We start from the raw sequence: 72089 nt of genomic DNA, 5'->3' as shown, positions 1-72089 counted from the left end.
ATTGCTCATCACTCGGCAGGATTTTTTAAACTTAGTCGACTACTGGACTGCAGCTAAGCCCCCGAGTGGGAGGGTTGCTCACCACTCGGTTGGATTTTACAAACTTAGGCGAGTACTGGACTGCAGCTAAGCCCCCGGGTGGGAGGGTTGCTCATCACTCGGCAGGATTTTTTAAACTTAGTCGAGTACTGGAATGCAGCTAAGCCCCCGAGTGGGAGGGTTGCTCACCACTCGGTACGATTTTACAAAACTTAGGCGAGTACTGGACTGCAGCTAAGCCCCCGAATGGGAGGATTGCTCACCACTCGGCAGGATTTTTTAAACTTAGGCGAGTACTAGACTGCAGGTAAGCCCCGAGTGGGAGGATTGCTCACCACTTGGCAGGATTTTTTAAACTTAGGTGAGTACTGGACTTCAGCTAAGCCCCCGAGTGGGAGGGTTGCTCATCACTCGGTAGGATTTTACAAACTTAGGCGAGTACTGGACTGCAACTAAGCCCCCGACTGGGAGGATTGCTCACCACTCGGCAGGATTTTTCAAACTTAGGCGAGTACTGGACTGCAGCTAAGCCCCCGAGTGGGAGGGTTGCTCACCACTTGGTTGGATTTTACAAACTTAGGCGAGTACTAGACTAGAGCAAAACCCCTGAGTGGGAGGATTGCTCACCACTCGGCAGGATATTTTAAACATAGGCAAGTACTGTACTGCAGCTAAGCCCACGAGTGGGAGGGTTGCTCACAACTCGGTAGGATTTTACAAACTTAGGCGAGTACTGGACTGCAGCTAAGCCCCCGAGTGGGAGGACTGCTCACCACTCGGCAGGATTTTTTAAACATAGGCGAGTACTGGACTGCAGTTAAGCCCCCGAGTGGGAGGGTTGCTCACCACTTGGTAGGATTTTATAAACCTAGGCGAGTACTGGACTGCAGCTAAGCCCCCGAGTGGGAGAATTGCTCATCACTCGACAGGATTTTTTAAACTTAGGAGAGTACTGGACTGCAGCTAAGCCCCCGAGTGGGAGGGTTGCTCACCACTCGGCAGGAGTTTTTAAACTTAGGCGAGTACTTGACTGCACCTAAGCCCCCGAGTGGGAGGATTGCTCACCATTCGGTTGGATTTTACAAACTTAGGCGAGTACTGGACTGGAGCAAAAACCCCGAGTGGGAGGATTGCTCACCACTCGGCAGGATTTTTTAAACTTAGGCGAGTACTGTACTGCAGCTAAGCCCCCGAGTGGGAGGGTTGCTCACCACTCGGTAGGATTTTACAAACTTAGGCGAGTACTGGACTGCAGCTAAGCCCCCGAGTGGGAGGATTGCTCACCACTTGGCAGGATTTTTTAAACTTAGGCAAGTACTGGACTGCAGTTAAAACCCGAGTGGGAGGGTTGCTCACCACTTGGTACGATTTTACAAACTTAGGCGAGTACTGGACTGCAGCTAAGTCCCTGGGTGGGAGGATTGCTCATCACTCGATAGGATTTTTTAAACTTAGGCGAGTACTGTACTGCAGCTAAGCCCCCGAGTGGGAGGGTTGCTCACCACCCGGTAGGATTTTACAAACTTAGGCGAGTACTGGACTGCAGCTAAGCCCCCGAGTGGGAGGGTTGCTCACCACTCAGTTGGATTTTACAAACTTAGGCGAGTACTGGACTGCAGCTAAGCCCCCGGGTGGGAGGGTTGCTCATCACTCGGCAGGATTTTTTAAACTTAGTCGAGTACTGGAATGCAGCTAAGCCCCCGAGTGGGAGGGTTGCTCACCACTCGGTACGATTTTACAAACTTAGGCGAGTACTGGACTGCAGCTAAGCCCCCGAGTGGGAGGATTGCTCACCACTCGGCAGGATTTTTTAAACTTAGGCGAGTACTGGACTGCAGCTAAGCCCCCGAGTGGGAGGGTTGCTCACCACTCGGTTGGATTTTACAAACTTAGGCGAGTACTGGACTGGAGCAAAACCCCCGAGTGGGAGGATTGCACACCACTCGGCAGGATTTTTTAAACTTAGGCGAGTACTGGACTGGAGCAAAACCCCCGAGTGGGAGGATTGCACACCACTCGGCACGATTTTTTAAACTTAGGCGAGTACTGTACTTCAGCTAAGCCCCCGAGTGGGAGTGTTGCGCACCACTCGGTATGATTTTACAAACTTAGGCGAGTACTGGACTGGAGCTAAGCCCCCGAGTGGGAGGGTTGCTCACCACTCGGCAGGATTTTTTAAACTTAGGCGTGTACTAGACTGCAGCTAAGCCCCCGAGTGGGAGGATTGCTCACCACTCGGCAGGATTTTTTAAACTTAGGCGAGTACTAGACTGCAGCTAAGCCCCGAGTGGGAGGATTGCTCACCACTCGGCAGGATATTTTAAACTTAGGCGAGTACTGGACTTCAGCTAAGCCCCCGAGTGGGAGGGTTGCTCACCACTCGGTAGGATTTTACAAACATAGGCGAGTACTGGACTGCAACTAAGCCCCTGAGTGGGAGGATTGCTCACCACTCGGCAGGATTTTTTAAACTTAGGCGAGTACTGGAGTGCAGCTAAGCCCACGAGTGGGAGGGTTGCTCACCACTCGGTTAGATTTTACAAACTTAGGCGAGTAGTGGACTGGAGCAAAAACCTCGAGTGGGAGGATTGCTCACCACTCGGCAGGATTTTTTAAACTTAGGCGAGTACTGTACTGCAGCTAAGCCCCCGAGTGGGAGGGTTGCTCACCACTCGGTAGGATTTTAATAACTTAGGCGAGTACTGGACTGCAGCTAAGCCCCCGAGTGGGAGGGTTGCTCACCACTCGGTAGGATTTTAATAACTTAGGCGAGTACTGGACTGCAGCTAAGCCCCCGAGTGGGAGGGTTGCTCACCACTCGGTAGGATTTTACAAACTTAGGCGAGTACTGTACTACAACTAAGCCCCCGAGTGGGAGGATTGCTCACCACTCGGCAGGATTTTTTAAACTTAGGCGAGTACTGGACTGCAGCTAAGCCCCCGAGTGGGAGGGTTGCTCACCACTCGGTTGGATTTTACAAACTTAGGCGAGTACTGGACTGGAGCAAAACCCCCGAGTGGGAGGATTGCACACCACTCGGCACGATTTTTTAAACTTAGGCGAGTACTGTACTTCAGCTAAGCCCCCGAGTGGGAGTGTTGCGCACCACTCGGTATGATTTTACAAACTTAGGCGAGTACTGGACTGGAGCTAAGCCCCCGAGTGGGAGGATTGCTCACCACTCGGCAGGATTTTTTAAACTTAGGCGTGTACTAGACTGCAGCTAAGCCCCCGAGTGGGAGGATTGCTCACCACTCGGCAGGATTTTTTAAACTTAGGCGAGTACTAGACTGCAGCTAAGCCCCGAGTGGGAGGATTGCTCACCACTCGGCAGGATATTTTAAACTTAGGCGAGTACTGGACTTCAGCTAAGCCCCCGAGTGGGAGGGTTGCTCACCACTCGGTAGGATTTTACAAACATAGGCGAGTACTGGACTGCAACTAAGCCCCTGAGTGGGAGGATTGCTCACCACTCGGCAGGATTTTTTAAACTTAGGCGAGTACTGGAGTGCAGCTAAGCCCCCGAGTGGGAGGGTTGCTCACCACTCGGTTAGATTTTACAAACTTAGGCGAGTAGTGGACTGGAGCAAAAACCTCGAGTGGGAGGATTGCTCACCACTCGGCAGGATTTTTTAAACTTAGGCGAGTACTGTACTGTAGCTAAGCCCCCGAGTGGGAGGGTTGCTCACCACTCGGTAGGATTTTACAAACTTAGGTGAGTACTGGACTGCAGCTAAGCCCCCGAGTGGGAGGATTGCTCACCACTTGGCAGGATTTTTTAAACTTAGGCGAGTACTAGACTGCAGTTAAGAACCCGAGTGGGAGGGTTGCTCTCCACTTGGTACGATTTTACAAACTTAGGCGAGTACTGGACTGCAGCTAAGTCCCCGAGTGGGAGGATTGCTCATCACTCGATAGGATTTTTTAAACTTAGGCGAGTACTGGACTGCAGCTAAGCCCCCGAGTGGCAGGGTTGCTCATCACTCGGCAGGATTTTTTAAACTTAGGCGAGTACTGGACTGCAGCTAAGCCCCCGAGTGGGAGGGTTGCTCACCACTCGGTAGGATTTTACAAACTTAGGCGAGTACTGGACTGCAGCTAAGCCCCCGAGTGGGAGGATTGCTCACCACTCGGCAGGATTTTTTAAACTTAGGCGAGTACTGGACTGCAGCTAAGCCCCCGAGTGGGAGGGTTGCTCACCACTCGGTTGGATTTTACAAACTTAGGCGAGTACTGGACTAGAGCAAAAACCCCGAGTGGGAGGATTGCTCACCACTCGGCAGGATTTTTTAAACTTAGGCGAGTACTGTACTGCAGCTAAGCCCCCGAGTGGGAGGGTTGCTCACCACTCGGTAGGAATTTACAAACTTAGGCGAGTACTGGAATGCAGCTAAGCCCCCGAGTGGGAGGGTTGCTCACCACTAGGTAGGATTTTACAAACTTAGGCGAGTACTGGACTGCAGCTAAGTCCCCGAGTGGGAGGATTGCTCATCACTCGATAGGATTTTTTAAACTTAAGCGAGTACTGGACTGGAGCTAAGCCCCCGAGTGGGAGGGTTGCTCACCACTCGGCAGGATTTTTTAAACTTAGGCGAGTACTGGACTGCAGCTAAGCCCCCGAGTGGGAGGGTTGCTCACCACTCTGTAGGATTTTACAAACTTAGGCGAGTACTGGAATGCAGCTAAGCCCCCGAGTGGGAGGGTTGCTCACCACTAGGTACGATTTTACAAACTTAGGCGAGTACTGGACTGCAGCTAAGCCCTCGAGTGGGAGGATTGCTCATCACTCGGCAGGATTTTTTAAACTTAGGCGAGTACTGGACTACAACTAAGCCCCCGAGTGGGAGGATTGCTCACCACTCGGCAGGATATTTTAACTTAGGCGAGTACTGGACTGCAGCTAAGCCCTCGAGTGGGAGGGTTGCTCACCACTCAGTAGGATTTTACAAACTTAGAAGAGTACTGGACTGCAACTAAGCCCCCGAGTGGGAGGATTGCTCACCACTCGGCAGGATTTTTTAAACTTAGGCGAGTGCTGGACTACAGCTAAGCCCCCGAGTGGGAGGGTTGCTCACCACTCGTTTGGATTTTACAAAGTTAGGCGAGTACTGGACTGGAGCAAAACCCCCGATTGGGAGGATTGTTTAGCACTCGGCAGGACTTTTTAAACTTAGGCGAGTACTGTACTGCAGCTAAGCCCCCGAGTGGGAGGGTTGCTCACCACTCGGTAGGATTTTACAAACTTAGGCGAGTACTGGACTGCAGCTAAGCCCCCGAGTGGGAAGATTGCTCATCACTCGGCAGGATTTTTTAAACTTAGTCGAGTACTGGAATGCAGCTAAGCCCCCGAGTGGGAGGGTTGCTCACCACTCAGTAGGATTTTACAAACATAGGCGAGTACTGGACTGCAGCTAAGCCCCCGAGTGGGAGGGTTGCTCACCACTCGGCAGGATTTTTTAAACTTAGGCAAGTAATGTACTGTAGCTAAGCCCCCGAGTGGGAGGGTTGCTCACCACTCGGTAGGATTTTACAAACTTAGGCGAGTACTGGACTGCAGCTAAGCCCCCAAGTGGGAGGATTGCTCACCACTCTGCACGATTTTTTAAACTTAGGCGAGTACTGAACTGCAGCTAAGCCCCCGAGTGGGAGGGTTTCTCACCACTCGGTAGGATTTTACAAACTTAGGCGAGTACTGGACTACAACTAAGCCCCCGAGTGGGAGGATTGCTCACCACTCGGCAGGATTTTTTAAACTTAGGCGAGTACTGGACTGCAGCTAAGCCCCCGAGTGGGAGGGTTGCTCCCCACTCGGTTGGATTTTACAAACTTAGGCGTGTACTGGACTGGAGCAAAACCTCCGAGTGGGAGGATTGCACACCACTCGGCAGGATTTTTTAAACTTAGGCGAGTACTGTACTGCAGCTAAGCCCCCGAGTGGGAGGGTTGCTCACCACTCGGTACGATTTTACAAACTTAGGCGAGTACTGGACTGCAGCTAAGCCCTCGAGTGGGAGGATTGGTCACCACTCGGCAGGATTTTTTAAACTTAGGCGAGTACTGGACTGCAGCTAAGCCCCCGAGTGGGAGGGTTGCTCACCACTCGGTAGGATTTTACAAACTTAGGCGAGTACTGGACTGCACCTAAGCCCCCGAGTGGGAGGATTGCTCACCACTCGGCAGGATTTTTTAAACTTAGGCGAGTACTGGACTGTAGCTAAGCCCCCGAGTGGGAGGGTTGCTCACCACACGGTTGGATTTTACAAACTTAGGCGAGTACTGGACTAGAGCAAAACCCCCGATTGGGAGGATTGCTCACCACTTGGCAGGATTTTTTAAACTTAGGCGAGTACTGTACTGCAGCTAAGCCCCCGAGTGGGAGGGTTGCTCACCACTCGGTAGGATTTTACAAACTAAGGCGATTACTGGACTGCAGCTAAGCCCCCGAGTGGGAGGATTGCTCACCACTCGGCAGGATTTTTTAAACTTAGGCGAGTACTGGACTGCAGTTAAGACCCCGAGTGGGAGGGTTGCTCACCAGTTGGTAGGATTTTTTAAACTTAGGCGAGTATTGTACTGCAGCTAAGCCCCCGAGTGGGAGGGTTGCTCACCACTCGGTACGATTTTACAAACTTAGGCGAGTACTGGACTGCAGCTAAGCCCTCGAGTGGGAGGATTGCTCACCACTCGGCCAGATTTTTTAAACTTAGGCGAGTAATGTACTGTAGCTAAGCCCCCGAGTGGGAGGGTTGCTCACCACTCGGTAGGATTTTACAAACTTAGGCGAGTACTGGACTGCAGCTAAGCCCCCGAGTGCGAGGGTTGCTCACCACTCTACATGATTTATTAAACTTAGGCGAGTACTGGACTGCAGCTAAGCCCCCGAGTGGGAGGGTTGCTCACCACTTGGTAGGATTTTACAAACTTAGGCGAGTACTGGACTACAACTAAGCCCCCGAGTGGGAGGATTGCTCACCACTCGGCAGGATTTTTTAAACTTAGGCAAGTAATGTACTGTAGCTAAGCCCCCGAGTGGGAGGGTTGCTCACCACTCGGTAGGATTTTACAAACTTAGGCGAGTACTGGACTGCAGCTAAGCCCCCGAGTGGGAGGATTGCTCACCACTCTGCACGATTTTTTAAACTTAGGCGAGTACTGGACTGCAGCTAAGCCCCCGAGTGGGAGGGTTGCTCACCACTCGGTAGGATTTTACAAACTTAGGCGAGTACTGGACTACAACTAAGCCCCCGAGTGGGAGGATTGCTCACCACTCGGCAGGATTTTTTAAACTTAGGCGAGTACTGGACTGCAGCTAAGCCCCCGAGTGGGAGGGTTGCTCCCCACTCGGTTGGATTTTACAAACTTAGGCGTGTACTGGACTGGAGCAAAACCTCCGAGTGGGAGGATTGCACACCACTCGGCAGGATTTTTTAAACTTAGGCGAGTACTATACTGCAGCTAAGCCCCCGAGTGGGAGGGTTGCTCACCACTCGGTACGATTTTACAAACTTAGGCGAGTACTGGACTGCAGCTAAGCCCTCGAGTGGGAGGATTGGTCACCACTCGGCAGGATTTTTTAAACTTAGGCGAGTACTAGACTGCAGCTAAGCCCCGAGTGGGAGGATTGCTCACCACTCGGCAGGATTTTTTAAACTTAGGCGAGTACTGGGCTGCAGCTAAGCCCCCGAGTGGGAGGGTTGCTCACCACTCGGTAGGATTTTACAAACTTAGGTGAGTACTGGACTGCACCTAAGCCCCCGAGTGGGAGGATTGCTCACCACTCGGCAGGATTTTTTAAACTTAGGCGAGTACTGGACTGTAGCTAAGCCCCCGAGTGGGAGGGTTGCTCACCACACGGTTGGATTTTACAAACTTAGGCGAGTACTGGACTAGAGCAAAACCCCCGAGTGGGAGGATTGCTCACCACTCGGCAGGATTTTTTAAACTTAGGCGAGTACTGTACTGCAGCTAAGCCCCCGAGTGGGAGGGTTGCTCACGACTCGGTAGGATTTTACAAACTAAGGCGATTACTGGACTGCAGCTAAGCCCCCGAGTGGGAGGATTGCTCACCACTCGGCAGGATTTTTTAAACTTAGGCGAGTACTGGACTGCAGTTAAGACCCCGAGTGGGAGGGTTGCTCACCACTTGGTAGGATTTTTTAAACTTAGGCGAGTACTGTACTGCAGCTAAGCCCCCGAGTGGGAGGGTTGCTCATCACTCGGTACGATTTTACAAACTTAGGCGAGTACTGGACTGCAGCTAAGCCCTCGAGTGGGAGGATTGCTCACCACTCGGCCGGATTTTTTAAACTTAGGCGAGTAATGTACTGTAGCTAAGCCCCCGAGTGGGAGGGTTGCTCACCACTCGGTAGGATTTTACAAACTTAGGCGAGTACTGGACTGCAGCTAAGCCCCCGAGTGCGAGGGTTGCTCACCACTCTACATGATTTATTAAACTTAGGCAAGTACTGGACTGCAGCTAAGCCCCCGAGTGGGAGGGTTGCTCACCACTCGGTAGTATTTTACAAACTTAGGCGAGTACTGGACTACAACTAAGCCCCCGAGTGGGAGGATTGCTCACCACTCGGCAGGATTTTTTAAACTTAGGCGAGTACTGGACTGCAGCTAAGCCCCCGAGTGGGAGGGTTGCTCACCACTCGGTTGGATTTTACAAACTTAGGCGAGTACCGGACTGGAGCAAAACCCCCGAGTGGGAGGATTGCACACCACTCGGTAGGATTTTTTAAACTTAGGCGAGTACTGTACTGCAGCTAAGCCCCCGAGTGGGAGGGTTGTTCACCACTCGGTACGATTTTACAAACTTAGGCGAGTACTGGACTGCAGCTAAGCCCCCGAGTGGGAGGATTGCTCATCACTCGGCAGGATTTTTTAAACTTAGGCGAGTACTGGACAGCAGCTAAGCCCGCGAGTGGGAGGATTGCTCACCACTCGGCAGGAATTTTTAAACTTAGGCGAGTACTAGACTGCAGCTAAGCCCCGAGTGGGAGGATTGCTCACCACTCGGCAGGATTTTTTAAACTTAGGCGAGTACTGGACTGCAACTAAGCCCCCGAGTGGGAGGGTTGCTCACCACTCGGTAGGATTTTACAAACTTAGGCGAGTACTGGACTGCAACTAAGCCCCCGAGTGGGAGGATTGCTCACCACTCGGCAGGATTTTTTAAACTTAGGCGAGCATTGGACTGCAGCTAAGCCCCCGAGTGGGAGGGTTGCTCACCACTCGGTTGGATTTTACAAACTTAGGCGAGAACTGGACTAGAGCAAAACCCCCGAGTGGGAGGATTGCTCACCACTCGGCAAGATATTTTAAACTTAGGCAGGTATTGTACTACAGCTAAGCCCCCGAGTGGGAGGGTTGCTCACCACTCGGCAGGATTTTTTAAACATCAGCGAGTAATGTACTGTAGCTAAGCCCCCGAGTGGGAGGGTTGCTCACCACTCGGTAGGATTTTACAAACTTAGGCGAGTACTGGACTGCAGCTAAGCCCCCGAGTGGGAGGATTGCTCACCACTCTGCACGATTTTTTAAACTTAGGCGAGTACTGGACTGCAGCTAAGCCCCCGAGTGGGAGGGTTTCTCACCACTCGGTAGGATTTTACAAACTTAGGCGAGTACTGGACTACAACTAAGCCCCCGAGTGGGAGGATTGCTCACCACTCGGCAGGATTTTTTAAACTTAGGCGAGTACTGGACTGCAGCTAAGCCCCCGAGTGGGAGGGTTGCTCCCCACTCGGTTGGATTTTACAAACTTAGGCGTGTACTGAACTGGAGCAAAACCTCCGAGTGGGAGGATTGCACACCACTCGGCAGGATTTTTTAAACTTAGGCGAGTACTGTACTGCAGCTAAGCCCCCGAGTGGGAGGGTTGCTCACCACTCGGTACGATTTTACAAACTTAGGCGAGTACTGGACTACAGCTAAGCCCTTGAGTGGGAGGATTGCTCACCACTCGGCAGGATTTTTTAAACTTAGGCGAGTACTAGACTGCAGCTAAGCCCCGAGTGGGAGGATTGCTCACCACTCGGCAGGATTTTTTAAACTTAGGCGACTACTGGACTGCAGCTAAGCCCCCGAGTGGGAGGGTTGCTCACCACTCGGTAGGATTTTACAAACTTAGGCGAGTACTGGACTGCACCTAAGCCCCCGAGTGGGAGGATTGCTCACCACTCGGCAGGATTTTTTAAACTTAGGCGAGTACTGGACTGCAGCTAAGCCCCCGAGTGGGAGGGTTGCTCACCACACGGTTGGATTTTACAAACTTAGGCGAGTACTGGACTAGAGCAAAACCCCCGAGTGGGAGGATTGCTCACCACTCGGCAGGATATTTTAAACTTAGGCAAGTATTGTACTACAGCTAAGCCCCCGAGTGGGAGGGTTGCTCACCACTCGGTAGGATTTTACAAACTTAGGCGTGTACTAGCCTGCAGCTAAGCCCCCGAGTGGGAGGATTGCTCACCACTCGGCAGGATTTTTTAAACTTAGGCGAGTACTGGACTGCAGTTAAGACCCCGAGTGGGAGGGTTGCTCACCACTTGGTAGGATTTTACAAACTTAGGCGAGTACTGGATTGCAGCTAAGCCCCCGAGTGGGAGGATTGCTCATCACTCGACAGGATTTTTTAAACTTAGACGAGTACTGCACTCCAGCTAAGCTCCCGAGTGGGAGGGTTGCTCACCACTCGGCAGGATTTTTTAAACTTAGGCGAGTACTGGACTGCAGCTAAGCCCCCGAGTGGGAGGGTTGCTCACCACTCGGCAGGATTTTACAAACTTAGGCGAGTACTGGACTACAGCTAAGCCCCCGAGTGGGAGGATTGCTCATCACTCGACAGGATTTTTTAAACTTAGACGAGTACTGGACTGCAGCTAGGCCCCCGAGTGGGAGGGTTGCTCACCACTCGGCAGGATTTTTTATACTTAGGCGAGTACTGGACTGCAGCTAAGCCCCCGAGTGGGAGGGTTGCACACCACTCGGTAGGATTTTTTAAACTTAGGCGAGTACTGGACTGCAGGTAAGCCCCCGAGTGGGAGGGTTGCTCACCACTCGGCAGGATTTTTTAAACTTAGGCGAGTACTGGACTGCAGCTAAGCCCCTGAGTGGGAGGGTTGCTCACCACTCGGTAGGATTTTAATAACTTAGGTGAGTACTGGAATGCAGCTAATCCATCAAGTGGGAGGATTGCTCACCACTTGGCAGGATTTTTTAAACTTAGGAGAGTACTGGACTGTAGCTAAGCCCCCGAGTGGTAGGGTTGCTCACCACTTGGTAGGATTTTACAAACTTAGGTGAGTACAGGACTGGAGCAAAGCCCCCAAGTGGGAGGATTGCTCATCACTCGGCAGGATTTTTTAAACATAGGCGAGTACTGGACTGCAGTTAAGCCCCCGAGTCGGAGGGTTGCTCACCACTCGGTAGGATTTAACAAAGTTAGGTGAGTACTGGACTGCAGCTAAGCCCCCGAGTGCGAGGATTGCTCACCACTCGGCAGGATTTTTTAAACTTAGGTGAGTACGGGACTGCAGCTAAGCCCCCGAGTGGGAGGATTGCTCACCACTCGGTAGGATTTTTTATACTTAGGCGAGTACTGGACTGCAGCTAAGCCCCTGAGTAGGAGGGTTGCTCACCAATCGGTTGGATTTTACAAACTTAGGCGAGTACTGGACTGGAGCAAAACCCCCAGGTGGGAGGATTGCTCACCACTCGGCAGGATTTTTTAAACTTAGGCGAGTACTGTACTGTAGCTAAGACCCCGAGTGGGAGGGTTGCTCACCACTCGGTAGGATTTTACAAACTTAGGCGAGTACTGGACTGCAGCTAAGCCCCCGAGTGGGAGGATTGCTCACCACTCTGCATGATATTTTAAACTTAGGCGAGTACTGGACTGCAGCTAAGCCCCCGAGTGGGAGGGTTTCTCACCACTCGGTAGGATTTTACAAACTTAGGCGAGTACTGGACTACAACTAAGCCCCCGAGTGCGAGGATTGCTCACCACTCGGCAGGATTTTTTAAACTTAGGCGAGTACTGGACTGCAGCTAAACCCCCAAATAGGAGGGTTGCTCACCACTCGGTTGGATTTTACAAACTTAGGCGAGTACTGGACTGCAGCTAAGCCCCCGATTGGGAGGATTGCTCATCACTCGGCAGGATTTTTTAAACTTAGCGAGTACTGTACTGCAGCTAAGCCCCCGAGTGGGAGGGTTGCTCACCACTCGGTAGGATTTTACAAACTTAGGCGAGTACTGGACTGCAGCTAAGCCCCCGAGTGGGAGGATTGCTCACCACTTGGCAGGATTTTTTAAACTTAGGCGAGTACTAGACTGCAGTTAAGAACCCGAGTGGGAGGGTTGCTCACCACTTGGTATGATTTTACAAACTTAGGCGAGTACTTGACTGCAGCTAAGTCCCCGAGTGGGAGGATTGCTCATCACTCGATAGGATTTTTTAAACTTAGGCGAGTACTGAAATGCAGCTAAGCCCCCGAGTGGGAGGGTTGCTCACCACTCGGTTGGATTTTACAAACTTAGGCGAGTACTGGAATACAGCTAAGCCCCTGAGTGGGAGGGTTGCTCACCACTCGGTAGGATTTTACAAACTTAGGCGAGTACTGGACTGCAGCTAAGCCCCCGAGTGGGAGGATTGCTCATCACTCGGCAGGATTTTTTAAACTTAGTCGAGTACTGGACTGCAGCTAAGCCCCCGAGTGGGAGGGTTGCTCACCACTCGGTTGGATTTTACAAACTTAGGCGAGTACTGGACTGCAGCTAAGCCCCCGAGTGGGAGGATTGCTCATCACTCGGCAGGATTTTTTAAACTTAGTCGAGTACTGGACTGCAGCTAAGCCCCCGAGTGGGAGGGTTGCTCACCACTCGGTACGATTTTACAAACTTAGGCGAGTACTGGACTGCAGCTAAGCCCCATAGTGGGAATATTGCTCACCACTCGGCAGGATTTTTTAAACTTAGGCGAGTACTAGACTGCAGCTAAGCCCCGAGTGGGAGGATTGCTCACCACTCGGCAGGATTTTTTAAACTTAGGCGAGTACTGGACTTCAGCTAAGCCCCCGAGTGGGAGGGTTGCTCATCACTCGGCAGGATTTTACAAACTTAGGCGAGTACTGGACTTCAGCTAAGCCCCCGAGTGGGAGGGTTGCTCATCACTCGGTAGGATTTTACAAACTTAGGCGAGTACTGGACTGCAACTAAGCCCCCGACTGGGAGGATTGCTCACCACTCAGCAGGATTTTTTAAACTTAGGCGAGTACTGGACTGCAGCTAAGCCCCCGAGTGGGAGGGTTGCTCACCACTCGGTTGGATTTTACAAACTTAGGCGAGTACTAGACTAGAGCAAAACCCCCGAGTGGGAGGATTGCTCACCACTCTGCATTATATTTTAAACTTAGGCGAGTACTGGACTGCAGCTAAGCCCCCGAGTGCGAGGGTTGCTCACCACTCGGTAGGATTTTACAAACTTAGGCGAGTACTGGACTACAACTAAGCCCCCGAGTGGGAGGATTGCTCACCACTCGGCAGGATTTTTTAAACTTAGGCGAGTACTGGACTGCAGCTAAACCCCCAAATAGGAGGGTTGCTCACCACTCGGTTGGATTTTACAAACTTAGGCGAGTACTGGACTGCAGCTAAGCCCCCGAGTGGGAGGATTGCTCATCACTCGGCAGGATTTTTTAAACTTAGCGAGTACTGTACTGCAGCTAAGCCCCCGAGTGGGAGGGTTGCTCACCACTCGGTAGGATTTTACAAACTTAGGCGAGTACTGGACAGCAGCTAAGCCCCCGAGTGGGAGGGTTGCTCACCACTCGGTTGGATTTTACAAACTTAGGCGAGTACTAGACTAGAGCAAAACCCCCGAGTGGGAGGATTGCTCACCACTCGGCAGGATATTTTAAACTTAGGCAAATACTGTACTGCAGCTAAGCCCCAGAGTGGGAGGGTTGCTCACAACTCGGTAGGATTTTACGAACTTAGGCGAGTACTGTACTGCAGCTAAGCCCCCGAGTGGGAGGGTTGCTCACCACTCGGTACGATATTTTAAACTTAGGCAAATACTGTACTGCAGCTAAGCCCAGAGTGGGAGGGTTGCTCACAACTCGGTAGGATTTTACAAACTTAGGCGAGTACTGTACTGCAGCTAAGCCCCCGAGTGGGAGTGTTGGTCACAACTCGGTAGGATTTTACAAACTTAGGCGAGTACTGGACTGCAGCTAAGCCCCCGAGTGGGAGGACTGCTCACCACTCGGCAGGATTTTTAAAACTTAGGCGAGTACTGGACTGCAGTTAAGCCCCCGAGTGGGAGGGTTTCTCACCACTTGGTAGGATTTTACAAACTTAGGCGAGTACTGGACTGCAGCTAAGCCCCCGAGTGGGAGAATTGCTCATCACTCGACAGGATTTTTTAAACTTAGGAGAGTACTGGACTGCAGCTAAGCCCTCGAGTGGGAGGGTTGCTCACCACTCGGCAGGAGTTTTGAAACTTAGGCGAGTACTGGACTGCACCTAAGCCCCCGAGTAGGAGGATTGCTCACCATTCAGTTGGATTTTACAAACTCAGGCGAGTACTGGACTGGAGTAAAAACCCCGAGTGGGAGGATTGCTCACCACTCGGCAGGATTTTTTAAACTTAGGCGAGTACTGGACTGCAGCTAAGCCCCCGAGTGGGAGGGTTGCTCACCACTTGGTAGGATTTTACAAACTTAGGCGAGTACTGGACTACAACTAAGCCCCCGAGTGGGAGGATTGCTCACCACTCGGCAGGATTTTTTAAACTTAGGCAAGTAATGTACTGTAGCTAAGCCCCCGAGTGGGAGGGTTGCTCACCACTCGGTAGGATTTTACAAACTTAGGCGAGTACTGGACTGCAGCTAAGCCCCCGAGTGGGAGGATTGCTCACCACTCTGCACGATTTTTTAAACTTAGGCGAGTACTGGACTGCAGCTAAGCCCCCGAGTGGGAGGGTTGCTCACCACTCGGTAGGATTTTACAAACTTAGGCGAGTACTGGACTACAACTAAGCCCCCGAGTGGGAGGATTGCTCACCACTCGGCAGGATTTTTTAAACTTAGGCGAGTACTGGACTGCAGCTAAGCCCCCGAGTGGGAGGGTTGCTCCCCACTCGGTTGGATTTTACAAACTTAGGCGTGTACTGGACTGGAGCAAAACCTCCGAGTGGGAGGATTGCACACCACTCGGCAGGATTTTTTAAACTTAGGCGAGTACTATACTGCAGCTAAGCCCCCGAGTGGGAGGGTTGCTCACCACTCGGTACGATTTTACAAACTTAGGCGAGTACTGGACTGCAGCTAAGCCCTCGAGTGGGAGGATTGGTCACCACTCGGCAGGATTTTTTAAACTTAGGCGAGTACTAGACTGCAGCTAAGCCCCGAGTGGGAGGATTGCTCACCACTCGGCAGGATTTTTTAAACTTAGGCGAGTACTGGTCTGCAGCTAAGCCCCCGAGTGGGAGGGTTGCTCACCACTCGGTAGGATTTTACAAACTTAGGTGAGTACTGGACTGCACCTAAGCCCCCGAGTGGGAGGATTGCTCACCACTCGGCAGGATTTTTTAAACTTAGGCGAGTACTGGACTGTAGCTAAGCCCCCGAGTGGGAGGGTTGCTCACCACACGGTTGGATTTTACAAACTTAGGCGAGTACTGGACTAGAGCAAAACCCCCGAGTGGGAGGATTGCTCACCACTCGGCAGGATTTTTTAAACTTAGGCGAGTACTGTACTGCAGCTAAGCCCCCGAGTGGGAGGGTTGCTCACGACTCGGTAGGATTTTACAAACTAAGGCGATTACTGGACTGCAGCTAAGCCCCCGAGTGGGAGGATTGCTCACCACTCGGCAGGATTTTTTAAACTTAGGCGAGTACTGGACTGCAGTTAAGACCCCGAGTGGGAGGGTTGCTCACCACTTGGTAGGATTTTTTAAACTTAGGCGAGTACTGTACTGCAGCTAAGCCCCCGAGTGGGAGGGTTGCTCACCACTCGGTACGATTTTACAAACTTAGGCGAGTACTGGACTGCAGCTAAGCCCTCGAGTGGGAGGATTGCTCACCACTCGGCCGGATTTTTTAAACTTAGGCGAGTAATGTACTGTAGCTAAGCCCCCGAGTGGGAGGGTTGCTCACCACTCGGTAGGATTTTACAAACTTAGGCGAGTACTGGACTGCAGCTAAGCCCCCGAGTGCGAGGGTTGCTCACCACTCTACATGATTTATTAAACTTAGGCAAGTACTGGACTGCAGCTAAGCCCCCGAGTGGGAGGGTTGCTCACCACTCGGTAGTATTTTACAAACTTAGGCGAGTACTGGACTACAACTAAGCCCCCGAGTGGGAGGATTGCTCACCACTCGGCAGGATTTTTTAAACTTAGGCGAGTACTGGACTGCAGCTAAGCCCCCGAGTGGGAGGGTTGCTCACCACTCGGTTGGATTTTACAAACTTAGGCGAGTACCGGACTGGAGCAAAACCCCCGAGTGGGAGGATTGCACACCACTCGGTAGGATTTTTTAAACTTAGGCGAGTACTGTACTGCAGCTAAGCCCCCGAGTGGGAGGGTTGTTCACCACTCGGTACGATTTTACAAACTTAGGCGAGTACTGGACTGCAGGTAAGCCCCCGAGTGGGAGGATTGCTCATCACTCGGCAGGATTTTTTAAACTTAGGCGAGTACTGGACAGCAGCTAAGCCCGCGAGTGGGAGGATTGCTCACCACTCGGCAGGAATTTTTAAACTTAGGCGAGTACTAGACTACAGCTAAGCCCCGAGTGGGAGGATTGCTCACCACTCGGCAGGATTTTTTAAACTTAGGCGAGTACTGGACTGCAACTAAGCCCCCCAGTGGGAGGGTTGCTCACCACTCGGTAGGATTTTACAAACTTAGGCGAGTACTGGACTGCAACTAAGCCCCCGAGTGGGAGGATTGCTCACCACTCGGCAGGATTTTTTAAACTTAGGCGAGCATTGGACTGCAGCTAAGCCCCCGAGTGGGAGGGTTGCTCACCACTCGGTTGGATTTTACAAACTTAGGCGAGAACTGGACTAGAGCAAAACCCCCGAGTGGGAGGATTGCTCACCACTCGGCAAGATATTTTAAACTTAGGCAGGTATTGTACTACAGCTAAGCCCCCGAGTGGGAGGGTTGCTCACCACTCGGCAGGATTTTTTAAACATCAGCGAGTAATGTACTGTAGCTAAGCCCCCGAGTGGGAGGGTTGCTCACCACTCGGTAGGATTTTACAAACTTAGGCGAGTACTGGACTGCAGCTAAGCCCCCGAGTGGGAGGATTGCTCACCACTCTGCACGATTTTTTAAACTTAGGCGAGTACTGGACTGCAGCTAAGCCCCCGAGTGGGAGGGTTTCTCACCACTCGGTAGGATTTTACAAACTTAGGCGAGTACTGGACTACAACTAAGCCCCCGAGTGGGAGGATTGCTCACCACTCGGCAGGATTTTTTAAACTTAGGCGAGTACTGGACTGCAGCTAAGCCCCCGAGTGGGAGGGTTGCTCCCCACTCGGTTGGATTTTACAAACTTAGGCGTGTACTGAACTGGAGCAAAACCTCCGAGTGGGAGGATTGCACACCACTCGGCAGGATTTTTTAAACTTAGGCGAGTACTGTACTGCAGCTAAGCCCCCGAGTGGGAGGGTTGCTCACCACTCGGTACGATTTTACAAACTTAGGCGAGTACTGGACTACAGCTAAGCCCTTGAGTGGGAGGATTGCTCACCACTCGGCAGGATTTTTTAAACTTAGGCGAGTACTAGACTGCAGCTAAGCCCCGAGTGGGAGGATTGCTCACCACTCGGCAGGATTTTTTAAACTTAGGCGACTACTGGACTGCAGCTAAGCCCCCGAGTGGGAGGGTTGCTCACCACTCGGTAGGATTTTACAAACTTAGGCGAGTACTGGACTGCACCTAAGCCCCCGAGTGGGAGGATTGCTCACCACTCGGCAGGATTTTTTAAACTTAGGCGAGTACTGGACTGCAGCTAAGCCCCCGAGTGGGAGGGTTGCTCACCACACGGTTGGATTTTACAAACTTAGGCGAGTACTGGACTAGAGCAAAACCCCCGAGTGGGAGGATTGCTCACCACTCGGCAGGATATTTTAAACTTAGGCAAGTATTGTACTACAGCTAAGCCCCCGAGTGGGAGGGTTGCTCACCACTCGGTAGGATTTTACAAACTTAGGCGTGTACTAGCCTGCAGCTAAGCCCCCGAGTGGGAGGATTGCTCACCACTCGGCAGGATTTTTTAAACTTAGGCGAGTACTGGACTGCAGTTAAGACCCCGAGTGGGAGGGTTGCTCACCACTTGGTAGGATTTTACAAACTTAGGCGAGTACTGGATTGCAGCTAAGCCCATGAGTGGGAGGATTGCTCATCACTCGACAGGATTTTTTAAACTTAGACGAGTACTGCACTCCAGCTAAGCTCCCGAGTGGGAGGGTTGCTCACCACTCGGCAGGATTTTTTAAACTTAGGCGAGTACTGGACTGCAGCTAAGCCCCCGAGTGGGAGGGTTGCTCACCACTCGGCAGGATTTTACAAACTTAGGCGAGTACTGGACTACAGCTAAGCCCCCGAGTGGGAGGATTGCTCATCACTCGACAGGATTTTTTAAACTTAGACGAGTACTGGACTGCAGCTAGGCCCCCGAGTGGGAGGGTTGCTCACCACTCGGCAGGATTTTTTATACTTAGGCGAGTACTGGACTGCAGCTAAGCCCCCGAGTGGGAGGGTTGCACACCACTCGGTAGGATTTTTTAAACTTAGGCGAGTACTGGACTGCAGGTAAGCCCCCGAGTGGGAGGGTTGCTCACCACTCGGCAGGATTTTTTAAACTTAGGCGAGTACTGGACTGCAGCTAAGCCCCTGAGTGGGAGGGTTGCTCACCACTCGGTAGGATTTTAATAACTTAGGTGAGTACTGGAATGCAGCTAATCCATCAAGTGGGAGGATTGCTCACCACTTGGCAGGATTTTTTAAACTTAGGAGAGTACTGGACTGTAGCTAAGCCCCCGAGTGGTAGGGTTGCTCACCACTTGGTAGGATTTTACAAACTTAGGTGAGTACAGGACTGGAGCAAAGCCCCCAAGTGGGAGGATTGCTCATCACTCGGCAGGATTTTTTAAACATAGGCGAGTACTGGACTGCAGTTAAGCCCCCGAGTCGGAGGGTTGCTCACCACTCGGTAGGATTTTACAAAGTTAGGTGAGTACTGGACTGCAGCTAAGCCCCCGAGTGCGAGGATTGCTCACCACTCGGCAGGATTTTTTAAACTTAGGTGAGTACGGGACTGCAGCTAAGCCCCCGAGTGGGAGGATTGCTCACCACTCGGTAGGATTTTTTATACTTAGGCGAGTACTGGACTGCAGCTAAGCCCCTGAGTAGGAGGGTTGCTCACCAATCGGTTGGATTTTACAAACTTAGGCGAGTACTGGACTGGAGCAAAACCCCCAGGTGGGAGGATTGCTCACCACTCGGCAGGATTTTTTAAACTTAGGCGAGTACTGTACTGTAGCTAAGACCCCGAGTGGGAGGGTTGCTCACCACTCGGTAGGATTTTACAAACTTAGGCGAGTACTGGACTGCAGCTAAGCCCCCGAGTGGGAGGATTGCTCACCACTCTGCATGATATTTTAAACTTAGGCGAGTACTGGACTGCAGCTAAGCCCCCGAGTGGGAGGGTTTCTCACCACTCGGTAGGATTTTACAAACTTAGGCGAGTACTGGACTACAACTAAGCCCCCGAGTGCGAGGATTGCTCACCACTCGGCAGGATTTTTTAAACTTAGGCGAGTACTGGACTGCAGCTAAACCCCCAAATAGGAGGGTTGCTCACCACTCGGTTGGATTTTACAAACTTAGGCGAGTACTGGACTGCAGCTAAGCCCCCGATTGGGAGGATTGCTCATCACTCGGCAGGATTTTTTAAACTTAGCGAGTACTGTACTGCAGCTAAGCCCCCGAGTGGGAGGGTTGCTCACCACTCGGTAGGATTTTACAAACTTAGGCGAGTACTGGACTGCAGCTAAGCCCCCGAGTGGGAGGATTGCTCACCACTTGGCAGGATTTTTTAAACTTAGGCGAGTACTAGACTGCAGTTAAGAACCCGAGTGGGAGGGTTGCTCACCACTTGGTATGATTTTACAAACTTAGGCGAGTACTTGACTGCAGCTAAGTCCCCGAGTGGGAGGATTGCTCATCACTCGATAGGATTTTTTAAACTTAGGCGAGTACTGAAATGCAGCTAAGCCCCCGAGTGGGAGGGTTGCTCACCACTCGGTTGGATTTTACAAACTTAGGCGAGTACTGGAATACAGCTAAGCCCCTGAGTGGGAGGGTTGCTCACCACTCGGTAGGATTTTACAAACTTAGGCGAGTACTGGACTGCAGCTAAGCCCCCGAGTGGGAGGATTGCTCATCACTCGGCAGGATTTTTTAAACTTAGTCGAGTACTGGACTGCAGCTAAGCCCCCGAGTGGGAGGGTTGCTCACCACTCGGTTGGATTTTACAAACTTAGGCGAGTACTGGACTGCAGCTAAGCCCCCGAGTGGGAGGATTGCTCATCACTCGGCAGGATTTTTTAAACTTAGTCGAGTACTGGACTGCAGCTAAGCCCCCGAGTGGGAGGGTTGCTCACCACTCGGTACGATTTTACAAACTTAGGCGAGTACTGGACTGCAGCTAAGCCCCATAGTGGGAATATTGCTCACCACTCGGCAGGATTTTTTAAACTTAGGCGAGTACTAGACTGCAGCTAAGCCCCGAGTGGGAGGATTGCTCACCACTCGGCAGGATTTTTTAAACTTAGGCGAGTACTGGACTTCAGCTAAGCCCCCGAGTGGGAGGGTTGCTCATCACTCGGCAGGATTTTACAAACTTAGGCGAGTACTGGACTTCAGCTAAGCCCCCGAGTGGGAGGGTTGCTCATCACTCGGTAGGATTTTACAAACTTAGGCGAGTACTGGACTGCAACTAAGCCCCCGACTGGGAGGATTGCTCACCACTCAGCAGGATTTTTTAAACTTAGGCGAGTACTGGACTGCAGCTAAGCCCCCGAGTGGGAGGGTTGCTCACCACTCGGTTGGATTTTACAAACTTAGGCGAGTACTAGACTAGAGCAAAACCCCCGAGTGGGAGGATTGCTCACCACTCTGCATTATATTTTAAACTTAGGCGAGTACTGGACTGCAGCTAAGCCCCCGAGTGCGAGGGTTGCTCACCACTCGGTAGGATTTTACAAACTTAGGCGAGTACTGGACTACAACTAAGCCCCCGAGTGGGAGGATTGCTCACCACTCGGCAGGATTTTTTAAACTTAGGCGAGTACTGGACTGCAGCTAAACCCCCAAATAGGAGGGTTGCTCACCACTCGGTTGGATTTTACAAACTTAGGCGAGTACTGGACTGCAGCTAAGCCCCCGAGTGGGAGGATTGCTCATCACTCGGCAGGATTTTTTAAACTTAGCGAGTACTGTACTGCAGCTAAGCCCCCGAGTGGGAGGGTTGCTCACCACTCGGTAGGATTTTACAAACTTAGGCGAGTACTGGACAGCAGCTAAGCCCCCGAGTGGGAGGGTTGCTCACCACTCGGTTGGATTTTACAAACTTAGGCGAGTACTAGACTAGAGCAAAACCCCCGAGTGGGAGGATTGCTCACCACTCGGCAGGATATTTTAAACTTAGGCAAATACTGTACTGCAGCTAAGCCCCAGAGTGGGAGGGTTGCTCACAACTCGGTAGGATTTTACGAACTTAGGCGAGTACTGTACTGCAGCTAAGCCCCCGAGTGGGAGGGTTGCTCACCACTCGGTAGGATATTTTAAACTTAGGCAAATACTGTACTGCAGCTAAGCCCAGAGTGGGAGGGTTGCTCACAACTCGGTAGGATTTTACAAACTTAGGCGAGTACTGTACTGCAGCTAAGCCCCCGAGTGGGAGTGTTGGTCACAACTCGGTAGGATTTTACAAACTTAGGCGAGTACTGGACTGCAGCTAAGCCCCCGAGTGGGAGGACTGCTCACCACTCGGCAGGATTTTTAAAACTTAGGCGAGTACTGGACTGCAGTTAAGCCCCCGAGTGGGAGGGTTTCTCACCACTTGGTAGGATTTTACAAACTTAGGCGAGTACTGGACTGCAGCTAAGCCCCCGAGTGGGAGAATTGCTCATCACTCGACAGGATTTTTTAAACTTAGGAGAGTACTGGACTGCAGCTAAGCCCCCGAGTGGGAGGGTTGCTCACCACTCGGCAGGAGTTTTGAAACTTAGGCGAGTACTGGACTGCACCTAAGCCCCCGAGTAGGAGGATTGCTCACCATTCGGTTGGATTTTACAAACTCAGGCGAGTACTGGACTGGAGTAAAAACCCCGAGTGGGAGGATTGCTCACCACTCGGCAGGATTTTTTAAACTTAGGCGAGTACTGTACTGCAGCTAATCCCCCGAGTGGGAGGGTTGCTCACCACTCGGTAGGATTTTACAAACTTAGGCGAGTACTGGACTGCAGCTAAGCCCCCGAGTGGGAGGATTGCTCACCACTTGGCAGGATTTTTTAAACATAGGCGAGTACTGGACTGCAGTTAAGAACCCGAGTGGGAGGGTTGCTCACCACTTGGTATGATTTTACAAACTTAGGCGAGTACTGGACTGCAGCTAAGTCCCCGAGTGGGAGGATTGCTCATCACTCGATAGGATTTTTTAAACTTAGGCGAGTACTGGAATGCAGCTAAGCCCCCGAGTGGGAGGGTTGCTCACCACTCGGTAGGATTTTACAAACTTAGGCGAGTACTGGACTGCAGCTAAGCCCCCGAGTGGGAGGATTCCTCATCACTCGGCAGGATTTTTTAAACTTAGTCGAGTACTGGACTGCAGCTAAGCCCCCGAGTGGGAGGGTTGCTCACCACTCGGTAGGATTTTAATAACTTAGGCGAGTACTGGACTGCAGCTAAGCCCCCGAGTGGGAGGGTTGCTCACCACTCGGTAGGATTTTACAAAATTAGGCAAGTACTGGACTACAACTAAGCCCCCGAGTGGGAGGATTGCTCACCACTCGGAAGGATTTTTTAAACTTAGGCGAGTACTGGACTGCAGCTAAGCCCCCGAGTGGGAGGGTTGCTCACCACTCGGTTGGATTTTACAAACTTAGGCGAGTACTGGACTGGAGCAAAACCCCCGAGTGGGAGGATTGCACACCACTCGGCAGGATTTTTTAAACTTAGGCGAGTACTGTACTGCAGCTAAGCCCCCGAGTGGGAGTGTTGCTCACCACTCGGTACGATTTTACAAACTTAGGCGAGTACTGGACTGCAGCTAAGCCCCCGAGTGGGAGGATTGCTCACCACTCGGCAGGATTTTTTAAACTTAGGCGAGTACTAGACTGCAGCTAAGCCCCGAGTGGGAGGATTGCTCACCACTCGGCAGGATATTTTAAACTTAGGCGAGTACTGGACTTCAGCTAAGCCCCCGAGTGGGAGGATTGCTCACCACTCGGCAGGATATTTTAAACTTAGGCGAGTACTGGACTTCAGCTAAGCCCCCGAGTGGGAGGGTTGCTCACCACTCGGTAGGATTTTACAAACTTAGGCGAGTACTGGACTGCAACGAAGCCCCTGAGTGGGAGGATTGCTCACCACTCGGCAGGATTTTTTAATCTTAGGCGAGTACTGGACTGCAGCTAAGCCCCCGAGTGGGAGGGTTGCTCACCACTCGGTTAGATTTTACAAACTTAGGCGAGTACTGGACTGGAGCAAAAACCTCGAGTGGGAGGATTGCTCACCACTCGGCAGGATTTTTTAAACTTAGGCGAGTACTGTACTGCAGCTAAGCCCCCGAGTGGGAGGGTTGCTCACCACTCAGTAGGATTTTACAAACTTAGGTGAGTACTGGACTGCAGCTAAGCCCCCGAGTGGGAGGATTGCTCACCACTTGGCAGGATTTTTTAAACTTAGGCGAGTACTAGACTGCAGTTAAGAACCCGAGTGGGAGGGTTGCTCTCCACTTGGTACGATTTTACAAACTTAGGCGAGTACTGGACTGCAGCAAAAACCCCGAGTGGGAGGATTGCTCACCACTCGGCATGATTTTTTAAACTTAGGCGAGTACAGTACTGCAGCTAAGCCCCCGAGTGGGAGGGTTGCTCACCACTCGATAGGATTTTACAAACTTAGGCGAGTAATGGACTGCAGCTAAGCCCCCGAGTGGGAGGATTGCTCACCACTTGGTAGGATTTTTTAAACTTAGGCGAGTACTGGACTGCAGCTAAGCCCCCGAGTGGGAGGGTTGCTCACCACTCGGTTGGATTTTACAAACTTAGGCGAGTACTGGACTGCAGCTAAGTCCCCGAGTGGGAGGATTGCTCATCACTCGATAGGATTTTTTAAACTTAAGTGAGTACTGGACTGGAGCTAAGCCCCCGAGTGGGAGGGTTGCTCACCTCTCGGCAGGATTTTTTAAACTTAGGCGAGTACTGGACTGCAGCTAAGCCCCCGAGTGGGAGGGTTGCTCACCACTCGGTAGGATTTTACAAACTTAGGCGAGTACTGGACTGCAGCTAAGCCCCCGAGTGGGAGGATTGCTCATCACTCGGCAGGATTTTTTAAACTTAGTCGAGTACTGGAATGCAGCTAAGCCCCCGATTGGGAGGGTTGCTCACCACTCGGTAGGATTTTACAAACTTAGGCGAGTACTGGACTGCAGCTAAGCCCTCGAGTGGGAGGATTGCTCATCACTCGGCAGGATTTTTTAAACTTAGGCCAGTACTGGACTACAACTAAGGCCCCGAGTGGGAGGATTGCTCACCACTCGGCAGGATATTTTAAACTTAGGCGAGTACTGGACTGCAGCTAAGCCCTCGAGTGGGAGGGTTGCTCACCACTCGGTAGGATTTTACAAACTTAGGCGAGTACTGGACTGCAGCTAAGCCCCCGAGTGGGAGGATTGCTCACCACTTGGTAGGATTTTTTAAACATAGGCGAGTACTGGACTGCAGTTAAGAACCCGAGTGGGAGGGTTGCTCACCACTTGGTACGATTTTACAAACTTAGGCGAGTACTGGACTGCAGCTAAGTCCCCGAGTGGGAGGATTGCTCATCACTCGATAGGTTTTTTTAAACTTAGGCGAGTACTGGAATGCAGCTAAGCCCCCGAGTGGGAGGGTTGCACACCACTCGGTAGGATTTTACAAACTTAGGCGAGTACTGGACTGCAGCTAAGCCCCCGAGTGGGAGGATTGCTCATCACTCGGCAGGATTTTTTAAACTTAGTCGAGTACTGGACTGCAGCTAAGCCCCCGAGTGGGAGGGTTGCTCACCACTCGGTAGGATTTTAATAACTTAGGCGAGTACTGGACTGCAGCTAAGCCCCCGAGTGGGAGGGTTGCTCACCACTCGGTAGGATTTTACAAACTTAGGCGAGTACTGGACTACAACTAAGCCCCCGAGTGGGAGGATTGCTCACCACTCGGCAGGATTTTTTAAACTTAGGCGAGTACTGGACTGCAGCTAAGCCCCCGAGTGGGAGGGTTGCTCACCATTCGGTTGGATTTTACAAACTTAGGCGAGTACTGGACAGGAGCAAAACCCCCGAGTGGGAGGATTGCACACCACTCGGCAGGATTTTTAAAACTTAGGCGAGTACTGTACTGCAGCTAAGCCCCCGAGTGGGAGTGTTGCTCACCACTCGGTTGGATTTTACAAACTTAGGCGAGTACTGGACTGCAGCTAAGTCCCCGAGTGGGAGGATTGCTCATCACTCGATAGGTTTTTTTAAACTTAGGCGAGTACTGGAATGCAGCTAAGCCCCCGAGTGGGAGGGTTGCACACCACTCGGTAGGATTTTACAAACTTAGGCGAGTACTGGACTGCAGCTAAGCCCCCGAGTGGGAGGATTGCTCATCACTCGGCAGGATTTTTTAAACTTAGTCGAGTACTGGACTGCAGCTAAGCCCCCGAGTGGGAGGGTTGCTCACCACTCGGTAGGATTTTAATAACTTAGGCGAGTACTGGACTGCAGCTAAGCCCCCGAGTGGGAGGGTTGCTCACCACTCGGTAGGATTTTACAAACTTAGGCGAGTACTGGACTACAACTAAGCCCCCGAGTGGGAGGATTGCTCACCACTCGGCAGGATTTTTTAAACTTAGGCGAGTACTGGACTGCAGCTAAGCCCCCGAGTGGGAGGGTTGCTCACCATTCGGTTGGATTTTACAAACTTAGGCGAGTACTGGACTGGAGCAAAACCCCCGAGTGGGAGGATTGCACACCACTCGGCAGGATTTTTAAAACTTAGGCGAGTACTGTACTGCAGCTAAGCCCCCGAGTGGGAGTGTTGCTCACCACTCGGTTGGATTTTACAAACTTAGGCGAGTACTGGACTGCAGCTAAGTCCCCGAGTGGGAGGATTGCTCATCACTCGATAGGATTTTTTAAACTTAAGTGAGTACTGGACTGGAGCTAAGCCCCCGAGTGGGAGGGTTGCTCACCACTCGGCAGAATTTTTTAAACTTAGGCGAGTACTGGACTGCAGCTAAGCCCCCGAGTGGGAGGGTTGCTCACCACTCGGTAGGATTTTACAAACTTAGGCGAGTACTGGACTGCAGCTAAGCCCCCGAGTGGGAGGATTGCTCATGACTCGGCAGGATTTTTTAAACATAGTCGAGTACTGGAATGCAGCTAAGCCCCCGATTGGGAGGGTTGGTCACCACTCGGTAGGATTTTACAAACTTAGGCGAGTACTGGACTGCAGCTAAGCCCCCGAGTGGGAGGATTGCTCATCACTCGGCAGGATTTTTTAAACTTAGTCGAGTACTGGACTGCAGCTAAGCCCCCGAGTGGGAGGGTTGCTCACCACTCGGTTGGATTTTACAAACTTAGGCGAGTACTGGACTGCAGCTAAGCCCCCGAGTGGGAGGATTGCTCATCACTCGGCAGGATTTTTTAAACTTAGTCGAGTACTGGACTGCAGCTAAGCCCCCGAGTGGGAGGGTTGCTCACCACTCGGTACGATTTTACAAACTTAGGCGAGTACTGGACTGCAGCTAAGCCCCATAGTGGGAGGATTGCTCACCACTCGGCAGGATTTTTTAAACTTAGGCGAGTACTAGACTGCAGCTAAGCCCCGAGTGGGAGGATTGCTCACCACTCGGCAGGATTTTTTAAACTTAGGCGAGTACTGTACTTCAGCTAAGCCCCCGAGTGGGAGGGTTGCTCATCACTCGGTAGGATTTTACAAACTTAGGCGAGTACTGGACTGCAACTAAGCCCCCGACTGGGAGGATTGCTCACCACTCGGCAGGATTTTTTAAACTTAGGCGAGTACTGGACTGCAGCTAAGCCCCCGAGTGGGAGGGTTGCTCACCACTCGGTTGGATTTTACAAACTTAGGCGAGTACAAGACTAGAGCAAAACCCCCGAGTGGGAGGATTGCTCACCACTCTGCAGGATTTTTTAAACTTAGGCGAGTACTGGACTGCAGCTAAACCCCCAAATAGGAGGGTTGCTCACCACTCGGTTGGATTTTACAAACTTAGGCGAGTACTGGACTGCAGCTAAGCCCCCGAGTGGGAGGATTGCTCATCACTCGGCAGGATTTTTTAAACTTAGCGAGTACTGTACTGCAGCTAAGCCCCCGAGTGGGAGGGTTGCTCACCACTCGGTAGGATTTTACAAACTTAGGCGAGTACTGGACTGCAGCTAAGCACCCGAGTGGGAGGATTGCTCACCACTTGGCAGGATTTTTTAAACTTAGGCGAGTACTAGACTGCAGTTAAGAACCCGAGTGGGAGGGTTGCTCACCACTTAGTATGATTTTACAAACTTAGGCGAGTACTGGACTGCAGCTAAGTCCCCGAGTGGGAGGATTGCTCATCACTCGATAGGATTTTTTAAACTTAGGCGAGTACTGAAATGCAGCTAAGTCCCCGAGTGGGAGGGTTGCTCACCACTCGGTAGGATTTTACAAACTTAGGCGAGTACTGGAATACAGCTAAGCCCCCGAGTGGGAGGGTTGCTCACCACTCGGTAGGATTTTACAAACTTAGGCGAGTACTGGACTGCAGCTAAGCCCCCGAGTGGGAGGATTGCTCATCACTTGGCAGGATTTTTTAAACTTAGTCGAGTACTGGACTACAGCTAAGCCCCCGAGTGGGAGGGTTGCTCACCACTCGGTTGGATTTTACAAACTTAGGCGAGTACTGGACTGCAGCTAAGCCCCCGAGTGGGAGGATTGCTCATCACTCGGCAGGATTTTTTAAACTTAGTCGAGTACTGGACTGCAGCTAAGCCCCCGAGTTGGAGGGTTGGTCACCACTCGGTACGATTTTACAAACTTAGGCGAGTACTGGACTGCAGCTAAGTCCCCGAGTGGGAGGATTGCTCATCACTCGATAGGATTTTTTAAACTTAAGTGAGTACTGGACTAGAGCTAAGCCCCCGAGTGGGAGGGTTGCTCACCACTCGGCAGAATTTTTTAAACTTAGGCGAGTACTGGACTGCAGCTAAGCCCCCGAGTGGGAGGGTTGCTCACCACTCGGTAGGATTTTACAAACTTAGGCGAGTACTGGACTGCAGCTAAGCCCCCGAGTGGGAGGATTGCTCATGACTCGGCAGGATTTTTTAAACATAGTCGAGTACTGGAATGCAGCTAAGCCCCCGATTGGGAGGGTTGCTCACCACTCGGTAGGATTTTACAAACTTAGGCGAGTACTGGACTGCAGCTAAGCCCCCGAGTGGGAGGATTGCTCATCACTCGGCAGGATTTTTTAAACTTAGGCAAATACTATACTGCAGCTAAGCCCCAGAGTGGGAGGGTTGCTCACAACTCGGTAGGATTTTACAAACTTAGGCGAGTACTGTACTGCAGCTAAGCCCCCGAGTGGGAGGGTTGGTCACAACTCGGTAGGATTTTACAAACTTAGGCGAGTACTGGACTGCAGCTAAGCCCCCGAGTGGGAGGACTGCTCACCACTCGGCAGGATTTTTAAAACTTAGGCGAGTACTGGACTGCAGTTAAGCCCCCGAGTGGGAGGGTTTCTCACCACTTGGTAGGATTTTACAAACTTAGGCGAGTACTGGACTGCAGCTAAGCCCCCGAGTGGGAGAATTGCTCATCACTCGACAGGATTTTTTAAACTTAGGAGAGTACTGGACTGCAGCGAAGCCCCCGAGTGGGAGGGTTGCTCACCACTCGGCAGGAGTTTTTAAACTTAGGCGAGTACTGGACTGCACCTAAGCCCCCGAGTAGGAGGATTGCTCACCATTCGGTTGGATTTTACAAACTCAGGCGAGTACTGGACTGGAGCAAAAACCCCGAGTGGGAGGATTGCTCACCACTCGGCAGGATTTTTTAAACTTAGGCGAGTACTGTACTGCAGCTAAGAACCCGAGTGGGAGGGTTGCTCACCACTTGGTACGATTTTACAAACTTAGGCGAGTACTGGACTGCAGCTAAGTCCCCGAGTGGGAGGATTGCTCATCACTCGATAGGATTTTTTAAACTTAGGCGAGTACTGGAATGCAGCTAAGCCCCCGAGTGGGAGGGTTGCTCACCACTCGGTAGGATTTTACAAACTTAGGCGAGTACTGGACTGCAGCTAAGCCCCCGAGTGGGAGGATTGCTCATCACTCGGCAGGATTTTTTAAACTTAGTCGAGTACTGGACTGCAGCTAAGCCCCCGAGTGGGAGGGTTGCTCACCACTCGGTACGATTTTACAAACTTAGGCGAGTACTGGACTGCAGCTAAGCCCCATAGTGGGAGGATTGCTCACCACTCGGCAGGATTTTTTAAACTTAGGCGAGTACTAGACTGCAGCTAAGCCCCGAGTGGGAGGATTGCTCACCACTCGGCAGGATTTTTTAAACTTAGGCGAGTACTGTACTTCAGCTAAGCCCCCGAGTGGGAGGGTTGCTCATCACTCGGTAGGATTTTACAAACTTAGGCGAGTACTGGACTGCAACTAAGCCCCCGACTGGGAGGATTGCTCACCACTCGGCAGGATTTTTTAAACTTAGGCGAGTACTGGACTGCAGCTAAGCCCCCGAGTGGGAGGGTTGCTCACCACTCGGTTGGATTTTACAAACTTAGGCGAGTACAAGACTAGAGCAAAACCCCCGAGTGGGAGGATTGCTCACCACTCTGCAGGATTTTTTAAACTTAGGCGAGTACTGGACTGCAGCTAAACCCCCAAATAGGAGGGTTGCTCACCACTCGGTTGGATTTTACAAACTTAGGCGAGTACTGGACTGCAGCTAAGCCCCCGAGTGGGAGGATTGCTCATCACTCGGCAGGATTTTTTAAACTTAGCGAGTACTGTACTGCAGCTAAGCCCCCGAGTGGGAGGGTTGCTCACCACTCGGTAGGATTTTACAAACTTAGGCGAGTACTGGACTGCAGCTAAGCACCCGAGTGGGAGGATTGCTCACCACTTGGCAGGATTTTTTAAACTTAGGCGAGTACTAGACTGCAGTTAAGAACCCGAGTGGGAGGGTTGCTCACCACTTAGTATGATTTTACAAACTTAGGCGAGTACTGGACTGCAGCTAAGTCCCCGAGTGGGAGGATTGCTCATCACTCGATAGGATTTTTTAAACTTAGGCGAGTACTGAAATGCAGCTAAGTCCCCGAGTGGGAGGGTTGCTCACCACTCGGTAGGATTTTACAAACTTAGGCGAGTACTGGAATACAGCTAAGCCCCCGAGTGGGAGGGTTGCTCACCACTCGGTAGGATTTTACAAACTTAGGCGAGTACTGGACTGCAGCTAAGCCCCCGAGTGGGAGGATTGCTCATCACTTGGCAGGATTTTTTAAACTTAGTCGAGTACTGGACTGCAGCTAAGCCCCCGAGTGGGAGGGTTGCTCACCACTCGGTTGGATTTTACAAACTTAGGCGAGTACTGGACTGCAGCTAAGCCCCCGAGTGGGAGGATTGCTCATCACTCGGCAGGATTTTTTAAACTTAGTCGAGTACTGGACTGCAGCTAAGCCCCCGAGTTGGAGGGTTGGTCACCACTCGGTACGATTTTACAAACTTAGGCGAGTACTGGACTGCAGCTAAGTCCCCGAGTGGGAGGATTGCTCATCACTCGATAGGATTTTTTAAACTTAAGTGAGTACTGGACTGGAGCTAAGCCCCCGAGTGGGAGGGTTGCTCACCACTCGGCAGAATTTTTTAAACTTAGGCGAGTACTGGACTGCAGCTAAGCCCCCGAGTGGGAGGGTTGCTCACCACTCGGTAGGATTTTACAAACTTAGGCGAGTACTGGACTGCAGCTAAGCCCCCGAGTGGGAGGATTGCTCATGACTCGGCAGGATTTTTTAAACATAGTCGAGTACTGGAATGCAGCTAAGCCCCCGATTGGGAGGGTTGCTCACCACTCGGTAGGATTTTACAAACTTAGGCGAGTACTGGACTGCAGCTAAGCCCCCGAGTGGGAGGATTGCTCATCACTCGGCAGGATTTTTTAAACTTAGGCAAATACTATACTGCAGCTAAGCCCCAGAGTGGGAGGGTTGCTCACAACTCGGTAGGATTTTACAAACTTAGGCGAGTACTGTACTGCAGCTAAGCCCCCGAGTGGGAGGGTTGGTCACAACTCGGTAGGATTTTACAAACTTAGGCGAGTACTGGACTGCAGCTAAGCCCCCGAGTGGGAGGACTGCTCACCACTCGGCAGGATTTTTAAAACTTAGGCGAGTACTGGACTGCAGTTAAGCCCCCGAGTGGGAGGGTTTCTCACCACTTGGTAGGATTTTACAAACTTAGGCGAGTACTGGACTGCAGCTAAGCCCCCGAGTGGGAGAATTGCTCATCACTCGACAGGATTTTTTAAACTTAGGAGAGTACTGGACTGCAGCGAAGCCCCCGAGTGGGAGGGTTGCTCACCACTCGGCAGGAGTTTTTAAACTTAGGCGAGTACTGGACTGCACCTAAGCCCCCGAGTAGGAGGATTGCTCACCATTCGGTTGGATTTTACAAACTCAGGCGAGTACTGGACTGGAGCAAAAACCCCGAGTGGGAGGATTGCTCACCACTCGGCAGGATTTTTTAAACTTAGGCGAGTACTGTACTGCAGCTAAGAACCCGAGTGGGAGGGTTGCTCACCACTTGGTACGATTTTACAAACTTAGGCGAGTACTGGACTGCAGCTAAGTCCCCGAGTGGGAGGATTGCTCATCACTCGATAGGATTTTTTAAACTTAGGCGAGTACTGGAATGCAGCTAAGCCCCCGAGTGGGAGGGTTGCTCACCACTCGGTAGGATTTTACAAACTTAGGCGAGTACTGGACTGCAGCTAAGCCCCCGAGTGGGAGGATTGCTCATCACTCGGCAGGATTTTTTAAACTTAGTCGAGTACTGGACTGCAGCTAAGCCCCCGAGTGGGAGGGTTGCTCACCACTCGGTAGGATTTTAATAACTTAGGCGAGTACTGGACTGCAGCTAAGCCCCCGAGTGGGAGGGTTGCTCACCACTCGGTAGGATTTTACAAACTTAGGCGAGTACTGGACTACAACTAAGCCCCCGAGTGGGAGGATTGCTCACCACTCGGAAGGATTTTTTAAACTTAGGCGAGTACTGGACTGCAGCTAAGCCCCCGAGTGGGAGGGTTGCTCACCACTCGGTTGGATTTTACAAACTTAGGCGAGTACTGGACAGGAGCAAAACCCCCGAGTGGGAGGATTGCACACCACTCGGCAGGATTTTTTAAACTTAGGCGAGTACTGTACTGCAGCTAAGCCCCCGAGTCGGAGTGTTGCTCACCACTCGGTACGATTTTACAAACTTAGGCGAGTACTGGACTGCAGCTAAGCCCCCGAGTGGGAGGATTGCTCACCACTCGGCAGGATTTTTTAAACTTAGGCGAGTACTAGAGTGCAGCTAAGCCCCCGAGTGGGAGGATTGCTCACCACTCGGCAGGATTTTTTAAACTTAGGCGAGTACTAGACTGCAGCTAAGCCCCGAGTGGGAGGATTGCTCACCACTCGGCAGGATATTTTAAACTTAGGCGAGTACTGGACTTCAGCTAAGCCCCCGAGTGGGAGGATTGCTCACCACTCTGCAGGATTTTTTAAACTTAGGCGAGTACTGGACTGCAGCTAAACCCCCAAATAGGAGGGTTGCTCACCACTCGGTTCGATTTTACAAACTTAGGCGAGTACTGGACTGCAGCTAAGCCCCCGAGTGGGAGGATTGCTCATCACTCGGCAGGATTTTTTAAACTTAGCGAGTACTGTACTGCAGCTAAGCCCCCGAGTGGGAGGGTTGCTCACCACTCGGTAGGATTTTACAAACTTAGGCGAGTACTGGACTGCAGCTAAGCCCCCGAGTGGGAGGATTGCTCACCACTTGGCAGGATTTTTTAAACTTAGGCGAGTACTAGACTGCAGATAAGAACCCGAGTGGGAGGGTTGCTCACCACTTAGTATGATTTTACAAACTTAGGCGAGTACTGGACTGCAGCTAAGTCCCCGAGTGGGAGGATTGCTCATCACTCGATAGGATTTTTTAAACTTAGGCGAGTACTGAAATGCAGCTAAGTCCCCGAGTGGGAGGGTTGCTCACCACTCGGTAGGATTTTACAAACTTAGGCGAGTACTGGAATACAGCTAAGCCCCCGAGTGGGAGGGTTGCTCACCACTCGGTAGGATTTTACAAACTTAGGCGAGTACTGGACTACAGCTAAGCCCCCGAGTGGGAGGATTGCTCATCACTTGGCAGGATTTTTTAAACTTAGTCGAGTACTGGACTGCAGCTAGGCCCCCGAGTGGGAGGGTTGCTCACCACTCGGTTGGATTTTACAAACTTAGGCGAGTACTGGACTGCAGCTAAGCCCCCGAGTGGGAGGATTGCTCATCACTCGGCAGGATTTTTTAAACTTAGTCGAGTACTGGACTGCAGCTAAGCCCCCGAGTTGGAGGGTTGGTCACCACTCGGTACGATTTTACAAACTTAGGCGAGTACTGGACTGCAGCTAAGCCCCATAGTGGGAGGATTGCTCACCACTCGGCAGGATTTTTTAAACTTAGAAGAGTACTAGACTGCAGCTAAACCCCTGAGTAGGAGGATTGCTCACCACTCGGCAGGATTTTTTAAACTTAGGCGAGTACTGGACTTCAGCTAAGCCCCCGAGTGGGAGGATTGCTCATCACTCGGTAGGATTTTACAAACTTAGGCGAGTACTGGACTGCAACTAAGCCCCCGACTGGGAGGATTGCTCACCACTCGGCAGGATTTTTTAAACTTAGGCAAATACTATACTGCAGCTAAGCCCTAGAGTGGGAGGGTTGCTCACAACTCGGTAGGATTTTACAAACTTAGGCGAGTACTGTACTGCAGCTAAGCCCTAGAGTGGGAGGGTTGGTCACAACTCGGTAGGATTTTACAAACTTAGGCGAGTACTGTACTGCAGCTAAGCCCCCGAGTGGGAGGACTGCTCACCACTCGGCAGGATTTTTAAAACTTAGGCGAGTACTGGACTGCAGTTAAGCCCCCGAGTGGGAGGGTTTCTCACCACTTGGTAGGATTTTACAAACTTAGCCGAGTACTGGACTGCAGCTAAGCCCCCGAGTGGGAGAATTGCTCATCACTCGACAGGATTTTTTAAACTTAGGAGAGTACTGGACTGCAGCTAAGCCCCCGAGTGGGAGTGTTGCTCACCACTCGGCAGGAGTTTTTAAACTTAGGCGAGTACTGGACTGCACCTAAGCCCCCGAGTAGGAGGATTGCTCACCATTCGGTTGGATTTTACAAACTCAGGCGAGTACTGGACTGGAGCAAAAACCCCGAGTGGGAGGATTGCTCACCACTCGGCAGGATTTTTTAAACTTAGGCGAGTACTGTACTGCAGCTAAGCCCCCGAGTGGGAGGGTTGCTCACCACTCGGTAGGATTTTACAAACTTAGGCGAGTACTGGACTGCAGCTAAGCCCCCGAGTGGGAGGATTGCTCACCACTTGGCAGGATTTTTTAAACATAGGCGAGTACTGGACTGCAGTTAAGAACCCGAGTGGGAGGGTTGCTCACCACTTGGTACGATTTTACAAACTTAGGCGAGTACTGGACTGCAGCTAAGTCCCCGAGTGGGAGGATTGCTCATCACTCGATAGGATTTTTTAAACTTAGGCGAGTACTAGAATGCAGCTAAGCCCCCGAGTGGGAGGGTTGCTCACCACTCGGTAGGATTTTACAAACTTAGGCGAGTACTGGACTGCAGCTAAGCCCCCGAGTGGGAGGATTGCTCATCACTCGGCAGGATTTTTTAAACTTAGTCGAGTACTGCACTGCAGCTAAGCCCCCGAGTGGGAGGGTTGCTCACCACTCGGTAGGATTTTAATAACTTAGGCGAGTACTGGACTGCAGCTAAGCCCCCGAGTGGGAGGGTTGCTCACCACTCGGTAGGATTTTACAAACTTAGGCGAGTACTGGACTACAACTAAGCCCCCGAGTGGGAGGATTGCTCACCACTCGGAAGGATTTTTTAAACTTAGGCGAGTACTGGACTGCAGCTAAGCCCCCGAGTGGGAGGGTTGCTCACCACTCGGTTGGATTTTACAAACTTAGGCGAGTACTGGACTGGAGCAAAACCCCCGAGTGGGAGGATTGCACACCACTCGGCAGGATTTTTTAAACTTAGGCGAGTACTGTACTGCAGCTAAGCCCCCGAGTCGGAGTGTTGCTCACCACTCGGTACGATTTTACAAACTTAGGCGAGTACTGGACTGCAGCTAAGCCCCCGAGTGGGAGGATTGCTCACCACTCGGCAGGATTTTTTAAACTTAGGCGAGTACTAGACTGCAGCTAAGCCCCCGAGTGGGAGGATTGCTCACCACTCGGCAGGATTTTTTAAACTTAGGCGAGTACTAGACTGCAGCTAAGCCCCGAGTGGGAGGATTGCTCACCACTCGGCAGGATATTTTAAACTTAGGCGAGTACTGGACTTCAGCTAAGCCCCCGAGTGGGAGGATTGCTCACCACTCTGCAGGATTTTTTAAACTTAGGCGAGTACTGGACTGCAGCTAAACCCCCAAATAGGAGGGTTGCTCACCACTCGGTTGGATTTTACAAACTTAGGCGAGTACTGGACTGCAGCTAAGCCCCCGAGTGGGAGGATTGCTCATCAGTCGGCAGGATTTTTTAAACTTAGCGAGTACTGTACTGCAGCTAAGCCCCCGAGTGGGAGGGTTGCTCACCACTCGGTAGGATTTTACAAACTTAGGCGAGTACTGGACTGCAGCTAAGCCCCCGAGTGGGAGGATTGCTCACCACTTGGCAGGATTTTTTAAACTTAGGCGAGTACTAGACTGCAGTTAAGAACCCGAGTGGGAGGGTTGCTCACCACTTAGTATGATTTTACAAACTTAGGCGAGTACTAGACTGCAGCTAAGTCCCCGAGTGGGAGGATTGCTCATCACTCGATAGGATTTTTTAAACTTAGGCGAGTACTGAAATGCAGCTAAGTCCCCGAGTGGGAGGGTTGCTCACCACTCGGTAGGATTTTACAAACTTAGGCGAGTACTGGAATACAGCTAAGCCCCCGAGTGGGAGGGTTGCTGACCACTCGGTAGGATTTTACAAACTTAGGCGAGTACTGGACTACAGCTAAGCCCCCGGGTGGGAGGATTGCTCATCACTTGGCAGGATTTTTTAAACTTAGTCGAGTACTGGACTGCAGCTAAGCCCCCGAGTGGGAGGGTTGCTCACCACTCGGTTGGATTTTACAAACTTAGGCGAGTACTGGACTGCAGCTAAGCCCCCGAGTGGGAGGATTGCTCATCACTCGGCAGGATTTTTTAAACTTAGTCGAGTACTGGACTGCAGCTAAGCCCCCGAGTTGGAGGGTTGGTCACCACTCGGTACGATTTTACAAACTTAGGCGAGTACTGGACTGCAGCTAAGCCCCATAGTGGGAGGATTGCTCACCACTCGGCAGGATTTTTTAAACTTAGGCGAGTACTAGACTGCAGCTAAGCCCCGAGTGGGAGGATTGCTCACCACTCGGCAGGATTTTTTAAACTTAGGCGAGTACTGGACTTCAGCTAAGCCCCCGAGTGGGAGGGTTGCTCATCACTCGGTAGGATTTTACAAACTTAGGCGAGTACTGGACTGCAACTAAGCCCCCGACTGGGAGGATTGCTCACCACTCGGCAGGATTTTTTAAACTTAGGCGAGTACTGGACAGCAGCTAAGCCCCCGAGTGGGAGGGTTGCTGACCACTCGGTTGGATTTTACAAACTTAGGCGAGTACTAGACTAGAGCAAAACCCCCGAGTGGGAGGATTGCTCACCACTCAGCAGGATATTTTAAACTTAGGCAAATACTATACTGCAGCTAAGCCCCAGAGTGGGAGGGTTGCTCACAACTCGATAGGATTTTACAAACTTAGGCGAGTACTGTACTGCAGCTAAGCCCCCGAGTGGGAGGGTTGGTCACAACTCGGTAGGATTTTACAAACTTAGGCGAGTACTGGACTGCAGCTAAGCCCCCGAGTGGGAGGACTGCTCACCACTCGGCAGGATTTTTAAAACTTAGGCGAGTACTGGACTGCAGTTAAGCCCCCGAGTGGGAGGGTTTCTCACCACTTGGTAGGATTTTACAAACTTAGGCGAGTACTGGACTGCAGCTAAGCCCCCGAGTGGGAGAATTGCTCATCACTCGACAGGATTTTTTAAACTTAGGAGAGTACTGGACTGCAGCGAAGCCCCCGAGTGGGAGGGTTGCTCACCACTCGGCAGGAGTTTTTAAACTTAGGCGAGTACTGGACTGCACCTAAGCCCCCGAGTAGGAGGATTGCTCACCATTCGGTTGGATTTTACAAACTCAGGCGAGTACTGGACTGGAGCAAAAACCCCGAGTGGGAGGATTGCTCACCACTCGGCAGGATTTTTTAAACTTAGGCGAGTACTGTACTGCAGCTAAGCCCCCGAGTGGGAGGGTTGCTCACCACTCGGTAGGATTTTACAAACTTAGGCGAGTACTGGACTGCAGCTAAGCCCCCGAGTGGGAGGATTGCTCACCACTTGGCAGGATTTTTTAAACATAGGCGAGTACTGGACTGCAGTTAAGAACCCGAGTGGGAGGGTTGCTCACCACTTGGTACGATTTTACAAACTTAGGCGAGTACTGGACTGCAGCTAAGTCCCCGAGTGGGAGGATTGCTCATCACTCGATAGGATTTTTTAAACTTAGGCGAGTACTGGAATGCAGCTAAGCCCCCGAGTGGGAGGGTTGCTCACCACTCGGTAGGATTTTACAAACTTAGGCGAGTACTGGACTGCAGCTAAGCCCCCGAGTGGGAGGATTGCTCACCACTCGGCAGGATTTTTTAAACTTAGTCGAGTACTGGACTGCAGCTAAGCCCCCGAGTGGGAGGGTTGCTCACCACTCGGTAGGATTTTAATAACTTAGGCGAGTACTGGACTGCAGCTAAGCCCCCGAGTGGGAGGGTTGCTCACCACTCGGTAGGATTTTACAAACTTAGGCGAGTACTGGACTACAACTAAGCCCCCGAGTGGGAGGATTGCTCACCACTCGGAAGGATTTTTTAAACTTAGGCGAGTACTGGACTGCAGCTAAGCCCCCGAGTGGGAGGGTTGCTCACCACTCGGTTGGATTTTACAAACTTAGGCGAGTACTGGACTGGAGCAAAACCCCCGAGTGGGAGGATTGCACACCACTCGGCAGGATTTTTTAAACTTAGGCGAGTACTGTACTGCAGCTAAGCCCCCGAGTCGGAGTGTTGCTCACCACTCGGTACGATTTTACAAACTTAGGCGAGTACTGGACTGCAGCTAAGCCCCCGAGTGGGAGGATTGCTTACCACTCGGCAGGATTTTTTAAACTTAGGCGAGTACTAGACTGCAGCTAAGCCCCCGAGTGGGAGGATTGCTCACCACTCGACAGGATTTTTTAAACTTAGGCGAGTACTAGACTGCAGCTAAGCCCCGAGTGGGAGGATTGCTCACCACTCGGCAGGATATTTTAAACTTAGGCGAGTACTGGACTTCAGCTAAGCCCCCGAGTGGGAGGGTTGCTCACCACTCGGTAGGATTTTACAAACTTAGGCGAGTACTGGACCGCAACGAAGCCCCTGAGTGGGAGGATTGCTCACCACTCGGCAGGATTTTTTAAACTTAGGCGAGTACTGGACTGCAGCTAAGCCCCCGAGTGGGAGGGTTGCTCACCACTCGGTTAGATTTTACAAACTTAGGTGAGTACTGGACTGGAGCAAAAACCTCGAGTGGGAGGATTGCTCACCACTCGGCAGGATTTTTTAAACTTAGGCGAGTACTGTACTGCAGCTAAGCCCCCGAGTGGGAGGGTTGCTCACCACTCAGTAGGATTTTACAAACTTAGGTGAGTACTGGACTGCAGCTAAGCCCCCGAGTGGGAGGATTGCTCACCACTTGGCAGGATTTTTTAAACTTAGGCGAGTACTAGACTGCAGTTAAGAACCCGAGTGGGAGGGTTGCTCTCCACTTGGTACGATTTTACAAACTTAGGCGAGTACTGGACTGCAGCTAAGTCCCCGAGTGGGAGGATTGCTCATCACTCGATAGGATTTTTTAAACTTAGGCGAGTACTGGACTGCAGCTAAGCCCCCGAGTGGGAGGGTTGCTCACCACTCGACAGGATTTTTTAAACTTAGGCGAGTACTGGACTGCAGCTAAGCCCCCGAGTGGGAGGGTTGCTCACCACTCGGTAGGATTTTACAAACTTAGGCGAGTACTGGACTGCAGCTAAGCCCCCGAGTGGGAGGATTGCTCACCACTCGGCAGGATTTTTTAAACTTAGGCGAGTACTGGACTGCAGCTAAGCCCCCGAGTGGGAGGGTTGCTCACCACTCGGTTGGATTTTACAAACTTAGGCGAGTACTGGACTAGAGCAAAAACCCCGAGTGGGAGGATTGCTCACCACTCGGCAGGATTTTTTAAACTTAGGCGAGTACAGTACTGCAGCTAAGCCCCCGAGTGGGAGGGTTGCTCACCACTCGATAGGATTTTACAAACTTAGGAGAGTACTGGACTGCAGCGAAGCCCCCGAGTGGGAGGGTTGCTCACCACTCGGCAGGAGTTTTTAAACTTAGGCGAGTACTGGACTGCACCTAAGCCCCCGAGTAGGAGGATTGCTCACCATTCGGTTGGATTTTACAAACTCAGGCGAGTACTGGACTGGAGCAAAAACCCCGAGTGGGAGGATTGCTCACCACTCGGCAGGATTTTTTAAACTTAGGCGAGTACTGTACTGCAGCTAAGCCCCCGAGTGGGAGGGTTGCTCACCACTCGGTAGGATTTTACAAACTTAGGCGAGTACTGGACTGCAGCTAAGCCCCCGAGTGGGAGGATTGCTCACCACTTGGCAGGATTTTTTAAACATAGGCGAGTACTGGACTGCAGTTAAGAACCCGAGTGGGAGGGTTGCTCACCACTTGGTACGATTTTACAAACTTAGGCGAGTACTGGACTGTAGCTAAGTCCCCGAGTGGGAGGATTGCTCATCACTCGATAGGATTTTTTAAACTTAGGCGAGTACTGGAATGCAGCTAAGCCCCCGAGTGGGAGGGTTGCTCACCACTCGGTAGGATTTTACAAACTTAGGCGAGTACTGGACTGCAGCTAAGCCCCCGAGTGGGAGGATTGCTCATCACTCGGCAGGATTTTTTAAACTTAGTCGAGTACTGGACTGCAGCTAAGCCCCCGAGTGGGAGGGTTGCTCACCACTCGGTAGGATTTTAATAACTTAGGCGAGTACTGGACTGCAGCTAAGCCCCCGAGTGGGAGGGTTGCTCACCACTCGGTAGGATTTTACAAACTTAGGCGAGTACTGGACTACAACTAAGCCCCCGAGTGGGAGGATTGCTCACCACTCGGAAGGATTTTTTAAACTTAGGCGAGTACTGGACTGCAGCTAAGCCCCCGAGTGGGAGGGTTGCTCACCACTCGGTTGGATTTTACAAACTTAGGCGAGTACTGGACTGGAGCAAAACCCCCGAGTGGGAGGATTGCACACCACTCGGCAGGATTTTTTAAACTTAGGCGAGTACTGTACTGCAGCTAAGCCCCCGAGTCGGAGTGTTGCTCACCACTCGGTACGATTTTACAAACTTAGGCGAGTACTGGACTGCAGCTAAGCCCCCGAGTGGGAGGATTGCTGACCACTCGGCAGGATTTTTTAAACTTAGGCGAGTACTAGACTGCAGCTAAGCCCCCGAGTGGGAGGATTGCTCACCACTCGACAGGATTTTTTAAACTTAGGCGAGTACTAGACTGCAGCTAAGCCCCGAGTGGGAGGATTGCTCACCACTCGGCAGGATATTTTAAACTTAGGCGAGTACTGGACTTCAGCTAAGCCCCCGAGTGGGAGGGTTGCTCACCACTCGGTAGGATTTTACAAACTTAGGCGAGTACTGGACCGCAACGAAGCCCCTGAGTGGGAGGATTGCTCACCACTCGGCAGGATTTTTTAAACTTAGGCGAGTACTGGACTGCAGCTAAGCCCCCGAGTGGGAGGGTTGCTCACCACTCGGTTAGATTTTACAAACTTAGGCGAGTACTGGACTGGAGCAAAAACCTCGAGTGGGAGGATTGCTCACCACTCGGCAGGATTTTTTAAACTTAGGCGAGTACTGTACTGCAGCTAAGCCCCCGAGTGGGAGGGTTGCTCACCACTCAGTAGGATTTTACAAACTTAGGTGAGTACTGGACTGCAGCTAAGCCCCCGAGTGGGAGGATTGCTCACCACTTGGCAGGATTTTTTAAACTTAGGCGAGTACTAGACTGCAGTTAAGAACCCGAGTGGGAGGGTTGCTCTCCACTTGGTACGATTTTACAAACTTAGGCGAGTACTGGACTGCAGCTAAGTCCCCGAGTGGGAGGATTGCTCATCACTCGATAGGATTTTTTAAACTTAGGCGAGTACTGGACTGCAGCTAAGCCCCCGAGTGGGAGGGTTGCTCACCACTCGACAGGATTTTTTAAACTTAGGCGAGTACTGGAATGCAGCTAAGCCCCCGAGTGGGAGGGTTGCTCACCACTCGGTAGGATTTTCCAAACTTAGGCGAGTACTGGACTGCAGCTAAGCCCCCGAGTGGGAGGATTGCTCACCACTCGGCAGGATTTTTTAAACTTAGGCGAGTACTGGACTGCAGCTAAGCCCCCGAGTGGGAGGGTTGCTCACCACTCGGTTGGATTTTACAAACTTAGGCGAGTACTGGACTAGAGCAAAAACCCCGAGTGGGAGGATTGCTCACCACTCGGCAGGATTTTTTAAACTTAGGCGAGTACAGTACTGCAGCTAAGCCCCCGAGTGGGAGGGTTGCTCACCACTCGATAGGATTTTACAAACTTAGGCGAGTAATGGACTGCAGCTAAGCCCCCGAGTGGGAGGATTGCTCACCACTTGGTAGGATTTTTTAAACTTAGGCGAGTACTGGACTGCAGCTAAGCCCCCGAGTGGGAGGGTTGCTCACCACTCGGTTGGATTTTACAAACTTAGGCGAGTACTGGACTGCAGCTAAGTCCCCGAGTGGGAGGATTGCTCATCACTCGATAGGATTTTTTAAACTTAAGTGAGTACTGGACTGGAGCTAAGCCCCCGAGTGGGAGGGTTGCTCACCACTCGGCAGGATTTTTTAAACTTAGGCGAGTACTGGACTGCAGCTAAGCCCCCGAGTGGGAGGGTTGCTCACCACTCGGTAGGATTTTACAAACTTAGGCGAGTACTGGACTGCAGCTAAGCCCCCGAGTGGGAGGATTGCTCATCACTCGGCAGGATTTTTTAAACTTAGTCGAGTACTGGAATGCAGCTAAGCCCCCGATTGGGAGGGTTGCTCTCCACTCGGTAGGATTTTACAAACTTAGGCGAGTACTGGACTGCAGCTAAGCCCTCGAGTGGGAGGATTGCTCATCACTCGGCAGGATTTTTTAAACTTAGGCCAGTACTGGACTACAACTAAGGCCCCGAGTGGGAGGATTGCTCACCACTCGGCAGGATATTTTAAACTTAGGCGAGTACTGGACTGCAGCTAAGCCCTCGAGTGGGAGGGTTGCTCACCACTCGGTAGGATTTTACAAACTTAGGCGAGTACTCGACTGCAGCTAAGCCCCCGAGTGGGAGGATTGCTCACCACTTGGCAGGATTTTTTAAACATAGGCGAGTACTGGACTGCAGTTAAGAACCCGAGTGGGAGGGTTGCTCACCACTTGGTACGATTTTACAAACTTAGGCGAGTACTGGACTGCAGCTAAGTCCCCGAGTGGGAGGATTGCTCATCACTCGATAGGATTTTTTAAACTTAGGCGAGTACTGGAATGCAGCTAAGCCCCCAAGTGGGAGGATTGCTCATCACTCGGCAGGATTTTTTAAACTTAGTCGAGTACTGGACTGCAGCTAAGCCCCCGAGTGGGAGGGTTGCTCACCACTCGGTAGGATTTTAATAACTTAGGCGAGTACTGGACTGCAGCTAAGCCCCCGAGTGGGAGGGTTGCTCACCACTCGGTAGGATTTTACAAACTTAGGCGAGTACTAGACTACAACTAAGACCCCGAGTGGGAGGATTGCTCACCACTCGGCAGGATTTTTTAAACTTAGGCGAGTACTGGACTGCAGCTAAGCCCCCGAGTGGGAGGGTTGCTCACCACTCGGTTGGATTTTACAAACTTAGGCGAGTACTGGACTAGAGCAAAACCCCTGAGTGGGAGGATTGCACACCACTCGGCAGGATTTTTTAAACTTAGGCGAGTACTGTACTGCAGCTAAGCCCCCGAGTGGGAGTGTTGCTCACCACTCGGTTGGATTTTACAAACTTAGGCGAGTACTGGACTGCAGCTAAGTCCCCGAGTGGGAGGATTGCTCATCACTCGATAGGATTTTTTAAACTTAAGTGAGTACTGGACTGGAGCTAAGCCCCCAAGTGGGAGGGTTGCTCACCACTCGGCAGGATTTTTTAAACTTAGGCGAGTACTGGACTGCAGCTAAGCCCCCGAGTGGGAGGGTTGCTCACCACTCGGTAGGATTTTACAAACTTAGGCGAGTACTGGACTGCAGCTAAGCCCCCGAGTGGGAGGATTGCTCATCACTCGGCAGGATTTTTTAAACTTAGTCGAGTACTGGAATGCAGCTAAGCCCCCGATTGGGAGGGTTGCTCACCACTCGGTAGGATTTTACAAACTTAGGCGAGTACTGGACTGCAGCTAAGCCCTCGAGTGGGAGGATTGCTCATCACTCGGCAGGATTTTTTAAACTTAGGCCATTACTGTACTGCAGCTAAGCCCCCGAGTGGGAGGGTTGGTCACAACTCGGTAGGATTTTACAAACTTAGGCGAGTACTGGACTGCAGCTAAGCCCCCGAGTGGGAGGACTGCTCACCACTCGGCAGGATTTTTAAAACTTAGGCGAGTACTGGACTGCAGTTAAGCCCCCGAGTGGGAGGGTTTCTCACCACTTGGTAGGATTTTACAAACTTAGGCGAGTACTGGACTGCAGCTAAGCCCCCGAGTGGGAGAATTGCTCATCACTCGATAGGATTTTTTAAACTTAGGAGAGTACTGGACTGCAGCTAAGCCCCCGAGTGGGAGGGTTGCTCACCACTCGGTAGGAGTTCTTAAACTTAGGCGAGTACTGGACTGCACCTAAGCCCCCGAGTAGGAGGATTGCTCACCATTCGGTTGGATTTTACAAACTCAGGCGAGTACTGGACTGGAGCAAAAACCCCGAGTGGGAGGATTGCTCACCACTCGGCAGGATATTTTAAACTTAGGCGAGTACTGGACTGCAGCTAAGCCCTCGAGTGGGAGGGTTGCTCACCACTCGGTAGGATTTTACAAACTTAGGCGAGTACTGGACTGCAGCTAAGCCCCCGAGTGGGAGGATTGCTCACCACTTGGCAGGATTTTTTAAACATAGGCGAGTACTGGACTGCAGTTAAGAACCCGAGTGGGAGGGTTGCTCACCACTTGGTACGATTTTACAAACTTAGGCGAGTACTGGACTGCAGCTAAGTCCCCGAGTGGGAGGATTGCTCATCACTCGATAGGATTTTTTAAACTTAGGCGAGTACTGGAATGCAGCTAAGCCCCCGAGTGGGAGGGTTGCTCACCACTCGGTAGGATTTTACAAACTTAGGCAAGTACTGGACTGCAGCTAAGCCCCCGAGTGGGAGGATTGCTCATCACTCGGCAGGATTTTTTAAACTTAGTCGAGTACTGGACTGCAGCTAAGCCCCCGAGTGGGAGGGTTGCTCACCACTCGGTAGGATTTTAATAACTTAGGCGAGTACTGGACTGCAGCTAAGCCCCCGAGTGGGAGGGTTGCTCACCACTCGGTAGGATTTTACAAACTTAGGCGAGTACTGGACTACAACTAAGCCCCCGAGTGGGAGGATTGCTCACCACTCGGCAGGATTTTTTAAACTTAGGCGAGTACTGGACTGCAGCTAAGCCCCCGAGTGGGAGGGTTGCTCACCACTCGGTTGGATTTTACAAACTTAGGCGAGTACTGGACTGTAGCAAAACCCCCGAGTGGGAGGATTGCACACCACTCGGCAGGATTTTTTAAACTTAGGCGAGTACTGTACTGCAGCTAAGCCCCCGAGTGGGAGTGTTGCTCACCACTCGGTACGATTTTACAAACTTAGGCGAGTACTGGACTGCAGCTAAGCCCCCGAGTGGGAGGATTGCTCACCACTCGGCAGGATTTTTTAAACTTAGGCGTGTACTAGACTGCAGCTAAGCCCCCGAGTGGGAGGATTGCTCACCACTCGGCAGGATTTTTTAAACTTAGGCGAGTACTAGACTGCAGCTAAGCCCCGAGTGGGAGGATTGCTCACCACTCGGCAGGATATTTTAAGCTTAGGCGAGTACTGGACTTCAGCTAAGCCCCCGAGTGGGAGGGTTGCTCACCACTCGGTAGGATTTTACAAACTTAGGCGAGTACTGGACTGCAACTAAGCCCCTGAGTGGGAGGATTGCTCACCACTCGGCAGGATTTTTTAAACTTAGGCGAGTACTGGACTGCAGCTAAGCCCCCGAGTGGGAGGGTTGCTCACCACTCGGTTAGATTTTACAAACTTAGGCGAGTACTGGACTGGAGCAAAAACCTCGAGTGGGAGGATTGCTCACCACTCGGCAGGATTTTTTAAACTTAGGCGAGTACTGTACTGCAGCTAAGCCCCAGAGTGGGAGGGTTGCTCACCACTCAGTAGGATTTTACAAACTTAGGTGAGTACTGGACTGCAGCTAAGTCCCCGAGTGGGAGGATTGCTCATCACTCGATAGGATTTTTTAAACTTAGGCGAGTACTGGAATGCAGCTAAGCCCCCGAGTGGGAGGGTTGCTCACCACTCGGTAGGATTTTACAAACTTAGGCAAGTACTGGACTGCAGCTAAGCCCCCGAGTGGGAGGATTGCTCACCACTCGGTTGGATTTTACAAACTTAGGCGAGTACTGGACTGCAGCTAAGTCCCCGAGTGGGAGGATTGCTCATCACTCGATAGGATTTTTTAAACTTAAGTGAGTACTGGACTGGAGCTAAGCCCCCAAGTGGGAGGGTTGCTCACCACTCGGCAGGATTTTTTAAACTTAGGCGAGTACTGGACTGCAGCTAAGCCCCCGAGTGGGAGGGTTGCTCACCACTCGGTAGGATTTTACAAACTTAGGCGAGTACTGGACTGCAGCTAAGCCCCCGAGTGGGAGGATTGCTCATCACTCGGCAGGATTTTTTAAACTTAGTCGAGTACTGGAATGCAGCTAAGCCCCCGATTGGGAGGATTGCACACCACTCGGCAGGATTTTTTAAACTTAGGCGAGTACTGTACTGCAGCTAAGCCCCCGAGTGGGAGTGTTGCTCACCACTCGGTACGATTTTACAAACTTAGGCGAGTACTGGACTGCAGCTAAGCCGCCGAGTGGGAGGATTGCTCACCACTCGGCAGGATTTTTTAAACTTAGGCGTGTACTAGACTGCAGCTAAGCCCCCGAGTGGGAGGATTGCTCACCACTCGGCAGGATTTTTTAAACTTAGGCGAGTACTAGACTGCAGCTAAGCCCCGAGTGGGAGGATTGCTCACCACTCGGCAGGATATTTTAAGCTTAGGCGAGTACTGGACTTCAGCTAAGCCCCCGAGTGGGAGGGTTGCTCACCACTCGGTAGGATTTTACAAACTTAGGCGAGTACTGGACTGCAACTAAGCCCCTGAGTGGGAGGATTGCTCACCACTCGGCAGGATTTTTTAAACTTAGGCGAGTACTGGACTGCAGCTAAGCCCCCGAGTGGGAGGGTTGCTCACCACTCGGTTAGATTTTACAAACTTAGGCGAGTACTGGACTGGAGCAAAAACCTCGAGTGGGAGGATTGCTCACCACTCGGCAGGATTTTTTAAACTTAGGCGAGTACTGTACTGCAGCTAAGCCCCCGAGTGGGAGGGTTGCTCACCACTCAGTAGGATTTTACAAACTTAGGTGAGTACTGGACTGCAGCTAAGTCCCCGAGTGGGAGGATTGCTCATCACTCGATAGGATTTTTTAAACTTAGGCGAGTACTGGAATGCAGCTAAGCCCCCGAGTGGGAGGGTTGCTCACCACTCGGTAGGATTTTACAAACTTAGGCGAGTACTGGGCTGCAGCTAAGCCCCCGAGTGGGAGGATTGCTCATCACTCGGCAGAATTTTTTAAACTTAGTCGAGTACTGGACTGCAGCTAAGCCCCCGAGTGGGAGGGTTGCTCACCACTCGGTAGGATTTTAATAACTTAGGCGAGTACTGGACTGCAGCTAAGCCCCCGAGTGGGAGGGTTGCTCACCACTCGGTAGGATTTTACAAACTTAGGCGAGTACTGGACTATAACTAAGCCCCCGAGTGGGAGGATTGCTCACCACTCGGCAGGATTTTTTAAACTTAGGCGAGTACTGGACTGCAGCTAAGCCCCCGAGTGGGAGGGTTGCTCACCACTCGGTTGGATTTTACAAACTTAGGCGAGTACTGGACTGTAGCAAAACCCCCGAGTGGGAGGATTGCACACCACTCGGCAGGATTTTTTAAACTTAGGCGAGTACTGTACTGCAGCTAAGCCCCCGAGTGGGAGTGTTGCTCACCACTCGGTACGATTTTACAAACTTAGGCGAGTACTGGACTGCAGCTAAGCCCCCGAGTGGGAGGATTGCTCACCACTCGGCAGGATTTTTTAAACTTAGGCGTGTACTAGACTGCAGCTAAGCCCCCGAGTGGGAGGATTGCTCACCACTCGGCAGGATTTTTTAAACTTAGGCGAGTACTAGACTGCAGCTAAGCCCCGAGTGGGAGGATTGCTCACCACTCGGCAGGATATTTTAAGCTTAGGCGAGTACTGGACTTCAGCTAAGCCCCCGAGTGGGAGGGTTGCTCACCACTCGGTAGGATTTTACAAACTTAGGCGAGTACTGGACTGCAACTAAGCCCCTGAGTGGGAGGATTGCTCACCACTCGGCAGGATTTTTTAAACTTAGGCGAGTACTGGACTGCAGCTAAGCCCCTGAGTGGGAGGGTTGCTCACCACTCGGTTAGATTTTACAAACTTAGGCGAGTACTGGACTGGAGCAAAAACCTCGAGTGGGAGGATTGCTCACCACTCGGCAGGATTTTTTAAACTTAGGCGAGTACTGTACTGCAGCTAAGCCCCCGAGTGGGAGGGTTGCTCACCACTCAGTAGGATTTTACAAACTTAGGTGAGTACTGGACTGCAGCTAAGCCCCCGAGTGGGAGGATTGCTCACCACTTGGCAGGATTTTTTAAACTTAGGCGAGTACTAGACTGCAGTTAAGAACCCGAGTGGGAGGGTTGCTCTCCACTTGGTACGATTTTACAAACTTAGGCGAGTACTGGACTGCAGCTAAGTCCCCGAGTGGGAGGATTGCTCATCACTCGATAGGATTTTTTAAACTTAGGCGAGTACTGGACTGCAGCTAAGCCCCCGAGTGGGAGGGTTGCTCACCACTCGGCAGGATTTTTTAAACTTAGGCGAGTACTGGACTGCAGCTAAGCCCCCGAGTGGGAGGGTTGCTCACCACTCGGTAGGATTTTACAAACTTAGGCGAGTACTGGACTGCAGCTAAGCCCCCGAGTGGGAGGATTGCTCACCACTCGGCAGGATTTTTTAAACTTAGGCGAGTACTGGACTGCAGCTAAGCCCCCGAGTGGGAGGGTTGCTCACCACTCGGTTGGATTTTACAAACTTAGGCGAGTACTGGACTAGAGCAAAAACCCCGAGTGGGAGGATTGCTCACCACTCGGCAGGATTTTTTAAACTTAGGCGAGTACAGTACTGCAGCTAAGCCCCCGAGTGGGAGGGTTGCTCACCACTCGGTAGGATTTTACAAACTTAGGCGAGTAATGGACTGCAGCTAAGCCCCCGAGTGGGAGGATTGCTCACCACTTGGTAGGATTTTTTAAACTTAGGCGAGTACTGGACTGCAGCTAAGCCCCCGAGTGGGAGGGTTGCTCACCACTCGGTTGGATTTTACAAACTTAGGCGAGTACTGGACTGCAGCTAAGTCCCCGAGTGGGAGGATTGCTCATCACTCGATAGGATTTTTTAAACTTAAGTGAGTACTGGACTGGAGCTAAGCCCCCGAGTGGGAGGGTTGTTCACCACTCGGCAGGATTTTTTAAACTTAGGCGAGTACTGGACTGCAGCTAAGCCCCCGAGTGGGAGGGTTGCTCACCACTCGGTAGGATTTTACAAACTTAGGCGAGTACTGGACTGCAGCTAAGCCCCCGAGTGGGAGGATTGCTCATCGCTCGGCAGGATTTTTTAAACTTGGTCGAGTACTGGAATGCAGCTAAGCCCCCGAGTGGGAGGGTTGCTCACCACTCGGTAGGATTTTACAAACTTAGGCGAGTACTGGACTGCAGCTAAGCCCTCGAGTGGGAGGATTGCTCATCACTCGGCAGGATTTTTTAAACTTAGGCCAGTACTGGACTACAACTAAGCCCCCGAGTGGGAGGATTGCTCACCACTCGGCAGGATATTTTAAACTTAGGCGAGTACTGGACTGCAGCTAAGCCCTCGAGTGGGAGGGTTGCTCACCACTCGGTAGGATTTTACAAAATTAGGCGAGTACTGGACTGCAGCTAAGCCCCCGAGTGGGAGGATTGCTCACCACTTGGCAGGATTTTTTAAACATAGGCGAGTACTGGACTGTAGTTAAGAACCCGAGTGGGAGGGTTGCTCACCACTTGGTATGATTTTACAAACTTTGGCGAGTACTGGACTGCAGCTAAGTCCCCGAGTGGGAGGATTGCTCATCACTCGATAGGATTTTTTAAACTTAGGCGAGTACTGGAATGCAGCTAAGCCCCCGAGTGGGAGGGTTGCTCACCACTCGGTAGGATTTTACAAACTTAGGCGAGTACTGGACTGCAGCTAAGCCCCTGAGTGGGAGGATTGCTCATCACTCGGCAGGATTTTTTAAACTTAGTCGAGTACTCGACTGCAGCTAAGCCCCCGAGTGGGAGGGTTGCTCACCACTCGGTAGGATTTTAATAACTTAGGCGAGTACTGGACTGCAGCTAAGCCCCCGAGTGGGAGGGTTGCTCACCACTCGGTAGGATTTTACAAACTTAGGCGAGTACTAGACTACAACTAAGCCCCCGAGTGGGAGGATTGCTCACCACTCGGCAGGATTTTTTAAACTTAGGCGAGTACTAGACTGCAGCTAAGCCCCGAGTGGGAGGATTGCTCACCACTCGGTAGGATATTTTAAACTTAGGCGAGTACTGGACTTCAGCTAAGCCCCCGAGTGGGAGGGTTGCTCACCACTCGGTAGGATTTTACAAACTTAGGCGAGTACTGGACTGCAACTAAGCCCCTGAGTTGGAGGATTGCTCACCATACGGCAGGATTTTTTAAACTTAGGCGAGTACTGGACTGCAGCTAAGCCCCCGAGTGGGAGGGTTGCTCACCACTCGGTTAGATTTTACAAACATAGGCGAGTACTGGACTGGAGGAAAAACCTCGAGTGGGAGGATTGCTCACCACTCGGCAGGATTTTTTAAACTTAGGCGAGTACTGTACTGCAGCTAAGCCCCCGAGTGGGAGGGTTGCTCACCACTCAGCGAGATATTTTAAACTTAGGCAAGTACTGTACTACAGCTAAGCCCACGAGTGGGAGGATTGCTCACCACTTGGCAGGATTTTTTAAACTTAGGCGAGTACTAGACTGCAGCTAAGACCCCGAGTGGGAGGATTGCTCACCACTCGGCAGGATTTTTTAAACTTTGGCGAGTACTGGACTGCAGCTAAGCCCCCGAGTGGGAGGGTTGCTCACCACTTGGTAGGATTTTACAAACTTGGGCGAGTACTGGACTGCAGCTAAGCCCCCGAGTGGGAGGATAGCTCACCACTCGGCATGATCTTTTAAACTTAGGCGAGTACTGTACTGTAGCTAAGCCCCCGAGTGGGAGGGTTGCTCACCACTCGGTAGGATTTTACAAACTTAGGCGAGTACTGGACTGCAGCTAAGCCCCCGAGTGGGAGGATTGCTCACCACTCGGCAGGATTTTTTAAACTTAGGCGAGTACTGGACTGCAGCTAAGCCCCCGAGTGGGAGGGTTGCTCACCACTCGGTTGGATTTTACAAACTTAGGCGACTACTGGACTAGAGCAAAAACCCCGAGTGGGAGGATTGCTCACCACTCGGCAGGATTTTTTAAACTTAGGCGAGTACAGTACTACAGCTAAGCACCCAAGTGGGAGGGTTGCTCACCACTCGGTAGGATTTTACAAACTTAGGCAAGTAATGGACTGCAGCTAAGCCCCCGAGTGGGAGGATTGCTCACCACTTGGTAGGATTTTTTAAACTTAGGCGAGTACTGGACTGCAGCTAAGCCCCCGAGTTGGAGGGTTGCTCACCACTCGGTTGGATTTTACAAACTTAGGCGAGTACTGGACTGCAGCTAAGTCCCCGAGTGGGAGGATTGCTCATCACTCGATAGGATTTTTTAAACTTAGGTGAGTACTAGACTGGAGCTAAGCCCCCGAGTGGGAGGGTTGCTCACCACTCGGCAGGATTTTTTAAACTTAGGCGAGTATTGGACTGCAGCTAAGCCCCCGAGTGGGAGGGTTGCTCACCACTCGGTAGGATTTTACAAACTTAGGCGAGTACTGGACTGCAGCTAAGCCCCCGAGTGGGAGGATTGCTCATCACTCGGCAGGATTTTTTAAACTTAGTCGAGTACTGGAATGCAGCTAAGCCCCCGAGTGGGAGGGTTGCTCACCACTCGGTAGGATTTTACAAACTAAGGCGAGTACTGGACTGCAGCTAAGCCCTCGAGTGGGAGGATTGCTCATCACTCGGCAGGATTTTTTAAACTTAGGCCAGTACTGGACTACAACTAAGCCCCCGAGTGGGAGGATTGCTCACCACTTGGCAGGATATTTTAAACTTAGGCGAGTACTGGACTACAGCTAAGCCCTCGAGTGGGAGGGTTGCTCACCACTCGGTAGGATTTTACAAACTTAGAAGAGTACTGGACTGCAACTAAGCCCCCGAGTGGGAGGATTGCTCACCACTCGGCAGGATTTTTTATACTTAGGCGAGTTCTAGACTACAGCTAAGCCCCCGAGTGGGAGGGTTGCTCACCACTCGGTTGGATTTTACAAAGTTAGGCGAGTACTGGACTGCAGCTAAGTCCCCGAGTGGGAGGATTGCTCATCACTCGATAGTATTTTTTAAACTTAAGTGAGTACTGGACTGGAGCTAAGCCCCCGAGTTGGAGGGTTGCTCACCACTCGGCAGGATTTTTTAAACTTAGGCGAGTATTGGACTGCAGCTAAGCCCCCGAGTGGGAGGGTTGCTCACCACTCCGTAGGATTTTACAAACTTAGGCGAGTACTGGACTGCAGCTAAGCCCCCGAGTGGGAGGATTGCTCATCACTCGGCAGGATTTTTTAAACTTAGTCGAGTACTGGAATGCAGCTAAGCCCCCGAGTGGGAGGGTTGCTCACCACTCGGTAGGATTTTACAAACATAGGCGAGTACTGGACTGCAGCTAAGCCCTCGAGTGGGAGGATTGCTCATCACTCGGCAGGATTTTTTAAACTTAGGCCAGTACTGGACTACAACTAAGCCCCCAGTGGGAGGATTGCTCACCACTCGGCAGGATATTTTAAACTTAGGCGAGTACCGGACTGCAGCTAAGCCCTCGAGTGGGAGGGTTGCTCACCACTCGGTAGGATTTTACAAACTTAGAAGAGTACTGGACTGCAACTAAGCCCCCGAGTGGGAGGATTGCTCACCACTCGGCAGGATTTTTTATACTTAGGCGAGTTCTAGACTACAGCTAAGCCCCCGAGTGGGAGGGTTGCTCACCACTCGGTTGGATTTTACAAAGTTAGGCGAGTACTGGACTGGAGCAAAACCCCCGATTGGGAGGATTGCTTAGCACTCGGCAGGATTTTTTAAACTTAGGCGAGTACTGTACTGCAGCTAAGCCCCCGAGTGGGAGGGTTGCTCACCACTCGGTAGGATTTTACAAACTTAGGCGAATACTGGACTGCAGCTAAGCCCCCGAGTGGGAAGATTGCTCATCACTCGGCTGGATTTTTTAAACTTAGTCAAGTACTGGAATGCAGCTAAGCCCCCGAGTGGGAGGGTTGCTCACCACTCGGTAGGATTTTACAAACATAGGCGAGTACTGGACTGCAACTAAGCCCTCGAGTGGGTGGATTCCTCATAACTCGGCAGGATTTTTTAAACTTAGGCGAGTACTGGACTACAACTAAGCCCCCGAGTGGGAGGATTGCTCACCACTCGGCAGGATTTTTTAAACTTAGGCGAGTACTGGACTGCAGCTAAGCCCTCGAGTGGGAGGGTTGCTCACCACTCGGTAGGATTTTACAAACTTAGGCGAGTACTGGACTGCAACTAAGCCCCCGAGTGGGAGGATTGCTCACCACTCGGTAGGATTTTTTAAACTTAGGCGAGTACTGGACTACAGCTAAGCCCCCGAGTGGGAGGGTTGCTCACCACTCGGTTGGATTTTACAAACTTAGGCGAGTACTGGACTGGAGCAAAACCCCCGATTGGGAGGATTGCTTAGCACTCGGCAGGATTTTTTAAACTTAGGCGAGTACTGTACTACAGCTAAGCCCCCGAGTGGGAGGGTTGCTCACCACTCGGTAGGATTTTACAAACTTAGGCGAGTACTGGACTGCACCTAAGCCCCCGAGTGGGAGGATTGCTGACCACTCGGCAGGATTTTTTAAACTTAGGCGAGTACTAGACAGCAGCTAAGCCCCGAGTGGGAGGATTGCTCACCACTAAGGATTTTTTAAACTTAGGCGAGTACTGGACTGCAGCTAAGCCCCCGAGTGGGAGGGTTGCTCACCACTCGGTAGGATTTTACAAACTTAGGCGAGTACTAGACTGCACCTAAGCCCCCGAGTGGGAGGATTGCTGACCACTCGGCAGGATTTTTTAAACTTAGGCGAGTACTAGACTGCACCTAAGCCCCCGAGTGGGAGGGTTGCTCACCACTCGGTTGGATTTTACAAACTTAGGCGAGTACTGGACTGCAGCTAAGTCCCCGAGTGGGAGGACTGCTCATCACTCGGTAGGATTTTTTAAACTTAAGTGAGTACTGGACTGGAGCTAAGCCCCCGAGTGGGAGGGTTGCTCACCACTCGGCAGGATTTTTTAAACTTAGGCGAGTATTGGACTGCAGCTAAGCCCCCGAGTGGGAGGGTTGGTCACCACTCGGTAGGATTTTACAAACTTAGGCGAGTACTGGACTGCAGCTAAGCCCCCGAGTGGGAGGATTGCTCATCACTCGGCAGGATTTTTTAAACTTAGTCGAGTACTGGAATGCAGCTAAGCCCCCGAGTGGGAGGGTTGCTCACCACTCGGTAGGATTTTACAAACTTAGGCGAGTACTGGACTGCAGCTAAGCCCTCGAGTGGGAGGATTGCTCATCACTCGGCAGGATTTTTTAAACTTAGGCCAGTACTGGACTACAACTAAGCCCCCGAGTGGGAGGATTGCTCACCACTCGGCAGGAGTTTTAAACTTAGGCGAGTACTGGACTACAGCTAAGCCCTCGAGTGGGAGGGTTGCTCACCACTCGGTAGGATTTTACAAACTTAGAAGAGTACTGGACTGCAACTAAGCCCCCGAGTGGGAGGATTGCTCACCACTCGGCAGGATTTTTTATACTTAGGCGAGTTCTAGACTACAGCTAAGCCCCCGAGTGGGAGGGTTGCTCACCACTCGGTTGGATTTTACAAAGTTAGGCGAGTACTGGACTGCAGCTAAGTCCCCGAGTGGGAGGATTGCTCATCACTCGATAGGATTTTTTAAACTTAAGTGAGTACTGGACTGGAGCTAAGCCCCCGAGTGGGAGGGTTGCTCACCACTCGGCAGGATTTTTTAAACTTAGGCGAGTATTGGACTGCAGCTAAGCCCCCGAGTGGGAGGGTTGCTCACCACTCCGTAGGATTTTACAAACTTAGGCGAGTACTGGACTGCAGCTAAGCCCCCGAGTGGGAGGATTGCTCATCACTCGGCAGGATTTTTTAAACATAGTCGAGTACTGGAATGCAGCTAAGCCCCCGAGTGGGAGGGTTGCTCACCACTCGGTAGGATTTTACAAACTTAGGCGAGTACTGGACTGCAGCTAAGCCCTCGAGTGGGAGGATTGCTCATCACTCGGCAGGATTTTTTAAACTTAGGCCAGTACTGGACTACAACTAAGCCCCTAGTGGGAGGATTGCTCACCACTCGGCAGGATATTTTAAACTTAGGCGAGTACTGGACTGCAGCTAAGCCCTCGAGTGGGAGGGTTGCTCACCACTCGGTAGGATTTTACAAACTTAGAAGAGTACTGGACTGCAACTAAGCCCCCGAGTGGGAGGATTGCTCACCACTCGGCAGGATTTTTTATACTTAGGCGAGTTCTAGACTACAGCTAAGCCCCCGAGTGGGAGGGTTGCTCACCACTCGGTTGGATTTTACAAAGTTAGGCGAGTACTGGACTGGAGCAAAACCCCCGATTGGGAGGATTGCTTAGCACTCGGCAGGATTTTTTAAACTTAGGCGAGTACTGTACTGCAGCTAAGCCCCCGAGTGGGAGGGTTGCTCACCACTCGGTAGGATTTTACAAACTTAGGCGAGTACTAGACTACAGCTAAGCCCCCGAGTGGGAAGATTGCTCATCACTCGGCTGGATTTTTTAAACTTAGTCGAGTACTGGAATGCAGCTAAGCCCCCGAGTGGGAGGGTTGCTCACCACTCGGTAGGATTTTACAAACATAGGCGAGTACTGGACTGCAACTAAGCCCTCGAGTGGGTGGATTCCTCATAACTCGGCAGGATTTTTTAAACTTAGGCGAGTACTGGACTACAACTAAGCCCCCGAGTGGGAGGATTGCTCACCACTCGGCAGGATTTTTTAAACTTAGGCAAGTACTGGACTGCAGCTAAGCCCTCGAGTGGGAGGGTTGCTCACCACTCGGTAGGATTTTACAAACTTAGGCGAGTACTGGACTGCAACTAAGCCCCAGAGTGGGAGGATTGCTCACCACTCGGTAGGATTTTTTAAACTTAGGCGAGTACTGGACTACAGCTAAGCCCCCGAGTGGGAGGGTTGCTCACCACTCGGTTGGATTTTACAAACTTAGGCGAGTACTGGACTGGAGCAAAACCCCCGATTGGGAGGATTGCTTAGCACTCGGCAGGATTTTTTAAACTTAGGCGAGTACTGTACTACAGCTAAGCCCCCGAGTGGGAGGGTTGCTCACCACTCGGTAGGATTTTACAAACTTAGGCGAGTACTGGACTGCACCTAAGCCCCCGAGTGGGAGGATTGCTGACCACTCGGCAGGATTTTTTAAACTTAGGCGAGTACTAGACAGCAGCTAAGCCCCGAGTGGGAGGATTGCTCACCACTAAGGATTTTTTAAACTTAGGCGAGTACTGGACTGCAGCTAAGCCCCCGAGTGGGAGGGTTGCTCACCACTCGGTAGGATTTTACAAACTTAGGCGAGTACTAGACTGCACCTAAGCCCCCGAGTGGGAGGATTGCTGACCACTCGGCAGGATTTTTTAAACTTAGGCGAGTACTAGACTACACCTAAGCCCCCGAGTGGGAGGGTTGCTCACCACTCGGTTGGATTTTACAAACTTAGGCGAGTACTGGACTGCAGCTAAGTCCCCGAGTGGGAGGACTGCTCATCACTCGGTAGGATTTTTTAAACTTAAGTGAGTACTGGACTGGAGCTAAGCCCCCGAGTGGGAGGGTTGCTCACCACTCGGCAGGATTTTTTAAACTTAGGCGAGTATTGGACTGCAGCTAAGCCCCCGAGTGGGAGGGTTGGTCACCACTCGGTAGGATTTTACAAACTTAGGCGAGTACTGGACTGCAGCTAAGCCCCCGAGTGGGAGGATTGCTCATCACTCGGCAGGATTTTTTAAACTTAGTCGAGTACTGGAATGCAGCTAAGCCCCCGAGTGGGAGGGTTGCTCACCACTCGGTAGGATTTTACAAACTTAGGCGAGTACTGGACTACAGCTAAGCCCTCGAGTGGGAGGATTGCTCATCACTCGGCAGGATTTTTTAAACTTAGGCCAGTACTGGACTACAACTAAGCCCCCGAGTGGGAGGATTGCTCACCACTCGGCAGGAGTTTTAAACTTAGGCGAGTACTGGACTACAGCTAAGCCCTCGAGTGGGAGGGTTGCTCACCACTCGGTAGGATTTTACAAACTTAGAAGAGTACTGGACTGCAACTAAGCCCCCGAGTGGGAGGATTGCTCACCACTCGGCAGGATTTTTTATACTTAGGCGAGTTCTAGACTACAGCTAAGCCCCCGAGTGGGAGGGTTGCTCACCACTCGGTTGGATTTTACAAAGTTAGGCGAGTACTGGACTGCAGCTAAGTCCCCGAGTGGGAGGATTGCTCATCACTCGATAGGATTTTTTAAACTTAAGTGAGTACTGGACTGGAGCTAAGCCCCCGAGTGGGAGGGTTGCTCACCACTCGGCAGGATTTTTTAAACTTAGGCGAGTATTGGACTGCAGCTAAGCCCCCGAGTGGGAGGGTTGCTCACCACTCCGTAGGATTTTACAAACTTAGGCGAGTACTGGACTGCAGCTAAGCCCCCGAGTGGGAGGATTGCTCATCACTCGGCAGGATTTTTTAAACATAGTCGAGTACTGGAATGCAGCTAAGCCCCCGAGTGGGAGGGTTGCTCACCACTCGGTAGGATTTTACAAACTTAGGCGAGTACTGGACTGCAGCTAAGCCCTCGAGTGGGAGGATTGCTCATCACTCGGCAGGATTTTTTAAACTTAGGCCAGTACTGGACTACAACTAAGCCCCTAGTGGGAGGATTGCTCACCACTCGGCAGGATATTTTAAACTTAGGCGAGTACTGGACTGCAGCTAAGCCCTCGAGTGGGAGGGTTGCTCACCACTCGGTAGGATTTTACAAACTTAGAAGAGTACTGGACTGCAACTAAGCCCCCGAGTGGGAGGATTGCTCACCACTCGGCAGGATTTTTTATACTTAGGCGAGTTCTAGACTACAGCTAAGCCCCCGAGTGGGAGGGTTGCTCACCACTCGGTTGGATTTTACAAAGTTAGGCGAGTACTGGACTGGAGCAAAACCCCCGATTGGGAGGATTGCTTAGCACTCGGCAGGATTTTTTAAACTTAGGCGAGTACTGTACTGCAGCTAAGCCCCCGAGTGGGAGGGTTGCTCACCACTCGGTAGGATTTTACAAACTTAGGCGAGTACTAGACTGCAGCTAAGCCCCCGAGTGGGAAGATTGCTCATCACTCGGCTGGATTTTTTAAACTTAGTCGAGTACTGGAATGCAGCTAAGCCCCCGAGTGGGAGGGTTGCTCACCACTCGGTAGGATTTTACAAACATAGGCGAGTACTGGACTGCAACTAAGCCCTCGAGTGGGTGGATTCCTCATAACTCGGCAGGATTTTTTAAACTTAGGCGAGTACTGGACTACAACTAAGCCCCCGAGTGGGAGGATTGCTCACCACTCGGCAGGATTTTTTAAACTTAGGCAAGTACTGGACTGCAGCTAAGCCCTCGAGTGGGAGGGTTGCTCACCACTCGGTAGGATTTTACAAACTTAGGCGAGTACTGGACTGCAACTAAGCCCCAGAGTGGGAGGATTGCTCACCACTCGGTAGGATTTTTTAAACTTAGGCGAGTACTGGACTACAGCTAAGCCCCCGAGTGGGAGGGTTGCTCACCACTCGGTTGGATTTTACAAACTTAGGCGAGTACTGGACTGGAGCAAAACCCCCGATTGGGAGGATTGCTTAGCACTCGGCAGGATTTTTTAAACTTAGGCGAGTACTGTACTACAGCTAAGCCCCCGAGTGGGAGGGTTGCTCACCACTCGGTAGGATTTTACAAACTTAGGCGAGTACTGGACTGCACCTAAGCCCCCGAGTGGGAGGATTGCTGACCACTCGGCAGGATTTTTTAAACTTAGGCGAGTACTAGACAGCAGCTAAGCCCCGAGTGGGAGGATTGCTCACCACTAAGGATTTTTTAAACTTAGGCGAGTACTGGACTGCAGCTAAGCCCCCGAGTGGGAGGGTTGCTCACCACTCGGTAGGATTTTACAAACTTAGGCGAGTACTAGACTGCACCTAAGCCCCCGAGTGGGAGGATTGCTGACCACTCGGCAGGATTTTTTAAACTTAGGCGAGTACTGGACTGCAGCTAAGTCCCTGAGTGGGAGGATTGCTCATCACTCGATAGGATTTTTTAAACTTAGGCGAGTACTGGACTGTAGCTAAGCCCCCGAGTGGGAGGATTGCTCACCACTCGGCAGGATTTTTTAAACTTAGGCGAGTACTAGACTTCAGCTAAGCCCCCGAGTGGGAGGGTTGCTCACCACTCGGTACGATTTTACAAACTTAGGCGAGTACTAGACTGCAGCTAAGCCCCCGAGTGGGAGGATTGCTCACCACTCGACAGGATTTTTTAAACTTAGGCGAGTACTAGACTGCAGCTAAGCCCCGAGTGGGAGGATTGCTCACCACTTGGCAGGATTTTTTAAACTTAGGCGAGTACTGGACTTCAGCTAAGCCCCCGAGTGGGAGGGTTGCTCACCACTCGGCAGGATTTTACAAACTTAGGCGAGTACTAGACTGCAACTAAGCCCCCGAGTGGGAGGATTGCTCACCACTCGGCAGAATTTTTTAAACTTAGGCGAGTACTGGACTGTAGCTAAGCCCCCGAGTGGGAGGGTAGCTCACCACTCGGTTGGATTTTACAAACTTAGGCGAGTACTGGACTAGAGCAAAACCCCCGAGTGGGAGGATTGCTCTCCACTCGGCAGGATATTTTAAACTTAGGCAAGTACTGTACTGCAGCTAAGCCCCCGAGTGGGAGGATTGCTCACCACTCAGTAGGATTTTACAAATTTAGGCGAGTACTGGACTGTAGCTAAGCCCCCGAGTGGGAGGGTAGCTCACCACTCGGTTGGATTTTACAAACTTAGGCGAGTACTGGACTAGAGCAAAACCCCCGAGTGGGAGGATTGCTCACCACTCGGCAGGATATTTTAAACTTAGGCAAGTACTGTACTGCAGCTAAGCCCCCGAGTGGGAGGGTTGCTCACCACTAAGTAGGATTTTACAAATTTAGGCGAGTACTGGACTGCAGCTAAGCCCCCGAGTGGGAGGATTGCTCACCACTCGGCAGGATTTTTTAAACTTAGGAGAGTACTGGACTGCAGTTAAGCCCCCGAGTGGGAGGGTTGCTCACCACTTGGTAGGATTTTACAAACTTAGGCGAGTGCTGGACTACAGCTAAGCCCCCGAGTGGGAGAATTGCTCATCACTCGACAGGATTTTTTAAACTTAGGCGAGTACTGGACTACAGCTAAGCCCCCGAGTGGGAGGGTTGCTCACCACTTGGCAGGATTTTTTAAACTTAGGCGAGTACTGGACTGCACCTAAGCCCCCGAGTGGGAGGATTGCTCACCACTCGGCAGGATTTTTTAAACTTAGGCGAGTACTGGACTGCAGCTAAGCCCCCGAGTGGGAGGGTTGCTCACCACTCGGTTGGATTTTAAAACTTAGGCGAGTACTGGACTGGAGCAAAAACCCCGAGTGGGAGGATTGCTCACCACACGGCAGGATTTTTTAAACTTAGGCGAGTACTGTACTGCAGCTAAGCCCCCGAGTGGGAGGGTTGCTCACCACTCGGTAGGATTTTACAAACTTAGGCGAGTACTGGACTGCAGCTAAGCCCCCGAGTGGGAGGATTGCTCACAACTTGGCAGGATTTTTTAAACTTAGGCGAGTACTAGACTGCAGTTAAGAACCCGAGTGGGAGGGTTGCTCACCACTTGGTACGATTTTACAAACTTAGGCGAGTACTGGACTGCAGCTAAGTCCCCGAGTGGGAGGATTGCTCATCACTCGATAGGATTTTTTAAACTTAGGCGAGTACTGGACTGCAGCTAAGCTCCCGAGTGGGAGGGTTGCTCACCACTCGGCAGGATTTTTTAAACTTAGGCGTGTACTGGACTGCAGCTAAGCCCCCGAGTGGGAGGGTTGCTCACCACTCGGTAGGATTTTACAAACTAAGGCGAGTACTGGACTGCAGCTAAGCCCCCGAGTGGGAGGATTGCTCATCACTCGGCAAGATTTTTTAAACTTAGTCGAGTACTAGAATGCAGCTAAGCCCCCGAGTGGGAGGGTTGCTCACCACTCGGTAGGATTTTACGAACTTAGGCGAGTACTGGACTGCAGCTAAGCCCCTGAGTGGGAGGATTGCTCATCACTCGGCAAGATTTTTTAAACTTAGTCGAGTACTGGACTGCAACTAAGCCCCCGAGTGGGAGGGTTGCTCACCACTCGGTAGGATTTTAATAACTTAGGCGAGTACTGGACTGCAGCTAATCCCCCGAGTGGGAGGATTGCTCACCACTCGGCAGGATTTTTTAAACTTAGGCGAGTACTGGACTGTAGCTAAGCCCCCGAGTGGTAGGGTTGCTCACCACTTGGTAGGATTTTACAAACATAGGCGAGTACAGGACTGGAGCAAAGCCCCCAAGTGGGAGGATTGCTCACCACTCGGCAGGATTTTTTAAACATAGGCGAGTACTGGACTGCAGTTAAGCCCCCGAGTCGGAGGGTTGCTCACCACTCGGTAGGATTTTACAAAGTTAGGTGAGTACTGGACTGCAGCTAAGCCCCCGAGTGGGAGGATTGCTCATCACTCGATAGGATTTTTTAAACTTAGGCGAGTACTGGACTGCAGCTAAGCTCCCGAGTGGGAGGGTTGCTCACCACTCGGCAGGATTTTTTAAACTTAGGCGAGTACTGGACTGCAGCTAAGCCCCCGAGTGGGAGGGTTGCTCACCACTCGGTAGGATTTTACAAACTAAGGAGAGTACTGGACTGCAGCTAATCCCCCGAGTGGGAGGATTGCTCATCACTCGGCAAGATTTTTTAAACTTAGTCGAGTACTAGAATGCAGCTAAGCCCCCGAGTGGGAGGGTTGCTCACCACTCGGTAGGATTTTACAAACTTAGGCGAGTACTGGACTGCAGCTAAGCCCCTGAGTGGGAGGATTGCTCATCACTCGGCAGGATTTTTTAAACTTAGTCGAGTACTGGACTGCAACTAAGCCCCCGAGTGGGAGGGTTGCTCACCACTCGGTAGGATTTTAATAACTTAGGCGAGTACTGGACTGCAGCTAATCCCCCGAGTGGGAGGATTGCTCACCACTCGGCAGGATTTTTTAAACTTAGGCGAGTACTGGACTGTAGCTAAGCCCCCGAGTGGTAGGGTTGCTCACCACTTGGTAGGATTTTACAAACTTAGGCGAGTACAGGACTGGAGCAAAGCCCCCAAGTGGGAGGATTGCTCACCACTCGGCAAGATTTTTTAAACATAGGCGAGTACTGGACTGCAGTTAAGCCCCCGAGTCGGAGGGTTGCTCACCACTCGGTAGGATTTTACAAAGTTAGGTGAGTACTGGACTGCAGCTAAGCCCCCGAGTGGGAGGATTGCTCACCACTCGGCAGGATTTTTTAAACTTAGGCGAGTACTCGACTGCAGCTAAGCCCCCGAGTAGGAGGATTGCTCACCACTCGGTTGGATTTTACAAACTTAGGCGAGTAATGTACTGTAGCTAAGCCCACGAGTGGGAGGGTTGCTCACCACTCGGTAGGATTTTACAAACTTAGGCGAGTACTGGACTGCAGCTAAGCCCCCGAGTGCGAGGGTTGCTCACCACTCTACATGATTTATTAAACTTAGGCGAGTACTGGACTGCAGCTAAGCCCCCGAGTGGGAGGGTTGCTCACCACTCGGTAGGATTTTACAAACTTAGGCGAGTACTGGACTACAACTAAGCCCCCGAGTGGGAGGATTGCTCACCACTCGGCAGGATTTTTTAAACTTAGGCGAGTACTGGACTACAGCTAAGCCCCCAAGTGGGAGGGTTGCTCACCACTCGGTTGGATTTTACAAACTTAGGCGAGTACCGGACTGGAGCAAAACCCCCGAGTGGGAGGATTGCACACCACTCGGCAGGATTTTTTAAACTTAGGCGAGTACTGTACTTCAGCAAAGCCCCCGAGTGGGTGGGTTGCTCACCACTCGGTACGATTTTACAAACTTAGGCGAGTACTGGACTGCAGCTAAGCCCTCGAGTGGGAGGATTGCTCACCACTCGGCAGGATTTTTTAAACTTAGGCGAGTACTAGACTGCAGCTAAGCCCCGAGTGGGAGGATTGCACACCACTCGGCAGGATTTTTTAAACTTAGGCGAGTACTGGACTGCAGCTAAGCCCCCGAATGGGAGGGTTGCTCACCACTCGGTACGATTTTACAAACTTAGGCGAGTACTGGACTGCAACTAAGCCCCCGAATGGGAGGGTTGCTCACCACTCGGCAGGATTTTTTAAACTTAGGCGAGTACTGGACTGCAGCTAAGCCCCCGAGTGGGAGGGTTGCTCACCACACGGCAGGATTTTACAAACTTAGGCGAGTACTGGACTACAGCTAAGCCCCCGAGTGGGAGGGTTGCTCACCACTCGGTAGGATTTTACAAACTTAGGCGAGTACTAGACTGCACCTAAGCCCCCGAGTGGGAGGATTGCTGACCACTCGGCAGGATTTTTTAAACTTAGGCGAGTACTGGACTGCAGCTAAGTCCCTGAGTGGGAGGATTGCTCATCACTCGATAGGATTTTTTAAACTTAGGCAAGTACTGGACTGTAGCTAAGCCCCGGAGTGGGAGGATTGCTCACCACTCGGCAGGATTTTTTAAACATAGGCGAGTACTAGACTTCAGCTAAGCCCCCGAGTGGGAGGGTTGCTCACCACTCGGTACGATTTTACAAACTTAGGCGAGTACTAGACTGCAGCTAAGCCCCCGAGTGGGAGGATTGCTCAACACTCGACAGGATTTTTTAAACTTAGGCGAGTACTAGACTGCAGCTAAGCCCCGAGTGGGAGGATTGCTCACCACTTGGCAGGATTTTTTAAACTTAGGCGAGTACTGGACTTCAGCTAAGCCCCCGAGTGGGAGGGTTGCTCACCACTCGGCAGGATTTTACAAACTTAGGCGAGTACTAGACTGCAACTAAGCCCCCGAGTGGGAGGATTGCTCACCACTCGGCAGAATTTTTTAAACTTAGGCGAGTACTGGACTGTAGCTAAGCCCCCGAGTGGGAGGGTAGCTCACCACTCGGTTGGATTTTACAAACTTAGGCGAGTACTGGACTGCAACTAAGCCCCTGAGTGGGAGGATTGCTCACCACTCGGCAGGATTTTACAAACTTAGGCGAGTACTGGACTGCAGCTAAGCCCCCGAGTGGGAGGGTTGCTCACCACTCGGTAGGATTTTACAAACTTAGGCGAGTACTAGACTGCACCTAAGCCCCCGAGTGGGAGGATTGCTGACCACTCGGCAGGATTTTTTAAACTTAGGTGAGTACTGGACTGGAGCTAAGCCCCCGAGTGGGAGGGTTGCTCACCACTCGGCAGGATTTTTTAAACTTAGGCGAGTATTGGACTGCAGCTAAGCCCCCGAGTGGGAGGGTTGCTCACCACTCCGTAGGATTTTACAAACTTAGGCGAGTACTGGACTGCAGCTAAGCCCCCGAGTGGGAGTATTGCTCATCACTCGGCAGGATTTTTTAAACTTAGTCGAGTACTGGAATGCAGCTAAGCCCCCGAGTGGGAGGGTTGCTCACCACTCGGTAGGATTTTACAAACTTAGGCGAGTACTGGACTGCAGCTAAGCCCTCGAGTGGGAGGATTGCTCATCACTCGGCAGGATTTTTTAAACTTAGGCCAGTACTGGACTACAACTAAGCCCCCAGTGGGAGGATTGCTCACCACTCGGCAGGATTTTTTAAACTTAGGCGAGTACTGGACTGCAGCTAAGCCCCCGAATGGGAGGGTTGCTCACCACTCGGTACGATTTTACAAACTTAGGCGAGTACTGGACTGCAACTAAGCCCCCGAATGGGAGGGTTGCTCACCACTCGGCAGGATTTTTTAAACTTAGGCGAGTACTGGACTGCAGCTAAGCCCCCGAGTGGGAGGGTTGCTCACCACACGGCAGGATTTTACAAACTTAGGCGAGTACTGGACTACAGCTAAGCCCCCGAGTGGGAGGGTTGCTCACCACTCGGTAGGATTTTACAAACTTAGGTGAGTACTAGACTGCACCTAAGCCCCCGAGTGGGAGGATTGCTGACCACTCGGCAGGATTTTTTAAACTTAGGCGAGTACTGGACTGCAGCTAAGTCCCTGAGTGGGAGGATTGCTCATCACTCGATAGGATTTTTTAAACTTAGGCGAGTACTGGACTGTAGCTAAGCCCCCGAGTGGGAGGATTGCTCACCACTCGGCAGGATTTTTTAAACTTAGGCGAGTACTAGACTTCAGCTAAGCCCCCGAGTGGGAGGGTTGCTCACCACTCGGTACGATTTTACAAACTTAGGCGAGTACTAGACTGCAGCTAAGCCCCCGAGTGGGAGGATTGCTCAACACTCGACAGGATTTTTTAAACTTAGGCGAGTACTAGACTGCAGCTAAGCCCCGAGTGGGAGGATTGCTCACCACTTGGCAGGATTTTTTAAACTTAGGCGAGTACTGGACTTCAGCTAAGCCCCCGAGTGGGAGGGTTGCTCACCACTCGGCAGGATTTTACAAACTTAGGCGAGTACTAGACTGCAACTAAGCCCCCGAGTGGGAGGATTGCTCACCACTCGGCAGAATTTTTTAAACTTAGGCGAGTACTGGACTGTAGCTAAGCCCCCGAGTGGGAGGGTAGCTCACCACTCGGTTGGATTTTACAAACTTAGGCGAGTACTGGACTGCAACTAAGCCCCTGAGTGGGAGGATTGCTCACCACTCGGCAGGATTTTACAAACTTAGGCGAGTACTGGACTGCAGCTAAGCCCCCGAGTGGGAGGGTTGCTCACCACTCGGTAGGATTTTACAAACTTAGGCGAGTACTAGACTGCACCTAAGCCCCCGAGTGGGAGGATTGCTGACCACTCGGCAGGATTTTTTAAACTTAGGTGAGTACTGGACTGGAGCTAAGCCCCCGAGTGGGAGGGTTGCTCACCACTCGGCAGGATTTTTTAAACTTAGGCGAGTATTGGACTGCAGCTAAGCCCCCGAGTGGGAGGGTTGCTCACCACTCCGTAGGATTTTACAAACTTAGGCGAGTACTGGACTGCAGCTAAGCCCCCGAGTGGGAGGATTGCTCATCACTCGGCAGGATTTTTTAATCTTAGTCGAGTACTGGAATGCAGCTAAGCCCCCGAGTGGGAGGGTTGCTCACCACTCGGTAGGATTTTACAAACTTAGGCGAGTACTGGACTGCAGCTAAGCCCTCGAGTGGGAGGATTGCTCATCACTCGGCAGGATTTTTTAAACTTAGGCCAGTACTGGACTACAACTAAGCCCCCAGTGGGAGGATTGCTCACCACTCGGCAGGATATTTTAAACTTAGGCGAGTACTGGACTGCAGCTAAGCCCTCGAGTGGGAGGGTTGCTCACCACTCGGTAGGATTTTACAAACTTAGAAGAGTACTGGACTGCAACTAAGCCCCCGAGTGGGAGGATTGCTCACCACTCGGCAGGATTTTTTATACTTAGGCGAGTTCTAGACTACAGCTAAGCCCCCGAGTGGGAGGGTTGCTCACCACTCGGTTGGATTTTACAAAGTTAGGCGAGTACTGGACTGGAGCAAAACCCCCGATTGGGAGGATTGCTTAGCACTCGGCAGGATTTTTTAAACTTAGGCGAGTACTGTACTGCAGCTAAGCCCCCGAGTGGGAGGGTTGCTCACCACTCGGTAGGATTTTACAAACTTAGGCGAGTACTAGACTGCAGCTAAGCCCCCGAGTGGGAAGATTGCTCATCACTCGGCTGGATTTTTTAAACTTAGTCGAGTACTGGAATGCAGCTAAGCCCCCGAGTGGGAGGGTTGCTCACCACTCGGTAGGATTTTACAAACATAGGCGAGTACTGGACTGCAACTAAGCCCTCGAGTGGGTGGATTCCTCATAACTCGGCAGGATTTTTTAAACTTAGGCGAGTACTGGACTACAACTAAGCCCCCGAGTGGGAGGATTGCTCACCACTCGGCAGGATTTTTTAAACTTAGGCGAGTACTGTACTGCAGCTAAGCCCTCGAGTGGGAGGGTTGCTCACCACTCGGTAGGATTTTACAAACTTAGGCGAGTACTGGACTGCAACTAAGCCCCCGAGTGGGAGGATTGCTCACCACTCGGTAGGATTTTTTAAACTTAGGCGAGTACTGGACTACAGCTAAGCCCCCGAGTGGGAGGGTTGCTCACCACTCGGTTGGATTTTACAAACTTAGGCGAGTACTGGACTGGAGCAAAACCCCCGATTGGGAGGATTGCTTAGCACTCGGCAGGATTTTTTAAACTTAGGCGAGTACTGTACTACAGCTAAGCCCCCGAGTGGGAGGGTTGCTCACCACTCGGTAGGATTTTACAAACTTAGGCGAGTACTGGACTGCACCTAAGCCCCCGAGTGGGAGGATTGCTGACCACTCGGCAGGATTTTTTAAACTTAGGCGAGTACTAGACAGCAGCTAAGCCCCGAGTGGGAGGATTGCTCACCACTAAGGATTTTTTAAACTTAGGTGAGTACTGGACTGCAGCTAAGCCCCCGAGTGGGAGGGTTGCTCACCACTCGGTAGGATTTTACAAACTTAGGCGAGTACTAGACTGCACCTAAGCCCCCGAGTGGGAGGATTGCTGACCACTCGGCAGGATTTTTTAAACTTAGGCGAGTACTGGACTGCAGCTAAGTCCCTGAGTGGGAGGATTGCTCATCACTCGATAGGATTTTTTAAACTTAGGCGAGTACTGGACTGTAGCTAAGCCCCCGAGTGGGAGGATTGCTCACCACTCGGCAGGATTTTTTAAACTTAGGCGAGTACTAGACTTCAGCTAAGCCCCCGAGTGGGAGGGTTGCTCACCACTCGGTACGATTTTACAAACTTAGGCGAGTACTAGACTGCAGCTAAGCCCCTGAGTGGGAGGATTGCTCACCACTCGACAGGATTTTTTAAACTTAGGCGAGTACTAGACTGCAGCTAAGCCCCGAGTGGGAGGATTGCTCACCACTTGGCAGGATTTTTTAAACTTAGGCGAGTACTGGACTTCAGCTAAGCCCCCGAGTGGGAGGGTTGCTCACCACTCGGCAGGATTTTACAAACTTAGGCGAGTACTAGACTGCAACTAAGCCCCCGAGTGGGAGGATTGCTCACCACTCGGCAGAATTTTTTAAACTTAGGCGAGTACTGGACTGTAGCTAAGCCCCCGAGTGGGAGGGTAGCTCACCACTCGGTTGGATTTTACAAACTTAGGCGAGTACTGGACTAGAGCAAAACCCCCGAGTGGGAGGATTGCTCTCCACTCGGCAGGATATTTTAAACTTAGGCAAGTACTGTACTGCAGCTAAGCCCCCGAGTGGGAGGATTGCTCACCACTCAGTAGGATTTTACAAATTTAGGCGAGTACTGGACTGCAGCTAAGCCCCCGAGTGGGAGGGTAGCTCACCACTCGGTTGGATTTTACAAACTTAGATGACTACTGGACTAGAGCAAAACCCCCGAGTGGGAGGATTGCTCACCACTCGGCAGGATATTTTAAACTTAGGCAAGTACTGTACTGCAGCTAAGCCCCCGAGTGGGAGGGTTGCTCACCACTCGGTTAGATTTTACAAACTTAGGCGAGTACTGGACTGCAGCTAAGCCCCCGAGTGGGAGGGTTGCTCACCACTCGGTAGGATTTTACAAACTTAGGCGAGTACTAGACTGCACCTAAGCCCCCGAGTGGGAGGATTGCTGACCACTCGGCAGGATTTTTTAAACTTAGGTGAGTACTGGACTGGAGCTAAGCCCCCGAGTGGGAGGGTTGCTCACCACTCGGCAGGATTTTTTAAACTTAGGCGAGTATTGGACTGCAGCTAAGCCCCCGAGTGGGAGGGTTGCTCACCACTCCGTAGGATTTTACAAACTTAGGCGAGTACTGGACTGCAGCTAAGCCCCCGAGTGGGAGGATTGCTCATCACTCGGCAGGATTTTTTAATCTTAGTCGAGTACTGGAATGCAGCTAAGCCCCCGAGTGGGAGGGTTGCTCACCACTCGGTAGGATTTTACAAACTTAGGCGAGTACTGGACTGCAGCTAAGCCCTCGAGTGGGAGGATTGCTCATCACTCGGCAGGATTTTTTAAACTTAGGCCAGTACTGGACTACAACTAAGCCCCCAGTGGGAGGATTGCTCACCACTCGGCAGGATATTTTAAACTTAGGCGAGTACTGGACTGCAGCTAAGCCCTCGAGTGGGAGGGTTGCTCACCACTCGGTAGGATTTTACAAACTTAGAAGAGTACTGGACTGCAACTAAGCCCCCGAGTGGGAGGATTGCTCACCACTCGGCAGGATTTTTTATACTTAGGCGAGTTCTAGACTACAGCTAAGCCCCCGAGTGGGAGGGTTGCTCACCACTCGGTTGGATTTTACAAAGTTAGGCGAGTACTGGACTGGAGCAAAACCCCCGATTGGGAGGATTGCTTAGCACTCGGCAGGATTTTTTAAACTTAGGCGAGTACTGTACTGCAGCTAAGCCCCCGAGTGGGAGGGTTGCTCACCACTCGGTAGGATTTTACAAACTTAGGCGAGTACTAGACTGCAGCTAAGCCCCCGAGTGGGAAGATTGCTCATCACTCGGCTGGATTTTTTAAACTTAGTCGAGTACTGGAATGCAGCTAAGCCCCCGAGTGGGAGGGTTGCTCACCACTCGGTAGTATTTTACAAACATAGGCGAGTACTGGACTGCAACTAAGCCCTCGAGTGGGTGGATTCCTCATAACTCGGCAGGATTTTTTAAACTTAGGCGAGTACTGGACTACAACTAAGCCCCCGAGTGGGAGGATTGCTCACCACTCGGCAGGATTTTTTAAACTTAGGCGAGTACTGTACTTCAGCTAAGCCCTCGAGTGGGAGGGTTGCTCACCACTCGGTAGGATTTTACAAACTTAGGCGAGTACTGGACTGCAACTAAGCCCCCGAGTGGGAGGATTGCTCACCACTCGGTAGGATTTTTTAAACTTAGGCGAGTACTGGACTACAGCTAAGCCCCCGAGTGGGAGGGTTGCTCACCACTCGGTTGGATTTTACAAACTTAGGCGAGTACTGGACTGGAGCAAAACCCCCGATTGGGAGGATTGCTTAGCACTCGGCAGGATTTTTTAAACTTAGGCGAGTACTGTACTACAGCTAAGCCCCCGAGTGGGAGGGTTGCTCACCACTCGGTAGGATTTTACAAACTTAGGCGAGTACTGGACTGCACCTAAGCCCCCGAGTGGGAGGATTGCTGACCACTCGGCAGGATTTTTTAAACTTAGGCGAGTACTAGACAGCAGCTAAGCCCCGAGTGGGAGGATTGCTCACCACTAAGGATTTTTTAAACTTAGGCGAGTACTGGACTGCAGCTAAGCCCCCGAGTGGGAGGGTTGCTCACCACTCGGTAGGATTTTACAAACTTAGGCGAGTACTAGACTGCACCTAAGCCCCCGAGTGGGAGGATTGCTGACCACTCGGCAGGATTTTTTAAACTTAGGCGAGTACTGGACTGCAGCTAAGTCCCTGAGTGGGAGGATTGCTCATCACTCGATAGGATTTTTTAAACTTAGGCGAGTACTGGACTGTAGCTAAGCCCCCGAGTGGGAGGATTGCTCACCACTCGGCAGGATTTTTTAAACTTAGGCGAGTACTAGACTTCAGCTAAGCCCCCGAGTGGGAGGGTTGCTCACCACTCGGTACGATTTTACAAACTTAGGCGAGTACTAGACTGCAGCTAAGCCCCCGAGTGGGAGGATTGCTCACCACTCGACAGGATTTTTTAAACTTAGGCGAGTACTAGACTGCAGCTAAGCCCCGAGTGGGAGGATTGCTCACCACTTGGCAGGATTTTTTAAACTTAGGCGAGTACTGGACTTCAGCTAAGCCCCCGAGTGGGAGGGTTGCTCACCACTCGGCAGGATTTTACAAACTTAGGCGAGTACTAGACTGCAACTAAGCCCCCGAGTGGGAGGATTGCTCACCACTCGGCAGAATTTTTTAAACTTAGGCGAGTACTGGACTGTAGCTAAGCCCCCGAGTGGGAGGGTAGCTCACCACTCGGTTGGATTTTACAAACTTAGGCGAGTACTGGACTAGAGCAAAACCCCCGAGTGGGAGGATTGCTCTCCACTCGGCAGGATATTTTAAACTTAGGCAAGTACTGTACTGCAGCTAAGCCCCCGAGTGGGAGGATTGCTCACCACTCAGTAGGATTTTACAAATTTAGGCGAGTACTGGACTGCAGCTAAGCCCCCGAGTGGGAGGGTAGCTCACCACTCGGTTGGATTTTACAAACTTAGATGACTACTGGACTAGAGCAAAACCCCCGAGTGGGAGGATTGCTCACCACTCGGCAGGATATTTTAAACTTA

The sequence above is a fragment of the Triticum urartu genome, chromosome 5A (genome assembly GCF_056163025.1).
Source record: "Triticum urartu cultivar PI428250 chromosome 5A, HENAU_Tu73, whole genome shotgun sequence".
In the NCBI taxonomy this organism is placed as follows: domain Eukaryota; kingdom Viridiplantae; phylum Streptophyta; class Magnoliopsida; order Poales; family Poaceae; genus Triticum; species Triticum urartu.
This window is presented reverse-complemented; position numbering follows the sequence as displayed.